Source organism: Salvelinus sp. IW2-2015, linkage group LG32 (assembly GCF_002910315.2).
Source record: "Salvelinus sp. IW2-2015 linkage group LG32, ASM291031v2, whole genome shotgun sequence".
NCBI lineage: Eukaryota > Metazoa > Chordata > Actinopteri > Salmoniformes > Salmonidae > Salvelinus > Salvelinus sp. IW2-2015.
In genome coordinates, this window is record NC_036871.1 from 19,867,083 (window position 1) to 19,939,171 (window position 72,089).

The 72,089-nt window shown below is 41.7% G+C and overlaps 2 protein-coding genes across 3 annotated transcripts in view; both read left to right on the forward strand.

Annotated features, from left to right (window-relative positions):
* The first annotated feature begins 1,842 nt into the window (after nt 1-1,842).
* tnr (tenascin R (restrictin, janusin)) lies at nt 1,843-57,046 on the forward strand. 2 transcript variants are annotated; one of them, XM_023977952.3, is made up of 21 exons: nt 1,843-2,439; nt 6,760-7,236; nt 16,010-16,273; nt 17,470-17,585; nt 19,713-19,863; nt 23,124-23,393; nt 23,840-24,043; nt 25,220-25,309; nt 25,629-25,892; nt 27,942-28,208; nt 32,920-33,039; nt 33,684-33,827; nt 37,408-37,527; nt 38,295-38,438; nt 40,263-40,393; nt 44,811-44,943; nt 45,239-45,390; nt 45,551-45,647; nt 50,688-50,849; nt 51,631-51,794; nt 52,442-57,046. In XM_023977952.3, the coding sequence occupies exons 1-21, from the start codon at nt 1,890-1,892 to the stop codon at nt 52,562-52,564; spliced, it is 4,143 nt and encodes a 1,380-aa protein (XP_023833720.1). In that variant the 5' UTR covers nt 1,843-1,889; the 3' UTR covers nt 52,565-57,046. The 2 variants fall into 2 exon arrangements, with proteins under 2 accessions (XP_023833720.1, XP_023833721.1); XM_023977953.3 differs by having other exon boundaries at nt 23,858-24,043.
* An 11,278-nt stretch (nt 57,047-68,324) lies between these two features.
* The window catches only part of LOC111957141 (uncharacterized protein KIAA0040 homolog), a 6,806-nt gene continuing 3,041 nt past the window's right edge, over nt 68,325-72,089 (forward strand). The window contains exons 1-2 of the mRNA XM_023977878.3: nt 68,325-68,635; nt 71,211-72,089. The exon at nt 71,211-72,089 is cut by the window's right edge and continues 3,041 nt beyond it. Of these exons, the coding sequence (XP_023833646.1) occupies nt 71,766-72,086 (321 nt within the window). The 5' untranslated portion in view covers nt 68,325-68,635; nt 71,211-71,765 and the 3' untranslated portion in view covers nt 72,087-72,089. The remainder of the gene's footprint in view (nt 68,636-71,210) is intronic.

Genomic DNA, 72,089 nt, shown 5'->3' on the forward strand with positions numbered 1-72,089 from the left:
ACCCGTCCAGCGGTAGGCGGCCCAATGGACGGATTGTGAGCCTCTACGCCGTCAGTTCTCATTACGGTCAAGTCAGGAGGATGACCAGTAAGTGCATCCAGGGCAGAAATGTGTGTTAAAACACCCTGCCCTTGAACAGTAAATTGAAATAGTCGTTGCTGTTGCCCCCGATCCTTTGATCCTCATCCTCCTCTTTGTCGCTTCTAATTGAGAGGCGTCCTAATTGAGGCCTGACAACAGGCCTTGATAAAACACATCTGTCTCCAAACACTGTGGCCCCACTGCAATTGCAGAAACCTAAAGGCCTGAGGAAAACGTCCTATGAATATCGAATCTCTATCCAACTTCAACAAATGCAGCCCATAGTCTCAATGCCCCTGATTCCTGAGCTGGAGCGCAGGGCAATGGGGGCATGTTGGTGTATCTCAGTTGCTGTGGCATAGAGGAGCAAGACCATTATACAAGTCCCTGTGTGTGTGGTTGAGAGTGAGTCAGAGAGCCATTCCGGGCCATTAATTGAATATGCCATTTTGACTTTAGGACTGCATGTACCACGTTTTCACTTTAATCAAAGGGACCCTGCACTACTTAATGGGTGTGAAAATAATGTTCCAGTTGGGTTTGTCCATTTGATTTCTTTCTCATCTTTCTGGTTCTCATTTATTTGGTGGATTTGCTGGTTAAATGGCTTGCATCGTGTCAAACGGGATCTTTTCGCATGAGGAGAGGTGGGAACATTTCCCATTCTCTACAGGTGGGGGGAGGTTTAATAATGTACCCGTTCCCAAGGCCAAAGCTGTATATAAAGGTATAGCAGGCGAGCCTGATATGTTACAGTACGTCACACAGTATATTTGAACATGCAGGATCTCCCGCCTCTCAAATCCCTGGAGTGACTTACACACCTCTTTAGTTGTGTAATGACCATTTCAGTTCAGCATCAGCACACATGGACCACATCTGTTGTGTGCTCTCACCTTGAGGCTGTAGCGTGGTCATAAGTAACCTTAAAAGATTTGTAGTAAAGACAAAGAACCAAAGATCATACCTGTGGTTGGTTTCAAAKATGTAGTCAAGGGGAATTGCCCTGATTTGTGATACAAAACAAGGAAATAACATGAAAGGTTGACTTCCCTTTCACTTCACAAAGGGGCTTTCGTCAACAACAAAAAATAACAAGAACATTTTCAGTATCAGATACAAACTTTTGAAAAKGCTCTGTAGGCTTCTTGGCATGCTGTGTTTGACCTCCTACAGATACATCTTTGAGACATAACCTTACATACTGTCCTGATTTGTGTCCTCGTACAAAGTAATTATTTCTCCATGAACTGATACTAAGCGTGTGTCGTATAGTGTACGTCTCACATTTTTATTCTGCTGATTGAGCTTTGAGAAAATCCCTCCGTCTAGTCTAACAGAGATGGAAAAATGTAATCGCAGATAATCACTTTCTGACCACAGGCTTTTCTAGACAGGAATCAGTCCCTCAATATGATTCATTCTGTAGTTTGTTCCTGTCCTCAAGCCCAGTTGCTGGAGAGAGAGGATTACAGTGGAAGGAAAAATCACTAAAGCCAGGCTCTATTGAATCCATATCAACATGTTCTATGTGCTCAATATTTCAACATCCCTCCCCTGTGAGAAAGATCAAATATTTGGTGTTGTGTGCAGAAATACGTATATTTAAGGATTCGAAACGTCCCATAAGCATCCAGTTATTTTCCAAGGCAATTATTCTTTCACAATAGATCAAATACTATTTTCCATTTCGCCAACCCACTGCTCAACTACCACCACTCAACTACCACCATCTCTCTCTCCTCTATAGATCCTATCAGAAGTCTGCCGGAAGTTACGGTGGTGTCAGGAGAGCCCTAGCTAGGCCCATGGTTCTAACGCTGTGGTGTTTCACCATGGCCCCTGCACGTGGCTGGCTGCTGGGCCTGGCTCTGGCTTTCCTCCTTCTGGAGTCCCAGGCTGCTCCATCCCTATCCGGTGAGGAGCAAAAGCTGGTCCGGATCACCAGGGTCAGACGACAGGCCCCTCCAGGTGGCCCCACCAGCCCACTTAACAACCAGACAATCAAGGAGCAGCCCATGGTCTTCAACCATGTGTACAACATCAATGTTCCCCTGGAGTCTCTGTGCTCTGTGGATCTTGAATCAGCAGCGCCTCCACCCAGTCAGGCCTCCAGGGGAGCAATGTCCAGTGGGGGTGGGGAGGACCCCACAGAGTTCACAGAGCAGACAGTGGACACAGACAGCCAGGTCACCTTCACCCACCGCATCAACATCCCCAAACAGGCCTGCGCCTGTCCCGCAGCCAACACCATGCAGCAGCTGGCCACCCGCATCGAGATGCTGGAGAGAGAGGTGTCGCTGCTCAGAGTCCAGTGCAGCTCTGGCAACTGTGGCTGTGAGGAGAGTTCAGCCATGGGTAAGTAGGGAATAATAGTACAGCTTGACACTATTATTAGAGTTACTGTACCCTGGTCATAGGCTACTTTGAGGCCAATGTGGAATGTTACGTTTTCATTTATTCAGTTACTGAGCATCTTGGTTCAAGAAAATAGCACGAGGATATAAAGCCTGGGGGTTTGCGATTTGTTATTTTATTAGGATCCTCATTAGCTGTTCTAAAAGCAGCGGTTACTTTTCCTGGGGTCCACACAACACATAAAACATGACACAATAGACAACAACAATAGACAAGAAGAGCTCAAGGACAGAGCTACATTAATTTAAAAGAAGAATATAGAAATAAAAAAGGTCCTGTAATCACAAAATACTAAGACAGAGACCTATACTATATGCCTACATTCAGTCATATACAGTATATCAATTTCATTCTTGCATACAGTTCCAGTCAAACGTTTGGACACCTACTCATTTCAGGGTTTTTCTTTATTTGAAAATATGTTCTAAATTGTAGAATAACAGTCAACATTATGAAATAACACATATGGAATCATGTAGTAACCAAAAAAGTCTAAATATATTTTATATTTGAGATTCTTCAAAGTAGCCACCCTTCGCCTTGATGACAGCTTTGCACACTCTTGGCATTCTCTCAACCAGCTGCATGAGGTAGTCACCTGGAATGCATTTCAATTAACAGGTGTGCCTTGTTAAAAGTTTATTTGGGGAATTTCTTTCCTTCTTAATGCATTTGAGCCTGTCAGTTGTGTTGTGACAAGGTAGGGGTGGTATACAGAAGATAGTTATATTTGGAAAAAGACCAAGTCCATATTATGGCAAGAATAGCTCAAATATGCAAAGAGAAACGACAGTCCATCATTACATTAAGACATGAAGGTCAGGCAATTCGTAAAATGTCAAGAGCTTTTTAAGTTTCTTCAAGTGCAGTCGCAAAACCCATCAAGTGCTATGATGAAACTGTCTCTCATGAGGACCGCCACAGGAAAGGAAAACCCAGCGTTACTTCTGCTGCAGAGGATAAGTTCATCAGAGTTAACTGCACCTCAGATTTCAGCCCAAATAAATGCTTCACAGAGTTCAAGTAACAGACACATCAAGTAACAGAATAGTCAACTGTTCAGAGGAGACTGTGTGAATCAGGCCTTCATGGTMGAATTGCTGCAAAGAAATCACTACTAAAGGACACCAATAATAAGAAGAGAATTGCTTGGGCCAAGAAACATGATCAATGGACATTAGACCAGTTGAAATCTGTCCTTGGTCTGATGAGTCCAAATGTGAGATTTTTGGTTCCAACCGCCATGTCTCTGTGAGACGCAGAATAGGTGAACGGATGATCTCCGCATGTGTGATTCCCACCTTGAAAGATGGAGGAGGACGTGTGATGGTGTGGGGGTGCTTTGCTGCTGACACTGTCTGTGATTTATTTAGAATTCAAGGCACACTTAACCAGCATGGCAACCACCGCATTCTGCAGCGATACACCTTCCCATCTGGTTTGCTCTTAGTGGGACTTTCATTTGCTTTTCAACAGGACAACGACCCAAAATACACCTCCAGGCTGTGTAAGGGCTATTTTAGCAAGGAGAGTGATGGAGAGCTGCATCAGATGACCTGGCCTCCACAATCACCCAACCTCAACCCAATTGACATGGTTTGGGATGAGTTGGACCGTAGAGTGAAGGAAAAGCAGCCAACAAGTGCTCAGCATATGTGGGAACTCCTTCAAGACTGTTGTAAAAGCATTCCAGGTGAAGCTGGTTGAGAGAATTCCAAGAGTGTGCAAAGCTGTCATCAAGGCAAATGGTGGCTACTTTGAAGAATATCACATATAACATTGTTTAACACTTTTTTGGTTACTATATGATTCCATATATGTTATTTCATAGTTATAATGTCATCACAATTATTATACAATGTAGAAATTAGCTCAAATAAAGAAAAACCYGTGAATGAGTAGGTGTGTCCAAACTTTTAACTGGTACTTTACATACATATCAGTTGACATAGGCTATACATACAAGTTATTTAGGTCAGATAGCGAAGGGGTGTCATGCAGTGAGGTGTTGTTTAAATTTTGGGGGGACAAATTTGGCTGTTTGCTTGTGTAATTTGAAATGGGAGTTCCATGTAACCACGACTCTATAAAATACTGTGTGTTGCCTTAAATTTGTTTTGGACTTGATGACTGTGAAAACACCCCTGGTGGCATGTCTTGTGGGGTAAGTATGTCTGTCAGAGCTATGTAAGTTTATTATACTATATTATTATACTGACGATTTCGTATTTTTAACACTATAATATTTCCATCTGATTCKATTAAAGGTGGAGTTGAATTAGTGTTTTTCCCCATAATGTCCTTTAAAGTATTCCAAAGCTTTTTATCATCTCAGTTTCATAATACAATTTCTTGTTATTTTTGTTCAGTTTAGTCACATAATTTCTAAATGTACAATATGTCTGCTAATCAGATGTGCAGCCTGGCATATTTTCCACTCCCTTTGCCTCATTTCTCTCAACAAAACAGCTTTTGAATTCCTCATCTATCCAGGGGGCCTTAACAAACAATGAGTCATACAGACGTTTCTGGGACGTCACAAAATGGTCACCTAAAGTCGTCAGAACGTTGTCATGGCCCCCTGAAGTTTTTGTCTTGTTCCTTATTGGCCCCGGGAAATTATTGGCCCCGGTATTTTCATAGGATGCTATGTCATGGTCCCCTGAAGGTTCTTGGAATGTTGTGTCATGGTCCACTGGAGGTTTTGTCTAGTTCTCGGTTTGTCACGGGGACACTTTTGGGACGTTGTGTCATGGTCCCCTGGAGGTTTTGTCTAATTAATTTGTCCTGGGGACGACCTCAATTAAATTTTTGGGACTTTCTTGTGATGTTGTGTCATGGTCCCCTGAACATTCTTAGGGCGTTGTGTCATGGTCCCCTGGATGTTTTTGTCTATTTTCCGGTTTGTCCCAGGGACGTCACCTGATGGTCGCAAAGAMACGTTCTCCGGTTGGTCATGGGGACGTTTTTAGAATGTTGTGCCATGGTTCTCTGGACGTTTTGTCTAGTTCCCGGTTGTTCCCTGAGGACATTTTTAGGACTTTCTTGGGATGTTGTGTCATGGTCCCCTGAATGTTCTTGGGATGTTGTGTCATGGCCCCCTTGATGTTTTTGTCTAGTTCCCAGTTTGTYCCAGGGACATCACCTGGTGGTTAGAAAGATATTTTATGAATCCCAGGTGGGGTCATATTGAAAAGGCAGTATTAAGTGATTATGTCAAATGTTGTTATTGATGAAAGAGTGTACCACTTACCTTAAAACCCCCATACCATTACTTTACTTATAATGGTTTGGGACACCTGGGACCATCAAGTGACAAAAACCTCCAGCGGACCATGACACAATGTCCTAAGAACGCTCAGGGGACCTTCGGGGGACCATGACACAAAGTTCAAAGAACATCGTAAAAACATCTTCGGGGATGTCCCCGGGACAACGGGGACCTGACAAAACCACACGAATGTTCAGGGGACCTTTAGGGGACCATCACACATCGTCCAAATAAATGTCTTAAAAAGGTCCCCGGGACAAACAGGGAACTATAAAAAGGTCCCCCAGAGAATGTTCCCTTCGGACCATCACGTGGAACCATCACGTGACATCCGAAAGACTAGTAAAAGAGAACGTCCTAATAAGGTCCTGACATGGTCCTGACAGGGTCTTCAGCGAAGTCCTGGTAACTTACAGGGAACTAGACAAAGGTCCCCCAGCGAACATTCCCTTGGGACCATCAAGCAACGTTCTTAGAATGTTTAAGAACGTCAGTGGGATAACGTCGCGCCAAAACCCTTAAGGGACCTCATAGGAACATCACCGAAAGTCCTCAGGACGTCTCCTGTTTGCTGGGCAGTTTTTTAATAGATGCATGCTTATTGATAACAGGAAGAAACAATTTCATAAATGCATCAAGTGCACATCAACAAAAAAACAAATCAGACCAACAAACCTTTTTTGCATCTTCAACATAGGAATCACTACAAAACCCTTTGTCTGAAAATCTTATACACTATTTTAGGCACAGCCTTTGAAACATTGGCTTTTCTAGATATAGCCACTATATTATGATCACGACATACAATGGGTGTGGACACAGCTTGAGAACAATGTTATACAGCGTTTCTAAAGTTCATAGGTTTATTTTACACTGTTACACTGTTACATTTTTAAAAAATGTACACTGACGATACAGACGATGTTAGCATTAGTAAACCATACAGTATATTTAGTGATGTGATTTTGAGTCTTTCTTTCTTCCTCTAGGTCGCCTGGACTTCATCCCCCAGTGCAGTGGCCACGGCAGCTTCAACATGGACCTGTGTGGCTGTGTGTGTGAGTACGGCTGGACGGGCAAGAACTGCTCTGAGCCTCGCTGCCCAGACGACTGCTCCGGACAGGGAGAGTGTATGGAGGGCGAGTGTGTCTGTGACCGCGACTTCGGAGGGGACAACTGCTCGGAGCCCCGCTGCCCGGAGGACTGCTCCGGTCGAGGGCTGTGCATGGACGGGGAGTGTATATGTGAGGAGAATTTCACTGGAGAGGACTGTACGCTTGGTCGCTGCCTCAATGACTGCTCTGACCAGGGCCTGTGCACCAATGGGACCTGCCAGTGTCGCCCGGGATACGTGGGAGAAGACTGCTCCTTGGCCTACTGCGCCAACAACTGCAGTCAGAAGGGCATCTGTAAGGAGGGCTTCTGTGCCTGCCAAGAGGGCTTTGCTGGAGACGACTGCTCTTTAGGTGAGAGAAAGGGAACAACAGGAAAACATACAGTAGCTCCTCTGAGAGAATTATTTACCTTTATAATTTTGCCATTGTTGTTTCTTAGGTTGGATATATGGGTGCATATTTGGTTATATGAGACAAGCATTAGCCTAATATGCTGACTAGAACGGGCATGCACRTGAGTCCGCTTGAATGTTGATTTTGTCTATCCACACCAGACACGATCAGGACACATTTTTTTTACATTTACATTTTAGTCATTTAGCAGACGCTCTTATCCAGAGCGACTTACAGTAGAGTGCATACATTTTATTACATTTTACATACTGACAAAGATATCCCTACTGGCCAAACCCTCCCTAACCCGGACGACGCTATGCCAATTGTGCGTCGCCCCACGGACCTCCCGGTTGCRGCCGGCTGCGACAGAGCCTGGGCGTGAACCCAGAGACTCTGGTGGCGCAGCTAGCACTGCGATGCAGTGCCCTAGACCACTGCGCCACCCGGGAGATACACAGGTTGAAATATCAAAACGAACTCTGAATCAACTATATTCATTTGGTGACAGGTCGAATATTCACAGAGGTTATGGTAAGAAGTTGTCTCAGTCTGCATTTGGTTCTTTGGGGATATCTAAGCCTGCGTATCTGACAAATRTTTCCAAGAATTATGTTTTTACAGATAATAGCAATATTCTCCATGCAATAGCAGCTGAATCCACAGATCTTGCCCTACAAAACAGTAGTCAAACACCTCTTGCAGCCCCTCTGTGCTTCAAATAGTAGCTATAACGTTGGTGATGGCTTGCTGTGTAACAGCATTCATTTGTCAAAAGTCACATTAACTGAAGCAATATCTGAATCACACTAGCCTGGATTCATAGCTAGTTCTCAGAAAAAGGCTGCTGATTCCCACTGAGGTAACGCAGTTTCTCCCCCTCCCACCACTCCCCATATCCCGGTGCGCCAGTACTGATTCCTCCTATTGCTATAGACATCTGTCATCTCACAAGTGAAATGAAAAAGAGCCTATACTACCTATACTCTACCTCATTTTCAGCAGAACCTCCTGGATCTAAAATTGCTTATTTCTTTGCAATTAGAGGTAAAATAGCAGAGGCGCGTGTGGGAGAGGTTGCGGAATGCAAAAAGAGGCCATTCAATTACCAGCGCTTATTCAGGACTCATAGGGTGGCCTGCATTGTAAGTGTTTCATATTATCAAAGTAGAAAAATCAGGATATGCTTTTGTAGCCCCATTTTCTCCTACTATGAAAATAATGAGACTATGGAATTTAAATGAGGCATTTGGCGATGTGAAAATGTAAAAACAAAGCAGCTGCATTCACATGATGAGTTTACCTATCATCATCCTAATTGCCTTAACATCACTATCATTCATAATTCTAGTCATTATGACTCCACCACTTTCCTAAAATGTCTCACATTGGAAAATGATTATGCATGACTAAAAGGTTTTCACAATTGTTTTTAACCCCCCAAAACAAATATACAGTTGAAGTCGGAMGTTTACATAAACAAGGTTTAATGACTCCAACCTAAGTGTTTCAACCACTCCACAAATGTCTTGTTAACAAACTATAGTTTTGGCAAGTCGGTTAGGACATTTACTTTGTGCATGACACAAGTCATTTTTCCAACAATTGTTTACAGACAGATTATTTAACTAATAATTCACTGTATCACAAATCCAGTGAGTCAGAAGTTTACATACACTAAGTTGACTGTGCCTTCAAACAGCTTGGAAAATTCCAGAAAATGATGTCATGGATTTAGAAGCTTCTGGCTAATTTACATAATTTGAGTCAATTGGATGTGTACCTGTGGATGTATTTCAAGGCCTACCTACAAACTCAGTGCCTCTTTGCTTGACATCATAGGAAAATCAAAAGAAATCAGCCAAGACCTCACAACAAAAATTGTAGACCTCCACAAGTCTGGTTCATCCTTGGGAGCAATTTCCAAATGCCTGAAGGTACCACGTTCATTTGTAAAAACAATAGTACGCAAGTATAAACACCATGGGACCACGCAGCAGTCATACCACTCAGGAAGGAGACGCGTTTTGTCTCCTAGAGATGAACCTACTTTGGTGCAAAAAGTGCAAATCAATCCGAGAACAACAGCAAAGGACCTTGTGTAGATGCTGGAGGGAACAGGTACAAACATATCTATATCCACAGTAAAACAAGTCCTATATCGACATAACCTGAAAGGCCGCTCAGCAAGGAAGAAGCCACTGCTCCAAAACCGCCATAAAAAAAGCTAGACTATGGTTTGCAACTGCACATGGGGACAAAGATCATACTTTTTGGAGAAATGTCCTCTGGTCTAATGAAACAAAAATAGAACTGTTTGGCCATAATGAMCATCGTTATGTTTGGACGAAAAAGGGGGATGCTTGCAAGCCAAAGAACACCATCCCAACCGTGAAGCACGGGGGTGGCAGCATCATGTTGTGGGTGTGCTTTGCTGCAAGAGGGACTGGTGCACTTCACAAAATAGATGGCATCATTAGGTAGGAAAATTATGTGGATATATTGAAGCAACATCTCAAGACATCAGTCAGGAAGTTAAAGCTTGGTCGCAATTGGGTCTTCCAAATGGACAATGACCCCAAGCATACTTCCAAAGTTGTGGCAAAATGGCTTAAGGACAACAAAGTCAAGGTATTGGAGTGGCCATCACAAAGCCCTGACCTCAATCCTATAGAAAATGTGTGGGCAGAACTGAAAAAGCATGTGCGAGCAAGGAGGCCTACAAACCCGACTCAGTTATACCAGCTCTGTCAGGAGGAATGGGCCAAAATTCACCCAACTTATTGTGGGAAGCTTGTGGAAGGCTACCTGAAACGTTTGACCCAAGTTAAACAATTTAAAGGCAATGCTACCAAATACTGATTGAGTGTACGTAAACTTCTGACCCACTGGGAATGTGATGAAAGAAATAAATGCTGAAATAAATCATTCTCTCTACTATTATTCTGACATTTCACATTCTTAAAATAAAGTGGTGATCCTAACTGACCTAAGACATGGAATTTTTACTAGGATTAAATGTCAGGAATTGTTAAGAACTGGGTTTAAATGTATTTGGCTAAGGTGTATGTAAACTTTAGACTTCAACTGTACCTAATGCAAATGGTTTTGAAGTTTGTGCCAGAGAAATACTGTATAGGAGCTCTCACTAGTAGTCAGGTGGTTGCATGTGAGCCTGTCAATCCTGTCCCCTCCTCTTGTTAACAGAGTTGTTCACTGACTGACAGACATTTTCAGCCAGAGAGAACACATCAATGACCTTGCCTTTCCAGAATGCCCCACAGAAATAGAACCAACAATTTTGACTTCAAACATTCTTTGACAAAACCTACACTTTCAACTTTCATACAGTAGCTCAGCTGCATTAAATAGACAATTGATTTTTCTACTCAGTCTTCATGACACCTGCATTTTGTATCACCCTTTTCCATTATTGCTCAACTGAAATGAGTGATGGAAGAGAATATGAATTTGGAATCGATAGCTCAATCTACCAGAGGTAGAAGTAGCTTTGCTTAGCCTCCTCCGGAGCCACACGTCTTCACTGTGTCCTCATTAATGTATTCACTCCAAAAAGCATAGCTAACTTCAATGTTGTGTGTCATTTTTAGGATAACCTCATTACAGCAGTTTAAACAATGCAACAATCTTCCATAATGTTGTGTAATACGATGACCTCTGGCCTATTTAGAATTTCTGATAAACAGTCCCAAAACACTAAACTCTAATTACGCTTTCATAAGTTATTCGCTGCCCCGTAAAAAGAAGATCAGTCAAGCAGCGAGTCTGTTTGCTGTGAGCAATAATAAGTGAAATGGATGGAAACAGAAAACAGTGATGTGATGTGGTACTCAGCTGTGCTGTGGGGCATTGGCCTCATCATGCCAGAGTCCTGACCCTCCTGACCCTCAGTGTAGCGCAGTGCAGCGGTACAATGGTTCACTCCCATCCTCCCTCTGCTGATCCATCCAAATCAAATCAAATTGTATTTGTCACATGCAGCGAATACAACTGTGAAATGCTTACTTGCAAGCCCTTTCCCAACAATGTAGAGTTAAAAAGTAAGAACATTTTGCTAAATAAAAAAGGAAATAGTAACACAATAAAATAACAATAACGAGGTTATATACAAGGAGTTCTAATACCTAGTCAATATGCAGCGGTACGAGGTAGTTAAGGTAATTGAGGTAATATATCCATGTAGGTAGGGGTAAAAGTGACTAGGCAATCAGGATAGATAAAAAACAGAGTAGCAGCAGCGTAGGTGAAAAGTGTGAAAGAGTGTGAAACTGTGTGTGTGCGTGCCTGCGTGTGTGTGTGGGGCGTTAATATGTATGTGTGTGTGTGTGTTTGGTGTGTGTGAGCATATGTAGTGTGTGTGAGTGTATTGGAGTATCAGTGTAGTATGTGTAAGTGGGTGGGTAGAGTCCAGTGCATAGACCCAGTGGAAGGGGGTCAATGCAAATTGTCCGGATAGCCGTTTGTTTAACTGTTTCGCAGTCTTATGGCTTGGGGGGTAGACGCTGTTCTCTGTGACTAATGAGAGGCAGATATACTGTAGGCCTTGTACTGGAGGGAGGGTCTGGCCTGTCTCAAAGACTGTGTCATAGTATTCATAGCTGATTTTGAAAAGGCCTTTGATAAAGTATGACTTGAATTTATATAAAAATGCCTGGACGATTTAAATTTTGGAGAATAGTAACCCCAGTTGTAAAATAGTAAATAATGACTACTTCTCAGACAGTACTGTCAAGGGGAGTGAAGCAAGGTTGTCCACTGTCAGCATATCTATTTATTATGGCCATCGAAATGTTATCTATTCAAATTTTATCCAACAATAATATCAAGGGGTTAGAAATACGGGGCTTAAAAACAAAGGTTGTCATTGTACACTGACTATATGTTTTCTTTTTAATTCGCAATTTGGGTCCCTGCACAGCCTCATAGAGGATCTAGATAATTGATCTAATCTCCCTGGATAACAACCTAACTATGATAAGTTTACCATATTACGTATTGGATCGATACTGTGTAGTTTACCAATAAAATGGTCTGAGTGGACATACTCAGTATTAATATCCCGAAAGAAAGAAACAATCTCACTACAATACATTTTAGTAGAAAGTTAGAACTTGTTGCCATGGAAAGGTAAAAACCTGTCTATTTGTGGAAAAATCAACCATATTAAATTTAGTCATATCCCATTTACCATTTACTTATGGCTCTGCCTTAAATTAAATGAGCAAAAAATATGAAATAATCTCCAGAATATACAGTGCATTCGGAAAGTATTCAGACCCCTTGACTTTTTTCACATTTTGTTATGTTACAGCCTTATTATGAAATGTATTAAATCTACACACAATACCTCATAATTACAAAGCAAAAACAGGTATCTAGAAATTTTTGCAAATGTAAAAACGGAAATATCACATTTACATAAGTATTCAGACCCTTTACTCAGTACTTTGTTGAAGCACCTTTGGCAGCACTGGGAGAGCATCCTGACCAGTTGCATCACCACCTGGTATGGCAACTGCTCGGCATCCGACCATAAGGCACTACAGACGGTAGTGCGTACGGCCCAATACATCCCTGGGGCCAAGCTTCCTGCCATCCAGGACCTATATACTAGGCGGTGTCAAAGGAAGGACCAAAGAATTGTCAAAGACTCCAGTCACCCAAGTCATAGATTGTTCTCTCTGCTACCGCACGGCAAGCGGTACCAAAGTCTAGGTCCAAAAGGCTCCTTAACAGCTTCTACCCCCAATTCTGAACAATTAATCAAATGGCCACCTAGACTATTTACATTGACACTGTTTTTACACTGCTGCTACTCGCTGTTTATTATCTATGCATAGTCAATCAATCAATCAATTTTATTTTATATAGCCCTTCGTACATCAGCTAATATCTCGAAGTGCTGTACAGACACCCAGCCTAAAACCCCAAACAGCTAGTAATGCAGGTGTAGAAGCACGGTGGCTAGGAAAAACTCCCTAGAAAGGCCAAAACCTAGGAAGAAACCTAGAGAGGAACCAGGCTATGAGGGGTGGCCAGTCCTCTTCTGGCTGTGCCGGGTGGAGATTATAACAGAACTATGCAAGATGTTCAAAAATGTTCATAAGTGACAAGCATGGTCAAATAATAATCATGAATAATTTCAGTTGGCTTTTCATAGCGATCATCAAGAGTAGAAAAACAACACGTCTGGGACAGGGGGCGGTTCCATAACCGCAGGCAGAACAGCTGAAACTGGAATAGCAGCAAGGCCAGGCGGACTGGGGACAGCAAGGAGTCACCACGGGCGGCAGTCCCGACGCATGGTCCTGCCAGGTCCTCCGAGAGAAAGAAAGAGAGAAGGAGAAAATTAGAGAGAGCCAAGATTTTCAAAATGTTCATAAATGACAAGCATGGCAAATAATAATCAGGAATAAATCTCAGTTGGCTTTTCATAGCCGATCATTAAGAGTTGAAAACAGCAGGGCTGGGACAGGTAGGGTTCCGTAACCGCAGGCATAACAGTTGAAACTGGAATAGCAGCAAGGCCAGGCGGACTGGGGACAGCAAGGTGTCCATGCCCGGTAGTCCTGACGTATGGTCCTAGGGCTCAGGTTCTCAGAGAGAAAGAGAGAACGAGAGAATTAGAGAGAGCATACTTAAATTCACCAGGACACTGGATAAGACAGGAGAAGTACTCCAGGTAACCAACTGACCCCAGCCCCCCGACACATAAACTACTGCAGCATAAATACTGGAGGCTGAGACAGGAGCGGTCAGGAGACACTGGGGCCCCATCCGAAGAAACCCCCGGACAGGGCCAATAGCAGGAAGGATATAACCCCACCCACTTTGCCAAAGCACAGCCCCCGCACCACTAGAGGGAAATCCTCAACCACCAACTTACAATCATGAGACAAGGCCGAGTATAGCCCACAAAGGTCTCCACCACAGCACAAACCAAGGGGGGGCGCCAACCCAGACAGGAAGATCACGTCAGTAACTCAACCCACTCAAGTGACGCACCCCTCCTAGGGACGGCATGAAAGAGCACCAGCAAGCCAGTGACTCAGCCCCTGTAACAGGGTTAGAGGCAGAGAATCCCAGTGGAGAGAGGGGACGTTTCTTTACCCATTACATGTACAAATTACCTCGACTAACCTGTACCCCCGCACATTGACTCGGTACAGCTACCCCCTGTATATAGCCTTGTTGTTGTTATTTTATTGTGTTACTTAAAAAAAAAACTTTATATATATATTTTCTTAATTGAACTGCATTGTTGGTTAAGGGCTTGTAAGTAAGCATTTCTCTGTAAGGTCTACCTACACCTGTTGTATTCGGTGTGACAAATACAATTTGATTTGATTTAAATACGTAGAAACTATGAGAATGAAAAGGTTCAGAACTTTTGTGAAACATTACAGCACAGTTGAAAAATATATGGCATTTAGTAATCACTGGATGGTTTTCAGAACTAGATGGAAGGGGCTGAGTGTAGCTGAAGGGTGGGACTAAAAAGAAAGAAAAAAAAAGTTGTATATATGTATAGTATGTATACGCTGGAAGTAGAAGCCTAAGTATAGTCCATTAGTTTACTCCAATTAAGGGAGGGGTAGTAGGGTTAGGAAAAAATATAAATACAGATATATATGTATATGGGGGATTGGAAATTACATTCATAGAACCCACAATCTGTCGGCAAAATTAAAGCTTATCTACCCCCTAATTTAAAAAAAAAATACAATAGTAAGACAGCATCTCAAATGGCATCCTATTCCCTTTATAGTGCACTACTTTTGACCAGAGCTCTATGGGTTTTGGTCAAAAGAAGTGCATTATAATTGACAATAGGGTGCCATTTGGGATGTAGCCAAAGCCCTTCAGAAGAAACGTTGCTCTAAGCATCTAAGCATTGGCTTCACGTGGAGACTCTCTTCATTCTGTTATAAGGCTTAGTTAATGTGCTCACTCCCTATACCCCATATCAATCACCTTACTACTGGTTCCCTTTTTTGTGTCTTACTTAAGACTGAATCTGGTCCATGCGATAAATCTTCCTAAGTGATGCCGCAGGATGCCGCTCCTCACTCCAGGGTCAGTCTCGAGGAGGAGGCAGGCTCGGCTCCATCTGTCGTGTGCGTGTGGAAGTAACTCAAACTCTTCCTCAAGTACCTCAACGGCTCCCCTAGGAGGGCTTAATGCTCCACCACCACCACCACCACTGAGCCCAATCTACAGAGGAAAGTCCCACACCACTAGCTGCCTTCAGGACAAGATCTGTTACTCACTCTCTCTGATTGAGCTGTAAACTTAAACACTCCTGTTTATGCAGGGCTTCATTTGCATTCTACACTCAAACCATCTCAGGCTTATGGCATGGCTCTGTCCCAGTTTCCCCCAAGAATATCAATCCCTTCCACAAATCCACTCTCATATACAAGCTTAGTTGTGGTAGTGGCACCACTGGGGTATTGTAAGTTAAAATGAACAGGTCTTGCACTGTTTGTTTCCTCTGCATTTTGGGTCACTTTGGGTGATTTCAACACACATTTGGAAGTCAAGTGCACATCAGAATGTGTTGTTTATACAGTACATGTGGGTCAAGTGGGACCTAAGTGAAAATAAGTAAGTCAGTCTTCACTGGCTACAGTAGGTGCAATATAATGCATGGAAGTTCAAGTTTGCAAGGTTTTGATTTCATACTATGCAAACAACATTTCATCTACAGTGGCTCCGGATCTGAACCTGCGTGTGCGGGGAGTGACAGAGCGTACCATTGACCTGGAGTGGGAGGGGTTGGTGTTGATGACAGACTACCTAGTCACCTACGTGGCCACCAGCCCAGGTGGGGTCCAGCTGGAGATCAGGGTCCCTGGGAATATCACCAACTGCAGTATTCCAGACCTGGAGCCTGGCATCGAGTACAACATTAACGTCTACGCTGTGCTCAACAACGTCATCAGTGTTCCTGCCAATGCTCAGGTATCAACCTGTGAGTACAACAGGCAGCCATTTTCTATTACTATTTTATTTGGGACCTCTGCTTAAGTTCTCCACAAGGTCCAATTTTTTTCTGCTTAGGTTTCCTTTCAGGTGTCAACCTGAGTACTACAACATACAGACATCCAGTTTCCACTTATCATACTTCTTCTTTTACAGGAAAGTGGTCTTAGAAGGTTTATTGTACCATCACAGACCGGGGAGGGATTTTTGATTTGAGTTGATTTATTAGGATCCCCATTCAGAACACTTGAAACTTTTCACACACAAAAGTGATTCCACTATGGACGCTATGGAAAAAAAATGCTACTTGCCAGAATTGAAACATGTCACGTAAATTTTACCTACAAACAAAACAACCATTGTTATACTGTATACACTAGGCACCTTGTCCTCACCATTGAAATCTGGGCACTTAGGTTTTCCACAACAACAACGCAAAAACTCACACATACTTTCACAGACAAGTTTTGAGAAAAATCCTGTTGGAAGGAGGAGGCCCATCTTTGCCAAGAGGATGTGATTAGACTCTTGCCACCTGCTGGGTATAAATGCCAGATTGGCAAATTTCTGCAGGCTCTCAGTTTCCAGTCAATATTTCTCAGACATATGCAAAACTCTCACTCAGGCCCAGAATAGAACATGTTTATACAGTAAACATTCAATTATCTGTCACGGACTGATTGGGCCTTTGCTAAAAAATTACAACTCTCATCAGCAGGCAACACTCCTGGTTCTTATATTATCACTAATTTTGAAATGATCAAGTAAATAGAGACAGGAGTATGTTCATGCAATTATGCTCAAGTTTCTTTCTCTCTCCCTATAATATAATTATTAAGCTTTGCATAGTTCATTTTTTGCATAGTTATTTTATGTTTCATATGACTGATGTACTGTATCTGGACATGTTGTGTATTCATTATGTGTTTATAGCTCAAAGATGACCTAATGAAGAAACATTTTATATAGGGACCATGTAAACAATTACTGTATTAAACAGTTTGTTCAAAGATAATGGATGTGCACCTGCTGCCTGGCCTGTTGTAGTCCACTAAAAAAGAAACTTTAGCCACAGGGTGAGGTCCTCTTCCCCCTGCCCCTATGCATGGAAAGCTCTGTAAAAAGGGAGATTTATTGAGCATACAGAAGATGGAGGCCTATAATACAGCTCTCCTTGCCTCAAAGATCTCTCAAATCCAGACGGTTTAGTCTTCAAATCCATCACAGAGACATCCGTGGAGGTGCAGTGGCAACCATTCTACTACTCGTTTGATGGCTGGGAAATAAGCTTCATTCCAAAGGTAAGGTTTCACCAACAGAGAGGACAGATATTTATTCAATACTGGCTACATCCTTAAACATTTGAATGAATGAATGTTGTTACAGTGTAGACATATTGTTACATACATTTGTTACATTTAACAGATGCCCTTATCCAGAGTGACTTACAGGAGCAATTGGCTACCTGCCATCCTATCTCTAGGATCCCCGACCATGCAGAAAATCTTTCTGCCTAGGGATTGGTGGAAAACTGGTTTGAATTTGAACAAAACAGAAGTTTGTATAAAACATTAATCAAAACCATACAAATGTTGACATCTACCTTACCTACAGTATTTCTGAAAGAAAAATGTATTCAAGAACAGCTTCCCGATAGAGATGAAAGAATTCAGGTTTGGCGATGTTCTGGGAACAGCAGTGTGGCACTGTACACAGCAGTATGCTGAACAACAACAACAAACACACTGTACAATAAAACCTGTCATTTTCAACTCAGTCTGCTTACATCTCAGGAGAGTTCCTTTTCAAATAGCAACATTATATTCCTATATTTATTATATATTATATTCCTATATTTATCATATATTTTTGATATGCCCATCCATGGTTAGATTTTTACTCTTGGATGGTAGAAATAGCGGAACATTTGGGGAGGGGATAGATGTTTTACCCTCCAACTTAAAGTCTACCAAATTAGATGATGGATTGCCCAAGGCTTATTGACGATTAGGTGGATCAGCAAGCAGGAGCCATTTTCAAACCCATAGCCATATTAGCTACAGGTTCAAAGTTAGGAGAGCTTTCCCTTTAATTCCCTCTATAAACACCAGGTACTCTTATCCTCAGTCCCTCTCTCTATAATTGGCTTTCTCCTTTAGGTGTTCCTAGCTAGGAGGATAGAAGTTTGGCTGGGCTCAAGGACTTAAAGCTGAGGCTTTTAGATGAAAAGCATAAATGCCATGGAAACAAACTCGGGAAAGCTCTTTTGGAGGTGACAGACTATGAATACAAAGCGACATGGGAGTATTTGGGTCACAGTGCACTTTAATCTACATCATTGGGTGTGAGGCTGCCTACTACAGTAGACTCTGCTAGCTAGCTCCTTCTCCATAAGGGGTCTGAGTTCAAACTCAACGTCGTCMCTTAGAAATCATATTAGAAGTCAGAGTCTCAACCCCTCTGGATTTAATCCAAAAGAAAAGATTAACAATAACGTAATGGATGTGAGCATAAAAGTGGCGGCTGGGGACAAACAAGAGTTCACAGTGCCAAAAGCACAAAGAGATGAGAGCTCGCCCACTGAGTCACCCCACACCAACAGCCTTTATCTGAGACAAAGTGACCCTGGAATTAATACTGTATATTCACMGTTTTTTTTACCCAATATTATCATACCAATGTACTTATCAGGATGGTTCACTTCAGTCAGACAGTCAGCAGGTAGCCTAGCTGTTCGACCATTGGGCCAGTAACCAAAAAATCAACACATTACACTGCACCTATCAATCATCAACCTGTCAATCAAACATTGTGTACATCACACTTTCTACTAAGTCATTTAGCACAGAACTCTTAACAAGACCTGGAGATTAACCACCAAAAGAACAACCAACGCAAGCAGAATCATATTTATAGATGCCATAACTTGGTGCCCGTCAGAGCAGTGAGGGTTGAGTTTTATTCAGATCCTTCCTCTGCATAAACAGCTGTCTGGGGGAGTAGCTCACACTCCTCCATCAACAGCAGGTGGGATTGTTTACCTGTGTATGTATGAGAGGACCAGGGCCAGATTACCGAACAGGCACGAACTGGAACTTTTTTGGGGTGGGAGGTTGTGGCTCCCCCTGGAGAATGGGGGCTCTCAGATAGCATATGATAGAAAAATGTGTAGAACTGAAGTAAATTTGATTTAAAACTGTCGGTGCCCCAAATGCAGTAGTAGAGGAGCCCAAGTGAAGCCAGAAAGTGTGTCCCAAATTGCACCCTGTTCCCTTTATAGTGCACACATTTTTACCAGAGCCTTATTGACCCTGGTCAAGAATAGTGGACTATATAGGGAATAGGGTTCCATTTGGAAACTATACTGTATATGACAAGAGGAGCCCAAGTGAAGCCGGAGGGTTCTGCCTGTCTGTGTTCTCTGACAGGACAATGATGGAGGGATGACAGCCCAGCTGCCCAGCACCATTACTTCATTCCACCAGACAGGCCTGAGACCAGGGGAGGAGTACACCGTCAACCTGGTAGCTCTCAGGGACCAGGGCCGCAGCCAGCCCGTATCCGCCATCGTCACCACATGTATGTATGGTTTCGTCGGTGATCCCATAAACCTCACAAATCCATCATTATCAAACTTCTATCTATCTACTATTATACATAAACATTCGGTTGTAGAAATATCCTTACTTGTGGGTGTTTGAGGGCGTAGACCTGTGGACGTCTCATTGTATGGCATCCATATTAGGAAGTCCCATAGTTTTCAGGCTAAACCATGTGTCACTGAAAATGAGTCTCTTTGCCTCTCATATGTTGTCTCTATATGTTCCAGTATCCCCACCCCATACCCTGTTCTCACCATGTGACAGTCTTTAGGCTAATCCGTGTAGCTCAGACAAAGACCACTCAAGATGGGGGAACTCACACATACAAATCTCACACACACCACATGCATCACACAGCTGAGACTAATTGAAAATGTCACCTTGACGAATGGCTTGGTCTGCCAGCAATTATGCACTTAATGTAAACTTCACCCAGGAATTCCTCMGAGTGACAGTTCCAGACAGTAGGATTAGATTCAATTGAACGTTTCCATAACAATTCAAATTACGTGTCCGCAGTGAAAACACCATTCATTTTCCAACCCTGGCCCACTGTCAGTTGTAATTAAGTAGGCATTCATAATTCATGAGCATTCATACATTTTTCAACATATCCACCCGCAGATACCTTATTGGATAAATAAAGACACATTTGAAGTCACTAAATTATTTCTGGGCGTAAAGATTTAGGCATCCTTCTTCGAGGAAAGAAAAAAAAGAAATCAATATCAAATTTCTGGTGAGGGAATGAGGGAATTAATTCTTGGCCAAGAATCTTGAAACCCCTTATGCGATCTTCAAGGAAACATCATACGCTCTTTTTTGTCAGGTTTGCTGCAAGAAGAGTTTCGCAGTCAGGTACAGTAGGTGTTCCAGGTGTTAATGTTTGGGTCAGAAGCATGGGATAGGTTTAGCTTCGTTACAAGGTCTGTTGAAGCAGCAGATGTTCCCTGCTGCAGCCTCAGTGAAAAACAAGTTAATTATAAGGAAAGCCAATTAGCACACTCTGAGAGACATGTGACTAATCAGACATGTGACTAATCACCACTCTGACATTGTTCCCTCCCAGAATGACAATGCTATAAAATAAGTGTACTGTTCAGTAGATCTACACTGCAGCAAATGTTCCCCCACCTCCAATAATGTTTTTTTAATGCTCATATAGCCAACAGCATAATGTGTTTTTTTCCCAGACGTAATCTAATTATTGTTGGATCCACACAATTGACATGGAAACAATTTGATTATTGGATGTATTTTCAGTAGCTATTTCTATAACGCCCCAAGTCTCTTGTGTTGTTTTACATGGTCAGCAATTAATTAACTGCATTCACTGCCAACACCTTCATTTTACCTTTCTAAATGTGATTCAAATTTCAGAAAGGTACTCACATGGTATAGCTGGTATATATTCTTGCAGGTGCATAGGAACAAAGCGATAATTTTAAAGAAAAGTGAAACCTGCACACTGCTCTTCCTAGTATCACTTTCTCTTAAGCTTACGTTTCTAAATGTGCAAATCAGTGTTTTTGTATCAATTCTGGTGCTGTTTGGTACACAACTAGACATGACTACCTCATGTCGTATTAGTGTGAATTGTACATACAGTACCAATCAAAAGTTTGGACACACCTACCCATTCAAGAATTTTTCTTTATTTAAATTTTTTTCTACCTTGTAGAAAAATAGTGAAAACATCAAAACTATGAAATAACACATCATGTGGTAAACCAAAAAGTGTTATACAAATCAAAATATATTTCACATTTGAGATTCTTCAAAGTAGCCACCATTTGCCTTGATGACAGCTTTGCACACTCTTGGCATTCTCTCAACCAGCTTCACCTGGAATGCTTTTCCAACAGTCTTGAAGGAGTTCCCACATATGCTGAGCACTTGTTGGCTGCTTTTCCTTCACTCTGCAGTCCAACTCATCCCAAACCATCTCAATTGGGTTGAGGTCGGGTGATTGTGGAGGCCAGGTCATCTGATGGAGCACTCCATCACTCTCCTTCTTTGTCAAATAGCCCTTACACAGCCTGGAGGTGTGTTGGGTTATTGTCATGTTGAAAAACAAATGAAAGTCCCACTAAGTACAAACCAGATGGGATGGCGTATCGCTGCAGGATGCTGTGGTAGACACGCTGGTTAAGTGTGCCTTGAATTCTAAATAAATCACAGACAGTATCACCAGCAAAGCACCCCCATACCATCACACCTCCTCCATGCTTCACGGTGGGAACCACACATGCAGAAATCATCCGTTCACCTACTCTGCGTCTCATAAAGACATGGCGGTTGGAACCAAAAATATCAAATTTGGACTCATCAGACCAAGGACAGATTTCCACCGGTCTAATGTCCATTGCTCGTGTTTCTTGGCTCAAGCAAGTCTTCTTCTTATTGGTGTCCTTTAGTAGTGATTTCTTTGCAGCAATTCGACCATGAAGGCCTGATTCACACAGTCTTCTTTGAACAGTTGATGTTGAGATGTGTCTGTTACTTGAACTCTGTGAAGCATTTATTTGGGCTTCAATTTCTGAGACTGGTAACTCTAATGAACTTATCCTCTGGAACAGAGGTAACTCTGGGTCTTCCTTTTCTGTGGCGGTCCTCATGAGAGACAGTTTCATCATTGTGACTGCACTTGAAGAAACGTTCAAAGTTCTTGACATTTTCCGGATGACTGACCTTCATGTCTTAAAGTAATGATGGACTGTCGTTTCTCTTTGCTTATTTGAGCTGTTGTTGCCATAATATGGACCTGGTCTTTTACCAAATAGTGCTATCTTCTGTATACCACCCCTACCTTGTCACGACACATCTGATTGGCTCAAACGCATTAAGAAGGAAAGAGAATTCACAAATGAACTTTTAACAAGGCACACCTGTTAATTGAATTGCATTCCAGGTGACTACCTCATGAAGCTGGTTGAGAGAATGCCAAGAGTGTGCAATGCTGTCATCAAGGCAATGGGTGACTACTTTGAAGAATCTCAAATATAAAATATTTTTTGATTTGTTTAATACTTTTTTGTTTTCTACATTATTCCATGTGTTATTCCAAAGTGTTGATGTCTTCACTATTGTTATACAATGTAGAAAATAGAAACAATAAAGAAAAACCCTGAAATGAATAGGTGTCCAAACTTCTGACTGGTAATGTATGCTAACTACCCATATGGATCTCTAGATCATGAACCCTGTCTCCATATTTATCTATGCTATCCCTTACAGTGATTGATGGGCCGACTCAGCTGATAGTGCGTGACGTCTCGGACACGGTGGCCTTCGTGGAGTGGACCAATCCCAAGGCTAAGATCGACCAGATAGTACTGCGTTATGGTCTGGTGGGGGGGGACGGGCCTAAGACCACCTTCCGTCTGCAGCCCACACTCAGCCAGTACTCCCTGCAGGTGCTGAGACCAGGCTCGCGTTACGAGGTGTCCATCAGTGGTGTTCGCAAGGGCAATGAGAGTGGAACCATCTCCACAGAATTCAGTACCGGTGAGGACCGTCAAAAACAGCTGGACCATACAACCAGCCGCTTCTATATCATTGTGCATGCCATGTTTGATGGATTAAGTCTATTTCATGTGAACACAAACAGCACTGTACACATAACTCGACATCCTTCAAATATACTGTACTATTTGTTAAGCTCTTTACATTTTCACAATGTCTTCCATTACAAATACATGAAAGAATGCCAAACATGTAGGCCTACTGGCATGCTTTTTAAAGATGTATTCAGGGCAGAAACAATACCAGTCATAGCCATCTAAATAAGTGTAGCTTTGAATGTATTATTTTAAAATCTATTATTATCTATAATGATGTTCTATTTCTATGGTCATATCATCCTGTTTTACTATCTGACTGACTGATGAAACTGCATGTGGAAACCATGTCCCACTTCTGATGATTGGTCTCAGTGGCCCCAACATTGTCAGTTCTGTTGTTCCTCTCAGAGATCGACGCACCCAAGAACCTGCAGGTGCTGTCCAAGGCCTCCACCACCCTGGAGCTGGAGTGGGACAACAGCGAGGCGGAAGTAGAGGGGTACCAGGTGGTCTACAGCACCCTGGCAGGGGACCGGTACGAGAAGGTCATCGTTCCACGCAACGATGGACCCACCAGCAGAACCACACTCACAGGTGGGGATAACTTTAGTTCATGTTACACCTCTGTTTTTAGGACAAATAATATAATGTGGGGCCTCCGAAGTTGCAGAGTGGTCTAAGGCACTGCATCACAGTGCTGAGGCACCACTACAGCCTCGGGTTCGATCCCAGGCTGTGTCACAGCCGGTCATGACCGGAAGCCCCATGGGGCGGCACATAATTGGCCCAGCGTTGTCTGGGTTAGGGGAGGGTTAGTCCGGGGGCCATTTCCTTGGGTCATTGTGCTCTAGCAACTCCTTGTGGCGGGCTGGGTGCCTGCAAGCTGACTACGGTTGGGAGTTGGATGGTGTTTGCTTTGACACATTGGTGCAGCTGGCTTCCGGATTAAGCGAGCAGTGTGTTAAGAAGCAACGCGGCTTGGCAGGTCATGTTTCGGAGGATGCATGACTCTCAACCTTGGTATCTCCAGAGTCCTTTGGGGAGCGATAGGATAAGATCATAACTACCAATTGGATATTACGAAAAAGGGGGTAAAAAATATATATAAGATAACGTTCATGCTGTACTATAGTGTAATATGATCAGGACGTCTGTTGAATAACTGAGCGAGATTCTAATGTCGTGGATTTTATTAAAATGTTTATCAAAGTACTGATAGGTTTCCAGACATGAGTTTTCAGATGTCTGTCTTCAGGTGTCTTATGTAAAGCGAATATCAGAATAGGGGAAAGCATTGTCTGCGGGATGACAGCTGTCAATGCTTTCCTTTCTCCATTTCTGTAACCTTATAAGATCACTGATGTAATAGCGATTTTTACTTTACTGATTAATTATGCGGTTGAAAAAAGGTTAACACAAATCTTAAGAAAACATATTGATGAACAGGGTATTTGGCAAGCCCTTCATTATTAATGCAGTTTTTAATAGGCAGGTCTGTAAGGCTCCATCTGCTTGCTAATTCTTTCTCTTTAATATCATCATACTGTATTGTCCGCCAGGGTATTGCATGGAGAGATTCATTCACATCACCAGCTAATGTTTAATCGTTTTCTATTCACATACTAATTAAAATCAATAGTTGGCCCGGTGTCTTGTGTCTCTCATCGTCCATCTGTCATACTCTCATACACACTCTCTTTCTCCCTCGCTCTCTCTCCCTCTCTCTTCCTCCCTTTCTCTACCTCTCTCTTCCTCCCTCTCTACCCACAGACTTGTTGCCAGGTACAGAGTATGGCATTGGTATTTCGGCCATGCTTGGCACCAACCAGAGTTCTCCTGCCACAATGAACGCCAGAACTGGTAAGTGAGTTAATCACCTGGCTCATCTGTGCTAATCAGTGATCACCACCATGTTCTCTTTTGTTTTGTTTGTTTGAATTTCATTGAAGCATGAAAAAACCGCGTCAAAATATAATTTACTGTACATGCGTTTATTTATAGGCTATGCAAATGAGTCTAGGTACAGTATGTGTATTTTTGTATCTTTGTTTTATTAGCTGCACTAAATCAAATTCCTAACAACTTCGGTTGGTATGGCAGTAAAGTATTTAATCTTAAATAAAAATATGTTTATTTGTATGTTGATTATACTTGAACTACTCTTTACTGTGTGTTTCAGGTCTAGATGTCCCCATGGACCTGACTGTGACGGCGTCCACAGACAACACCATCACCCTGCTGTGGGGGGTGGTCCAGGGGCCTATCGACCACTACATGGTCACCTACACCTCCTCCTCTGGGCTGACCATGGAGGTTACTGTCCCCAAGGACGTGACCACCACCACTCTCAATGACCTGGAGCCAGGCACAGAATACACCATCACTGTAGCTGCCCAGAGAGGCAGGCAGCAGAGCACTGCAGCCACCATCGATGCCTTCACAGGTACTGTAACTGTATTGTACAAAGGCCAAGTAAGTGACATAACTGACATCACATTGTACTATTATTAATAGCAGAGCTAGAAGTAGTCTAACCATATAAACAGCATTTACACCATGAGTTAACAGGTCAGAGGTTATTTCCCCTTCTAGGGATTATTTTGGTGTCTGGTCAAAAGTAATGCACTATTCCATTTAGCTATTCCATTTAGGACACAACCTGTACTGTATCTGCACATGTACCAGTTCCAGGAACCTGAAAATATATTGTATTATTAGATTAATAAAATATGTAGTCTATTAATAACAATTTCTTTTCAAATACATTAGTTAAAGGTCAGTTTATTCAGTGAATCTCCCACATCACTATACCCGAACAGGCAATTATGAGCTGAAGTGTAGAAATGACTGCTGCACTAGAGAATAGGCTTGCTTTGCATGCAATGTGGAACTACTGTTGGGAAGGTGAATACAAATCAAGCTATTAGGTAGTGTCAATCTTTGATGTAACAATTCATGTAAATAATTCACAGTTAGCTAACGTGCTCATTACATGTGCTTGCTAATCGCATCACCATCCTTCATCCATTCATCTATGCAGCAGAGAAAATATATTATTTATTGCTTTTTTTTCTTCACTCCATTTATCTTTCCTGTCCCTCTTTTCTTCACACTCCTGTACATCTGTCTACATCAGGCAGCAAGCTGTCTTGGTAGTCTTCATCTTTCCATTGCTTCTTGTTTTGACAACACACGCCTTTCAGCGTCTTTTATTGGTGAATCTTTCAAAAACAGCCAAGCCTTGTTGACGGACGTTTTTTCATCCCATCTCTACTGTAAACATTGACATCCTTCTTTCCCTTTGTGTTCATCATCATTCCATTGTCACTGGTCTCCTACTCTGTGTGTCTGTCGTCTTCAGCTCTTCACATCCATATCACGTCTCACTGAGAGGGAGAGAGCCTCCAGAGAGATCTGCCCATTATTGACCAGACATGCCATCCACTGACTGACTGACTCTCCCCTGCCATGAATGCCTCTAAACAAACAGTCAACTGACTGACTGACTCTCTCCCTGCCAAGCCTGCCAATGAACCAGCATCCACTGACTGACTGTCACCTGGATTGCCTGCTTCTGAACCAACCATAAACACTGTATACTCGATTTCTTCTGCACCGTACTCTGACTGATAGACTCTGAGTCTGTGCATTCAGTTTTGAGATGCATTCCTATAGCGATCCATTATCTGAACACGCAGATATGGTTCACTGAACGCAACACTTATCCGAACCGTGGCAAAATTAGTCTACCCTGCAAGGCCCGCGACTCAATTATTAAACATTTTTTGCCTGTGAGAAGTCTAAACATGAGTTCTATAAATGAGTCTTTCCCCGAATCTAGGAAGTAAGGACTACTAATCCATCCTCGTATTTACATACTCACCGAAATAAAGAAGGGACCCTGCAAGCCGTTCTCATAGCCCTTAAGATCTATAATCCACAGGGACAGACAGGCGAACTTACGCGATGGGCCCAACACAAGTCCAACTGACACCTGACAGCTGAGTACGACCCTCCCCGCAATCGCTATGCCTGCTGCCTAACCATCACACTACCAACAGAAGAGCTGACACAATCCCCACACGACTATTAAGAATGATAGAGACAACCGAGTCTGGACTCAAACCGAATAACCAGAGAATAAGGAAGGAGGCATATCGTCCGACTACATGACCGTCATACAAGCCATACATCACTGAACTAACTGACTCTCCCAGCTATGCCCTGCTGCTAACCATACATCCACTGACTGACTGACTCTCCCCTGCTATGCCTGTCTCTGAACCATACATCCACTGACTGACTGACTCTCCCATGCTATGCCTGCCTCTGAACCAGCCATTCACTGACTGACTGACTGTCCTTTGCCTGCCTGCCTCAGAACCCCAGCACCACCAGCCATATTGACAGCAGATTATCAAATCAAATAAATGAAAATGAAATACAGCCCTTTATGACCATGCAGCTGGTGTCTTTGACCTTTGACTTTCAGGCTTCAGCCCTGTCATTGCGCTTTACTTGTCTGACATCACGTGGGACTCGGTGACGGTGGCATGGAGCGCCCCGGCCCCACCCGCAGACCTTTACATCCTCAGCTACAGCTCTGAGGATGGCACTGACACCTCCAAGGTCACCCTGGACGGATCCAAGACCCGGTCCTCTGTGGAGGGTCTCCTGCCCTCCACACAGTACACAGTCAGCCTTATCACCATACAGGGAGAGGTGACGTCTGAAGCTGTCACAGCCACGCTCACCACAGGTAGGCTACTTATTGTATCTCTGCAAGGGAGACTCTTATCTCCCTCACTAACTTCAAGCACCAGCTGTCAGAGCAGCTCACAGTTCATTGCACCTGTACATAGCCCATCTGTAAATAGCCCATCCAACTACCTCATCCCCTTACTGTATTTGGTTATTTATTTAGCTCCTTTGCACCCCAGTATCTCTACTTGCACATTCATCTTCTGCACATCTATCACTCCAGTGTTTAATTGCTATATCGTAATTACCTCGCCACTATGGCCTATTTTATTGCCTTAACTCCCTTATCTTCCCTCATTTGCACACACTGTATATATACTTTTTTTCTACTGTATTATTGACTGTACACTTGTTTATTCCATGTGTAACAGGGAAACAGGGTTGTATTCATTAGTCACCAAATGGACGAAAACAGACTGAGACAGGGAGAGACTACCTAAACTTGTCCCATGACAAAAAAGTTTTGCTACGGTGTGTCCTATTGCATACAACCCAGAACTATGCTGAAGGTTCACATGGTTCAACATGGGTCATTCAGGGACAACAACAACACTAAACGACTGACTAATGCAAAACTGCTGCAACGTCGTATACATTGATTGACCACACTCACCACAGGGTGCATTGATGTCTGATTTGGGCTGACGGTTTGCTGACACAAGACAGTTGCTAATGAAGGACAGCATTTTCCCATACTTAGACTTTCCTGTACAAACTTCTCATACTTAGGATATCAATCAATCAATCATTCAATCAATCAATCAAATGTATTTATAAAGCCCTTTTTACATCAGCCGATACACGTCCCATTGTACATGCTGTACATGCTTGGAGTTTGTTGTGGTTTGTTCTGTTTGTCAGCAAGTAGTCTAGGTCCAGAAGAGAACACCACCCAGACACTTTTATGGCATGTCTCTTGCTCATTAAGATTATTACACTCCCAGCTGCACTACTAATGAAACACAGAACCACCTTTCATTTCTTTATTAATGCTTCTGTGTGTAATCCTCTCTTAATTACCCCTGCTTGAACGTGGAGGTGTCGGGAATATTCAGCTGTCGCATCAGCAGGCTGTTACTCACAGTCGCAGCTGCCAAGTAAAAGGAAATATGTTTTGTCTGAGGAGGACCGGACAACTCTATAAACACTATGGAGCCACCTGCATACTGCCGTCTGATTACTGCTCTTGTTATTGCGTTGCTATTTTCAGCTTGTTTTTATCAAGACACGTTATTATATGCAAATGAACCACAGGGTTGGTGGGCATGCTGTGGTGCCTGGCTGTCTTTGAAGGTTGACATATTTCTTTATGTTTTCAAGTGGCACTTCTTATGCTAAGTCTGAATCACGGGATGACAACATGTTTACTGTACCATATGTTGTAGTGCAACACATAGGATGCATCCAAAATGGTACCCTATTGAGTGCACAACTTTTGACCAAGGCCCATAGAACTCTGTTCAAAAGTAGTGCACTATATAGGGGATACATACATAGGTGAATGCAGGTTAGACTTGTACTATAGAAGCAAATCACATTGCTGCATTCTGTCTTCAGTTTCCCCACATTATGTCACATGAATATTTAGTTTAAATTCACAGCTATAACAGCAGCATTGCTGATTGGAAAATACATTTAAAAAATAGGCATTCGCCACTGTTTCATACTAGCAAAATGTAAATGAAGCTGAAGCCTAACTTATGAATTGTCCTCAATGTTGGTGAATAATATTCGTTATTGTAATGGAAATGGGAGGTTGGGGGTGTTGGTTTTACAACAAAAGAATTATGTGTTCAGTCCACAACAGTAGAGAGAACCAATCCCTCTATCCATCCCTTCCATAATGGATGCCAACCTTATAAGTCTCTTTAATTAAGAGTCTATTGCCGCACCTGTTCGCACCTGAGCATCAATCTAAGTAACATAATAAAAAAATCCCCATCAAAATCCATCCGTTTAAGCTAGAGATATCAGGTTTTTGCCTGGGCTGCGTCTCAATCCGCCACATCTGCATATGTTGGCCGAGCTACAGCGGTGTTTGTCAGACCATGAGACATTGCGAATATCGGTCTTCTCACTAAAACGTCTGTAGCGTCCAAATGGAAAGGGGGAGACTCTCAGGAACGTGATGGTGTTCTCTGTTGTACTCTACGACCCCCACAAGTGTCATGGGACTCGTCTGAAGGTAACCCGTACAAACAAATGGTGGTAGTATTGTGTCAACAAAAATAAGGGGTTAAATGTGTCCAAAAAACATAACATTTCCTGAGCTTTCTTATATCTCCTAGATATAGGACATACACTTCAAAACCTTATTATGTATTTTTTTCCATTTATGAATGTGTTTTCCCTTTATGAATGTGTTATTCAATGTGTTTCTATGGGCCATAGTAGTAAAGGCCAAATTCAATATTTTATCAAATAAATTCACTGTAGCACATTCAGAGATCAATTCATAACCATTAATCCAAAATATTTCAAATTAAATTTAAAAAACACTTTCTGTTTGTCATAGATGGATGTAATTAATATGAGATGCAAGGCGAAGTCCTAACGAGTTCGGTAAGCCAAGCTATAGCTCTGTGGGACGTTCACAGAGATGGGGGCAGATGTTTTTATCAAGAGAAACCATTAGAAAATATGCTAATTTTCTCTCACAAAACATACAACTATGTATTTTACAGTGATAAGGAAGGTGAAATCTTATAGTCATTTTATAATTTGATTATACTATATTTAGAAAGCATAAAGGTAATTTCAAGCCTACAGTTTTATTGAATAGAAAATACATCATATAACATGTATCATATTTTCATATTTGTATCATATTTGTACTGTGTACTTGAGCTTGTGTCCTCAAAAGTGACTACATTTAGTTACATTTAACTGGTTAGTACCCTCCATTCCCCAACGGCTTAGACTTTTAGAGGTTAACTGTTTGCTCACATGGTCCCTGGTAACCTTTGCTGCCGCAGCAGTAATGGCTCAGGGGACAGAAACAAATCATGAACTAATCCCTTATGGGCAACAGCACTTGATCACAATGCAAATATCCATGGCTGTTCTCCTGGCTCCGGCCAGCTCAGCATGCTATGTACCTACATATTTTATAATGTACCTAATGTGCAGGATAAACACAGTGCTTCTTACACTATGAGAGGAAAATGTGTTGGTTTTATCAATAAATAAGTGTGTGTATATACGCTTCATTTAACTTCCACTGCCCTCCAAAAGTTGCTGAATTTCCTCTTCACTTCAGTGTCCTCAATTCAGCCACCTTGGTTGGAGAGAGAGGTAGTGGCAGTATTCTCTTGAAACCCTTTCCTTTCATATACGGAAAGCATAGACTTCAAAGTGCTGAAATATATTGAACACACGGAGGTAGCAGCTTCGTAAGAAGGTTAAGTTAAATGTCAAGAGCGTCTTGTATGAGTGTATAGTGTGAGTCTAAATAGCTCTCTCCACTCACAGTCCGTCTTCCCGTATTCAGGTTGAAAATGACTGATTTTATCATTGATAAGCACCTAAATTGGAAAACAGTGGCTTTACTGTAACATGCTATACAGGATATCAGAGCTCAGGTTCTCCACTTCACATCTCTTTATTGGTTTTGACTGACAGCTGTTATAAACTTGAGCCCAGCATGCGACAAGAAGATGCCCCCATCCCACTAATTAGGCTACTTTTGCACATTTGTTGTTGTCTGAGGAGGGAAATGCTGTAAATTGAGAGGAGTCGATGTGTTCTGAAAGATGAGATGTTGAGCATCATAATAAATACCGCTTTGATGTCCTACCACACACACATGACTCCAACTGTGCACTTAACATTTCCATATGAAAACTATGTTTGATCCATAGTTACAAGGATGACATACGTTATACCCTGTGTTGTCCTGAACAGAATGAGCCTATGTTTGTCATATTGTGATGAAAATTTGCCAGGGAAAACGCACTTGAATGCACTCATGACTCCATTCTACGCCCACCAAAATTACAATTTCTTTGTTTGAAGTGCCTTTTGAAAGCCTAACACTGTACGATTGTATTTTAAAATGTAGCTAGCCACATTGCTAATAGAATAAGCTTTGAAATGATGTCCACCTGACCCAGATTGCGATTTAATGGAACGTTTTTGGATTGAGTAAACAACAACAGTAATTGTGTAATGGTGGGGATGCAGGGCTGTGTTCCAAACAAAAAAATTACAAGTGTGCTTGTTTCAGTTCCTCAATGGCAAAGCTATGAGAGTAAAAAAATATAAAAAAGTATAGCTGAAAGCTCTTTACCTTAGTCATAAATGAGCATTGAAATTACTTAGGAACTGTGCAGTTTGGAGAGGTGTGTGGCCACATGAAGGCACCAGTTAGACCTCTCACTCAAACCCTTGTAATCGTTTTTCCGTATCTTGCACCTTCTCCAAAATGTAAATTATGTTACTGAATGTATCCAGAGTATTTTCAGATTTCGTTACTAAGAAATGCTGTGAAAAGTACAGGAAATGTAAAATGCACATACAGTAAAATCAACATTGTAATGTTTGGATTCAGTCTTGTGTCAGGTGAACTGTTGTGTCTTCACCTTTGGTCTGATAATTTCACCATAATCTCCAAAGTGTTCTCTCAATTGCTATGGTTTTTAGAGATATTCAATTTGGCCCAATTTCGACAAGTGTAAGGGGTTAACGTGTACTATTATTCTCTGTCGTAGGAATGGACCCACCTAAAGAGATGACTGTGTCATATGTCACTGAAGACTCTGTCATCATATCATGGTTGAGACCTTTTGCCGCCTTTGACTATTACAAGATGTCCTACCAATCAGCAAGAGGTAGGCTAAGACATGTTTTAATTGAAAAGTTACTTAAAGGCCCAGTGCAGCCATTTTGATCCTAATATCAAATAATTCTGGGTAACAATTAAATAACTTACTGGAATAGTTTTCCATTCAATGGTCAAAAAGAAACAAAAATAGCTTTTTTAGCATTTTTTTTTTACATTTCTCAAGCAAAATGTTTGTCAAGACTGTCTGGGAGTGGTCTGTGTGTGGAGGGGAAGGGTGCCAAAGAGGTGCTTTAAACACAGTGTGGATCAATCCACCAGAGCGGAGGGGCTTAATGGGAGGTATATGTAAACTGAAAACGAGTTATTATTGGCAGAAAGGTTTGGAACTTGCTTTGTTATTGGTCTATCGCCCACCAGGCAAGCCAAAACTCCATCTGTGCAAAACATGCTGATTAGAAGGTCCTGTGTAGATTGTATTTTCAACCAGCAACTATTGGGGAAATAAAACTGATCACTTTTTCCACCCCTTTACAGTGTTAGTTTCCTCAGTTGAAAATGTGAAATTTGACTGCACTGGGCCTTTAAATAAAATACCAAACTGTTATTCCATGGTCTCATGGAGGAAAGATAGCATGACAGCAGTAACAGTGCGAAATGAGATTAAAATACTTTTTATTTCATTTTCCTCAGGGCGAGTGGACAGCATCGTGATTGACAACGACGTGACCAACTACACCCTGTCCAGCCTCCACCCGGCAACAGAGTATGAGATCAACCTGAACGCCGTGAGGGGAAGCCAGGAAAGCAAGTCCATCACCACCAGTGTCTTCACAGGTCAGTATGGTCCCCATAAGGAGCAAACTTCGATATCAGCCACAATGCCACTATGCCCCTGTACATTTTTACTGGTCCAAATGTACATTGTATTATATCATTTTTGTATCCACATTCCACTCCACATATTATTCCATATACTACACCAAATGTTTTGGTACCCCTCACCCCTTACTATCTCAGCCACAATGCCACTATAGAAAGTGACTATGTAAAGGGACTGCACAATTTGTAATGTTTTTGCTCCAAAAGTCAATGCACACATTGTGTACACATTGTATTTATGGAATCTTTGTCTCCACATCCTGCACAATTCTACAGAACAACTAATGCAATTCTGTTTTGTTCAATAATTTAGCTTGTATACAAAAATGATAGCTAGCCTTGTTATTATATGTCTGCGCCTAGGGGTATGAGATGGGGGGACAAAATGTTCTGGAGTCAGACATTGCCTATTTAAAAGATAAATGGAATGTTCTGTCTTTTCAGTGAATTTTATTCCTAGTACCAACTCTGTGGAGCGCTCACATCGCCAGCTGCACACTGAGAAATTGTGTTCCAACACAGACATACAGACAGTAGAATACTGTCTGGCTACCTGCCTCTCATTGCTGCCGCAGTGAATGTAGTTACTGTTACCCCCTTTACCTTATAATTGGTAGCCTCTCCTCCTATCTGTCTCTGCATTTCCTATATCAGCCAGTCAGTTAGTCAGATAGACCTCTCAGCATTGATCTGTGTGAGATGTGAGATATATTTCACTGCTAGTGAACCACCAGAGAGAGGTGTGTAGGCTGCAGCAGCTCCTCTGTGTGTGAAGTGAACTCCACTAACCTGGGCTTAACCAGCTCTCCACTGCATGCATAATCATCCAGCTGATCCTGAAGTGCACCACCGCATACTGATGAGCCAGTTAGAGATTTCTGCTCCAAAATCAGCAGGCTCATAACTAGAGAAGAGAGACAGAAGAGAGAGACAGACAGAGAGAGAGACAGAGAGAGATGGATAGAGTGAGAGGTAGAAAGAGCACAATTCATGTGCTGCTCTCCACCTTTAAAGCGGAAGAATGCTCTGCATTTGCCAACTCTTCTTATAATGAAGCAGGGCCTGTGGTGCTGCTACTGTAATAGCTCCAGAGGATAGCATGGAGAAATAAAATGCCAGAGTGCCATCATTAAATTCATTTAAGGATTGGACCCTTTTTTTCAATTTTAGCCTAAAATGACATACCCAAATCTAACTGCCTGTAGCTCAGGAGCTGAAGAATATGCATATTCTTGATAACATTTGAAAGGAAACAATTTGAAGTTTGTGGAAATGTGAAATTAATGTAGGAGAATATAACACATTCGATCTAGTAAAAGATAATACAAAGAAAAAAATACTATTTTTTTTCTTCTTCATCTTTGAAATGAAAGGCCAATGTATGACTTAGGAATCTAGGCGCAATTTAGATTTTGGAAGCAGTGTTTGTGCAAAGTTTTAGACTGATCCAATGAACCATTGAATTTCTGTTCAAAAATGTTGTATCAAGACTGCTCAAATGTGCCTAATCGGTTTGTTAATACATGTTCAAGTTCATAACTGTGCACCCTCCTCAAACAATAGCATGGCATTATTTCACTGTAATAGCTACTGTAAATTGGACAGTGCAATTAGATTAACAAAAATGTAAGCTTTCTGCCCATATCAGTTATGTCTATGCCCTGGGAAATGTTCTTGTTACTTACAACCTCATGCTAATCACATTACCCTACGTTAGCTCAACCGTACCGTGGGGGTGACACCGATCCTGTAGAGGTTTTAATTTATTTGTATTGTATTTTTTGTCTCACTTGAATAGAATACAAATGCTTAGTAAATACATATTCGCTGCTACATAACACCCCAAATACACAAAAAAAAGGAAAACTATCTCCATTTTCACTACAAAAATGTGCTATATGGAACCAAAAGGGTTCTTTGACTGTCCCCATACGAGAACCCCTTTGGAGAACCTCTTTGAGTTCCAGGTAGAACCCTTTTTGGTTCCATGTAGAACCCTTTCAACAGAGTGTTCTACATGGAAGCCAAAAGAGTTCTACTGGGAACCAAAAAGGGTTATCCTATGGGGACAGCCGCAGGATCCTTTTGCAAAAAAAAAATCTTAAGAGTGTACAGTATCACAGTGTAATTAAAAACTAGAAAAAAGCACACAATACCATTTCGTAGTTATAGAGTTTACTTTTCTAATAACTTGTTGTCAGAGGAACACTAGAATTCTGCTAACGCAGACGCTATGATGAATCTCAGGCCGTGTTCACAAAGTGGTGTGAAGGAGCATTATAGGACAAATGGCAGGGCTCATTAAAACAGGGTCATAGCCCGAAGAATATCATTCCACTGTGGTGTGATTCAGCAAGAGCGAGATAAAACATATTATGGAGAGAGGCGCTCGCTCTGACAAATGGGGTGCAGAGGGTTCTCACCTTCTATATGAGAGAGAGATGAGAATTTGATAAAAGTGCCTCGAAATCCAGATTGTCAGATGAGAAGCTCTGCCCCGAACTGGGCTGGCTCCCCACTTGCAGGCCAGAAGCACGAACACAGTCAACTTGTTAAGATCCTTCGCACTAAGGGAAAGTTTGCTGCAGTCGCTGGAGAGTCCTACCTGCCGGGTAGCGACCGTTGTCAGGCACCGAGGCACTAGCTGCAATTCCAAAGGTAATGAGTGTCCACGATTCACTGGACCGGAGTCAACTGTCCAGCTGATGGCTGTGGCTGGGACAGAGACGTACTGTGGCTCAGCAGACTCTGGGTGTATGTTTCTGCATTGTATTGATACTGTAGCTGACCAGCATTCAAACAGTCAGGGCAATGTGTAACACAAGAACTTGGTACCCGTCAAGTACCCTTGAAGGGTACTTGAAGGGTACTTCATAACACATGTTTACCCCATAGGCTACAGTACATACTTTAATTTATACAACGCTTATATAGGCTTCTGCTTATGGATGTGGTATAAATGGGGTATTGAATGTGTGCTGAAGTCCTTGGATACCCTTCAAGTAAGGTTTTGGTCTGGTTGGGTCACATAGTCAGCCATATCATAACTACACAGAGATTGATGATTACATTATTACATGCTTTGATTGATTAAGTAGTTTCGGCTTATTCAATCTAATCTAATTACATTTTATTTCATTTAAAATTGTCAGCTTTCATTGGATTCAATTAAATATTTAAAGTAATGAGTGTAATTAAACCCATTCTATCCATGGTGCGAGATGTGAAGCAGTGTGATTATGATTCCTAGATATGATCGTAGCCGTTTCCCTGTAATGAGGGTGTGGTCTAGAACTATTAACGTTTGGATACAAGCTGTTTTCTTCTGTGTTCTCAAGAATGGTTCTTGCGGTACCATGTGGACTGTATACTTCTCTGTAGAAGTATACAGTATAGTCCACATGGTGGTCTGTAATTGGAACATACAGTAAATGGAATTTAGTAAAGTGATGGGGTGGGATCTGTGAACCACTCTGACCCACTTTTTTGTATTCATCTCTCGCTTTATCTCTCTCTCTTTCTCTCTTTGATACAGCGATGGACATGCCAATGGAACTGACAGCCCTCAACATTACCCCACAAGGAGCGTTATTGCAGTGGAACCCTCCTCTGTCCAGCGTTGACAACTACGTGCTCACCCTCACCTGCAATCAGGGTAGGCAGACTTATTCTCTTCTCACAAACTATGTATCTCCGCCACAGGGGTGGAGCGTGTGGAGCACCCTGAGTCTGTAGGTGGACTCCTGCCAGGTCGACTCTGAGAGAAAGTCTAGTGTTGTGTCCCAAATGGCACCCTATTACCCATAGAGCTCTGGTCAAAAGTAGTGCACTATATTTGGAATAGGCTGCCATTTGGGCTGCGGCCTAGGACAGCTACTGGACAGCTACTTGGAAATCAGCTCAGACATCAACCTGTTAGTCGATGCCGCTTTCATCAATATGGCCACAAATGATGGTTCTTCAGCAACCTCTTGCCAATGTGCTCTATTGACTCTTTAGTGTGTTCATTAAGTGTAATTTCTCATTTACTAATCCAGACTCATCTAGGCAATAACATCTTGGCAGAAATGGTTTGTTAACCTGTTACTTTTCATCATCAACACGGAACCTATTTCTAAGGATATAGTAAGCCATTCATTAAACAGGCAATTTATCTAGATTGGTTATACAAAGTTTAGTCGTGCAAGCAAATAAGAAATTGTGAATTTAAGTGAAATTGATTTCAGCAACATGCAATTAAACCTGACCAATAATAACAGCCATAGGAAACCCAATCTACCAACCCTGACAGCGACTGTGCATATCCTAGGCAACTGTTATATATTCAAATTGTTTAATGTAATCATAAAAGCCAGGTTTGTTTACAATCTCATGTATTCTCCTGTTCTAACGTCGGTCTTTGTGTTCCTCCTTCTCCTTAAGTGACAGCTGACACCTTCCTGGTGGAGGGTGGGAAACAGGAGCACCAGCTCACTAAGCTCTTGCCCAGCACCACCTACTCTGTCGCCCTCTACGCCACCAAGGGACCCCTGACCAGTGGAACGGTCATCGCCAACTTTGCAACACGTATGTTACGTACTTTACTTGCTTGAAGCACTTAAGGGACCTCATGGGCACCCACAACTTTTTCACTTAATTTAAGGGGTAGATTTGCCTTAAAATGTTTTGTGCAACTGACCTAAAGTTACGAAACTTTAAGGGAAAAGATAAGGGGAAAATGTACTTAAGATGTTTTGTGCAACCGGGCCCTGAACTTTATTTTCAGTGTTTCATGAACAAAACAATTCTGTCAGCAGCAGGGCATTAATATCCCCAAGGGAGCAGCGTGGCCCAGGCTGCACTATAGTGGAACCACATTAACATTTTCAGACCAAGTGGACTGCTGCCTGTGTAGTGTACACAAACAAATGTCCAGAAAAAAAGAACAACTAGTAGCTTTTTTTTTTTTTTTTGTCTTGCGGTAAACGTCTCCCTATGAGGAGGGGCAATTCCACTATATTTATTTAATCAACCAGTTCCCTTTGCAAAACTTAATTTATAGACACTGTTTTTCGCCGAATTAATTTGTCTAAAAGTGTCACAGGCCATTGGTTTTGCTACTCAAGGGCCAGCCTTGTTCTCTGATGTTGACACGTAATCACTGAACGGGGTAGCCAAGTTCACCAGACTTCAGAGACTTTTTACATTTTTAATTTGGGTGTTATTTAATTTGATGCGGTTATTCTCCGCTTACGCTTTGTTTTCGCTGACTGTTATGCTCTGATAAAAATGTGCCTGTGTTGATGGCCTCTTATGAACATAAAGATTTGTTGACTCACTTTCTAAAAGACTTCACCAGCGAGAGAGATTTTATTTAGGGAAGTTTTAGAAGTTATAATGTGTCTTCAAAATAAGTATTTTGGTTTAGTATACACCTGAACCAGTGCATGGGGATTCACTTATTAATTGTTTCTTGATGGAAACAGGAGGGAGATTTACTGATTTTCTTATCATATAGTAATAATCCATTACTTCACTTGCCATCTGTTTGCATGTTGAGACACCTCTACAATATATGTCCAAAAACTCCATCTCTCAGAATAGTGTTCGCATGGGGTATAACTAAAGAGAATGAGAGAGAGAGAGAGAGAGAGGGAGAGAAAACAAACAAAAGAGAAGTGTAGGCATTGTGATGGCTTGAAAAGATTCAATCAAAATTAAAGGGGATGAAAGGAAAATTAAGATTAACGCCCTCTCATGCATTGCAGTCATGTTGAGGAGAGAGGAGGAGAATGGCAGTCTGTCAGATAAGACCTCGAAGAGGCAGATATGGCAGTGTGGACACCCACATTGTAATTTCTCTAGTGGGTACTACTGCTGTGTGGAGATGTCATTGCATCTCATGTAGAAAGTCCTTCAGTCCTGAGGCCTGAGGCTATCAGTGGTAAAACACTGTTAATTACTGAACTGTCATAGATCTCCCCTGAAAACACCTGAGGACAACAGGAGGAGAGAGCGATAGGAAAAGGAGTGAAACCGGAAAAAGAGTGGGCAGCAGGTAGCCTAGTGTTCAAGAGCGTTGGGCCAGTAACCGAAAGGTCGCTGGTACAAATCTCCGAGCCAACTAGGTGAAAAATCTGTCGATGAGCCCTTGAGCACGGGTAGGCTGATTATTTTTGAGCAGTAAAGGATGCTGGGTTAAGGACAATTAGAATGCATTCGCAGCAGGGTGACTCCAACTAAGGTCTGCTAGAGGGGTGTTCATCAGATTAGGAGATAGATCATAATTGGGCAACTTTCCCAATTTAAGGACAGTATTTGGATACTAGAAATGGACATACTGTAGCCACTAATGATTTGACTCAATGGAACAGGGATATAGTTATCTGCTATCTGATTGCTCCCCTCTAGCCATGGACGCTCCTTTGAACCTGACGGCCAGCGAGGTGAACCACCGCAGTGCCCTCATCTCCTGGCAACCTCCCATCGCAGACATCGACAACTACATGCTTACATACAAATCAGCTGATGGCAGCAGAAAGGTAGGCAGAATACAGTAGGGCGTATCTAACTTTATCAACAAGAGTTCCCAATCACAGACACACACTGAACTGTGAACTGTAGTATCAAGCCAAAGCGGCTCAAATGGGAAATGAATATGAGCCATACGTGTTACGTGTAGTGTTTCCAAGCTTCCAAAATACTAGCCTTTCCCAGATCTGTCTGTGCTCTTGTTTTCTCCATTGTTGTCATTGTCAAGTCAAACATTGGCATGACAATGAGTGACAAGGTGTCACGACTTCCGCCGAGGTCGGTCCTTCTCCTTGTTCGGGCGGCGTTTGGCGGTCGACGTCACCGGCTTTCTAGCCATCGCCGATCCACTTTTCATTTTCCATTTGTTTTGTCTTTGTCTTACACACCTGGTTTCAATCCACCCAATTACTTGTTCATTATTTAACCCTCTGTTCCCCCATGTTTGTTTGTGAGTTATTGTTTATTGTATTGCGGTCCGTATTTGTGGCCTTGTATTTATACGACGTGTATTGTGATATATTTTGAGTAAAATTGCTTTCATTACTCATATCTGCTGTCCTGCGCCTGACTCATCTCACCAGCTACACACAGACGCTTTACACAAGGAATTGCCATCATAGCACAGACTGGCAATCAGGCTACCAAAACACTACCTTCGCTTACGAAAAAAGATTGCAGTCAGAGTGCAGTATAACTGCAGTTCAACTGCAGTACACCGCAGTTATTCTGCATTTACTGCATCCAAAATACCACAGTCACCTGCAGTTACTGCACTTTTACTGCAGTTTTTAAACTGCAACCTTTTTGGTAAGAGTTATCTTTTTCTATGAGTTTCCAATCAAGCTCCCACACGATGCTGTATCATTAAGCCAAAGGTCCTCCCAGGAGATATGATTGTTAATACATGAGCCATAATATGACTGTTACCGGTAGTGTTTTGAAGCTACCAAAACAGTGTAAATATCTCCCAGACAAATGACCGCTTAGTACAGATCCATTGCACAGCTCTACTCGGCAATAGAGCCGTTTAGATCTTTTAATTTGACTCCTGGAAACGTTTTCATTTTAATTACATTCTTTGATGTAGCTCAGTAATATTAATAAAGTAGATTAGGAAGGTTATCCCGTTGCAATATGCCTATTAATGACTCACCAGGAACAATTTCCCCTGATATTCTACAGCAGATATCTCTCTCAACTAATTACATCATTCAGGCAGAGCCCAAGAATGGGTCCCAAATAGCACCCTATTCCCTATATAGTGCACTACATATGACCAGAGCACTATGTGCCCTGGTCAAATAGTGCCCTATTGTCACAGTTCCAAAAGTGGTGAGTGAAGGAGTCAGGCGCAGAGAGCAGGGTAGTTCAGAAAGGACGTGGATTTAATATTCCAAAAATATCAGAGAGACGGTCACGCCACACACACAAGGGCGCGTAAAGTCCCAGTCCAAAACAAACAGGACTAAATCGAATCGGAACAGACACCACAAGAAATGAACGAAACACCACAAACAGAAAAACAAGCCCGCACAAAAGTCGGCGGGCCAACTGGGTTTAAATAGCCCACAATCAAACCTAAACACAAAACAGGTGCAACAAATCAGACAAAACTAAATGAAACAGAAAAGGGGATCGGTAGCAGCTAGTAGGCCGGAGACGACGACCGCCGAGCGCCGCCCGAACGGGAAGAGGCACCTTCTTTGGCGGGATTCGTGACACCTATATCGGATGCTATTTGGGACGAAGAGCCCAACACTGTACTGTCCTCACGGTCTTCATCTTAACTAGCTTCTAATCTTAAAAAAAAAATATATATATATATATACAGTTGAAGTCAGAAGTTTACATACACCTTAGCCAAATACATTTTCACAATTCCTGACATTTAATGCTAGTAAACATTCCCTGTCTTAGGACAGTTAGGATCACCACTTTATTTTAAGAATGTGACATGTCAGAATAATAGTAGAGAGAATTATTTATTTCAGCTTTTATTTTTTTCATCACATTCCCAGTGGGTCAGAAGGTTACATACACTCAATTAGTATTTGGTAGCATTGCATTTAAATTGTTTACCTTGAGTCAAATGTTTCGGGTAGCCTTCCACAAGCTTCCCACAATAAGTTGGGTGAATTTTGGCCCATTCCTCCTGACAGAGTTGGTGTAACTGAGTCAGGTTTGTAGGCCTCCTTGCTCGCACTCACTTTTTCAGTTCTGCCCACAAATTTTCTATAGGATTGAGGTCAAGGCTTTGTGATGGCCACTCCAATACCTTGACTTTGTTGTCCTTAAGCCATTTTGCCACAACTTTGGAAGTATGCTTGGGATCATTGTCCATTTGGAACACCCATTTGCAACCAAGCTTTAACTTCCTGACTGATGTCTTGAGATGTTGCTTCAATATATTCACATACTTTTCCTGCCTCATGATGCCATCTATTTTGTGAAGTGCACCAGTCCCTCCTGCAGCAAAGCACCCCCACAACATGATGCTGCCACCCCCGTGCTTCACAGTTGGGATGGTGAACTTCGGCTTGCAAGCCTCCCCCTTTTTCCTCCAAACATAACGATGGGCATTATGGCAAAACAGTTATATTTTTGTTTCATCAGACCAGAGGACATTTCTCCAAAAAGTATGATCTTTGTCCCCATATGCAGTTGCAAATCATAGTCTGGCTTTTTATGGTGGCTTTGGAGTAGTGGCTTCTTCCTTGCTGGGTTATGTCGATATAGAACTCATTTTACTATGGATATAGATACTTTTGTACCTGCTTCCTCCAGGTCCTTTGCTGTTGTTCTGGGATTGAGTTGCACTTTTTGCACCAAAGTAGGTTCATCTCTAGGAGATAGAACGCGTCTCCTTCCTGAGTGGTATGACGGCTGCGTGGTCCCATGGTGTTAATACGTGCGTACTTTTGTTTGTACAGATGAATGTGGTACCTTCAGGCGTTTGGAAATTGCTCCCAAGTATGAACCAGACTTGTGGAGGTGATGGTGTCATGATGACAATTAGCCTATCAGAAGCTTCTAAAGCCATGATATAATTTTCTGGAATTTTCCAAGCTGTTTGAAGGCACAGTCAACTTAGTGTATGTAAACTTCTGACCCACTGGAATTGTGATACAGTGAATTATAAGTGAAATAATCTGTTTGTAAACAATTGTTGGAAAAATTCCTTGTGTCATGCACAAAGTAGTTGTCCTAACCGACTTGCCAAAACTACGTTTTTTTTGTGGAGTGGTTGAAAAACTAGTTTTATTGGCTCCAACATAAGTGTATGTAAACTTCCGACTTCAACTGTATATATCTTTCAACACACATGCATGCACACTCACGAACACGCACTAACACTATATTGACCTTGTGTGTTTTTGGTGCTTGTGTTTGTCCAGTGGGTGTCAGTCATGCACAGAGGATTTGGTTTTAGTAACAAGCTCTGTTGTTTTACTCTGCTTAGGTTTATTTCAGTCCCCATAAATTCTTCCCAACCTGTTCTCTCTGCTAATATAATCTTCATATTCACCACAGTAATCTGTGTTAGTTTGATTATGAATCATATGTTGACCTTCCAGATTAGATAAAATAATACTCTTAACAAAAAAACTACAGCGAATTCACACAACATGTTATCTTAAAATGTGTAACTTTTTCCAAAATGGCTGAATATTTCATTCAGTTCTTCATAGATATTTCATATGGCTCAAAGCCTCATCAGATTCAGCAGTTCAACACTGCTGTCACGGCCAGCTCCTAGAGAGCTCATCACCGAAATCAATTTTTTATTTCATCTGCCAGAAAAAGAGATCTCTGAGAAAAATGGTATGCCATCCACTCCGCGACAGAAGATAAGCTTGATAAAAGTGGATTTGTCAAAAACAATGAAAGGGAACTGAGCCGTCTTGAGTTTTAGACTGAAATAGCCATTCTTCTTCTTCCTGGCAGCTCCTTATAGCACCAGTGTCTGATAAGGTCCTTTTCCTCTCCGTTTTAGTTCTCCCTCTTATCATTTAGAAAAACACAGGGCAGAGTTGTACAAAGGCCAACAACACTGAAAAATGAATTCAACATTTATATGGGCCTGACATAAATGTTTTATTTCTGTAAATGTGCCTGGGTGCTTTTGTTGTTTGTTAGTAGGAGTCAGATAGTATCACCGCTATGGGTTACTGTCTGCTGTACACTTTGGATTGGATCTAGCTAAAACTATTTGCTGTACCGTATCCACTCACAGGCCCATAAATTATGTTAAAAACCCTAGGAATATGCTGTGCTTACACTCCTATTCATAACAACAGGGATTATCAGATCAGGGCCTGCATTCACAAAGTGCCTCAGAATAGGAGTGCTGATATAGGATCAGTTACCGTTCCCTTGTCTGTGTGTTCTCCCCTCTGTGGTGTGTGTGTGTGTGTGGTGCTACAGGAGCTGATCCTGGATGCAGAAGACACGTGGATCCGTCTGGAGGGCCTGGCAGAGACCACAGAATACACTGTGAGGTTGCAGGCTGCCAGGGGATTAGAGACCAGCGGAATCGTCTCTACGGCCTTCACAACAGGTAAACACACACACGTACGCAAGCACACAGATATACACACACACATTTACCATTTATCCCCATATCCACAATCTCTATCTAAAGTCCAGTCCCATATTCAATAAGCATCTCAGAGTAATATAGCTAATCTAGGATCAGATCTCCCCTATCTATATAATCTTATTCACTATAATCCTATATCAGCAGTCCTATATAAGCAGTCCTACTATGACACACTTTATGAACACGGGCCCAGTCCTAGTGATTCTCCATTGTGTTGAGCTGATCTCATGTGCTCTGTTCTCCTCTTCTCCAGGAAACCGTCTGTTTGCCACCCCCCAGAACTGTGCCCAGCATCTGCTGAACGGGGAGTCCCTGAGCGGCGTCTACACCATCTACATCAACAGAGACGCCAATCAGGGAGTGCAGGTCTACTGTGATATGACCACAGACGAAGGAGGTTGGATCGTAAGTGTCTCATAGCAAGATTTATACCTTGCAGACAAACACCCAACAACACCCAACATTTCAGTGCAAAGGGTGCCATTTGGGACATGTACTTTATCAAAATGTAGGTCGAATAAAGTTTTGTCACCTGGTCTTATCTCTATCTGTATCTGTGTTTCAGGTGTTCCAACGTCGTCAGAACGGCCTGACAGATTTCTCCAGGAAGTGGAGTGACTACAGGGTCGGCTTTGGAAACCTAGAGGATGAATTCTGGCTCGGTAAGACTGTTTTCTAGATGACTCATCTCAACCCCATAACACTTTTTCGGAGGTACTTTATATCTAGCTCTCTAGAGAGGTACCCCCACTCCTGGGATAGAGAATGTAGTTTGAATTGTACACTACTTAAATACATGCTCCAGTACTTTGGAGACTAAGAAAGTATTTTTTAAATACTTTGGGCTGGATGTGTCAATGTGTAGTTAACGCATAAGCTATGAAAATAATTACTGTCTCACCTCAATTTGCCACGAAATCCATAGTTTGAAAGCGACTGTTTTCCTGAAGTTGGGCCTTAACATTTTTTTAATTTTAATTTTAATTTTTTCACCTTTATATAACCAGGTAGGCCAGTTGATAACAAGTTCTCATTTACAACTGCGACCTGGCCAAGATAAAGCAAAGCAGTGCGACAAAAACCACAACACAGAGTTACTCATAAACAAACGTACAGTCAATAACACAAAATAAAAAAAAGGTAAAAATCTATGTACAGTGTGTTCACATGTAGAAGAATAGGGAGGTAGGCAATAAATAGGCCATAGAGGTGAAAATAATTACAATTTAGCATTAATACTGGAGTGATAGATGTGCAGATAATGATGTGCAAGTAGAGATACTGGGGTGCAAAAGAGCAAGAGGGTAAGTAATAATATGGGGATGAGGTGGTCGGGTGTGCTATTTACAGATTGGCTGTGTACAGGTACAGTGATCGGTAAGCTGCTCTGACAGCTGATGCTTAAAGTTAGAGAGGAAGATTTAAGACTCCAGCTTCAGAGATTTTTGCAATTCGTTCCAGTCATAGGAATCAGAGAACTGGAAGGAAAGGCGACCAAAGGAAATGCTGGCTTTGGGGATGACCAGTGCAATATACCTGCTGGAGCGCGTGCTACGGGTGGGTGTTGTTATGGTGACCAGTGAGCTGAGATAAGGCGGGGCTTTACCTAGCAAAGACTTATAGANGGGATCGGGGCACCACCAGTACAGAGCTTGCTCAGGAATGGCAGCAGGCAGGTGTGAGTGCATCTGCAAGCACAGTGAGGCGAAGACTTTTGGAGGATGGCCTGGTGTCAAGAAGAGCAGCAAAGAAGCCACTTCTCTCCAGGAAAAACATTAGGGACAGACTGATATTCTGCAAAAGGTACAGGGATTGGACTGCTGAGGACTGGGGTAAAGTCATTTTCTCTGATGAATCCCCTTTCCGATTGTTCGGGGCATCCGGGAAAAAGCTTGTCCGGAGAAGACAAGGTGAGCGCTACCATCAGTCCTGTGTCATGCCAACAGTAAAGCATCTTGAGACCATTCATGTGTGGGGTAGCTTTTGCCTAAGAACACAGCCATGAATGAAGAATGGTACCAACACATCCTCCGAGAGCAACTTCTCCCAACCATCCAGGAACAGTTTGGTGTTGAACAATGCCTTTTCCAGTATGATGTAGCACCTTGCCATAAGGCAAAATTGATAACTAAGTGGCTCGGGGAACATCGATGTTTTGGGTCCATGGCCAGGAAACTCCCCAGACCTTAACCCCATTGAGAACTTGTGGTCAATCCTCAAGAGGCGGGTGGACAAAACAAAACCCCACAAATTCTGACAAACTCCAAGCATTGATTATGCAAGAAAGGGCTGCCATCAGTCAGGATGTGGCCCGGAAGTTAATTGACAGCATGCCAGGGCGGATTGCAGAGGTCTTGAAAAAGAAGGGTCAACACTGCAAATATTGACTCTTTGCATCAACTTCATGTAATTGTCAATAAGTCTTTGACACTTATGAAATGCTTGTAATTATACTTCAGTATTCAATAGTAACTTCTGACAAAAATATCTAAAGACACTGAAGCAGCAAACTTAGTTGAAATTAATATTTGTGTCATTCTCAAAACTTTTGGCCATGACTGTAGGTGGAATCAAAGTGTTGCCACCTGGTCTTCACTCTGTATCTGGTCTGTGTTCCAGGTGTTCCAACGTCGTCAGAATGGCCTTACCGACTTCTCCAGGAAGTGGAGTGACTACAGGGTCGGCTTTGGGAACCTAGAGGATGAATTTTGGCTCGGTAAGTTTTCTCAACAGCTCATTTCAGCCCCATAACACTTATTAGGAGGTATCTCGGGGCTACTTAACGCTCTAGAAAGATACCCCCACTCTTGGGGTAGAGTATGAAGTTTTGTACACTATTTAATATAGGAATAGGGGGCCTTTGTGTTTGTGTTGCAGTCTCTGCTTCTGCTTATCTCTCCCACAGCAGAATTAACAGTTGACTTAATTTACACATTTGTTTCTAGTCTGTTGTTCCTAGTCTGTTGTTTCAAGTCTCTCTCTCTCCTCTCTTTCTTTCATTACTTCACTTCACAAATACTAGCTCTGTGATTTATTAATGGATGTATTCAGCTCTCATTTCTCTCTGAGATTACATGGTAATTGTTTTTCATAAATGCTTTGATTTTGATACAAAACAAAAGGGCTCTCTCCTTTGATGCACTCTGGAATATTTCTGCAAAATTCATTATAACATCCATAATTATATTCATTAGAAAAGCTAGAAATGAACAATGTTTCTTCATGGGCTAGTTTTCATGTTGTTGTTTTTGTAAATAGATAAAAGATGACGTCAACATCAATATTTCATAGCAGAGATCCCAACCTTGAGAACTTGTTTTTGTACTTTTATTAGAAAAATAGAATTACAGTAGAGTACACTTTCATAACCAAAAAAATGTTTGATAATGAATATATCCAGTAGAACACGTGTCAAACTCATTCCACTGAGGGCCGAGTGTCTGCGGGTTTTCTCTCCTCCCTTGTACTGGATTGATGAATTAAGATGACTAATTAGTAAAGAACTCCCCTCACCTGGTTGTCTAGGTCTTATCCTGGTTGTCTAGGTCTTAATCTGGTTGTCTAGGTCTTATCCTGGTTGTCTAGGTCTTAATTGAAAGGAAAAACCAAAAACCTTCCAACACTAGGCCCTCCATGGAATGAGTTTGACACCCCTGCTTTAGAACATTGCAGAATATCGATGACCCTGCAGAACATTAGTCTCCAGTCTTTGTCATACCTCTTTCTATGTCACCAATTGCCACTACGTTCCTACCCAAGCTGTACTTCAGTATATCATCTACTAATGACACACAGATCCAATGTGCTGGGAAACCAGTATGAATCCTAACTCATTCCTGATTGGTAAAAGCTAAAAGCTCTTCTCACCCAGTAGATATTCCTTATGACCTGTTTAATTTCTGCTGACTCAGTGCTGTGCTCACTCCTGCTGGGGACGGTAGGCGTCAGCTCTGGCTGAGCCAGGCTGCATTCCAAATGGCTCCCTATTTCCTATATAGTGCACAACTTTTGACCAAAGTGTTTCAGTGTACAGTATAGGAAATAGGGTGCCATTTAGGAAGCTGCTCCAGTCTACACTGCCAGACCCATCCCATATCCCCTGTCTGTCATTAACTACACAGTAGGAGGTCACCTCTGGCTCTGGCAAGCACACCCAATGCTCCTCCTTGCCCAGTCTCATACTAATAGATAACTGTCTGTCCACACTGCAAAAACACCTCCTGCCATGACAGGAGCACTGTAGCCATGTACTGTACCATTCCTGTGACTGACACTGATATGGTATAGTTATGACCTCAAGAGGAGAATAGTGGTGCACTCAGAGGACATCATAGTGGGCTTCAGATGATGTAAGCACACTGCACCTGATCTTTTTTTTTATCCGACATCGTGCCGCACAGACTGTGTGTTAGACCTGCGAGACAAAATGACATTTGGTTTAACTATCCTGCTATGGACAGCATAGCTCTTTCTGCAGGGAAACACTTCACATTAAGGTTGCCTCACAGTGAAGAAACAGGAACTAACGGATGCTACTATCAGTAGTTGAAAACAGAACATTTTCATTTCAGTTGCGGTTCTATCCATTAGTCTGACTCACTAACCCGACTCTGGCCAAATATATTGTCAATTTGAGGACCTATTATAAAGAAACTGACGCAGTTGTGCAATATGCGATCATTATCGCTCTTTTTAATTTGCCCCTTAATTTCTGTAGAAGTGTAGGAGTAAGCTGGGTAATAAAATGATAAGAGATATTAATTTATGAGATATAATGAGAACAGAATACAGCCTCCAAATGCATTTTTAATCCTGCTGGCTATTTCTAATCAAGCTGACGCAAAAGCTTTGCTATCAGGTTAATAGCAGATGATCCTGCATTATGCACTGGCAAATTGGACTTCACTCAATGTTTAACAAATCTTATTACACCAATTGCTTTTCCCCTGTCACCAGGGATTTATTTTGTTTGTAATGCCGATTGTATCTTTTGCTGACATGTCGGAGCCCGAGCCCAGTTTCTCCCTCGTTCAGCCCAATGCTTATCATCAGATGCTTCAAGTTTTTCGTGGGGTAAAAAAAAAATGCTATCTGCTATCATGAGGCATCTACAACATCATATGATTTCTAGCTTGAGGTTAAACTTGAAACATCCCTGCCAAGTGGGGAGATTTGTTATCTTGGGAAAGCAAGGTCTAATCTCCCTGGTCCTTATCACAGCCTGGCTGGGCTCTGGGCTGGCAGCAGCAGCGGCAGCAAGGCCAAATGGACCAAAGACTGTTGACTGGAAGATATGGACAAATTTCACTTCACTGTCCGCCTCCTCTTATCTCTATGTCATTTCCTGTGTGCGTCGGTTCTTACCATGCCAAGGTGCAGGTAGAAGTTAATGTCAGACTTGAGTGAGTTAATTAAGCAATAAGGCCCGAGGAGGTGTGGTAAATGGCCAATATACCACGGCTAAGGGCTGTTCTTAAGCCCGACGCAACGTGGAGTGCCTGGACACAGCGCTTAGCTTTGGTATATTGGCCATATATCAGAAACCCCTGAGGTGACTTATTGCTATTATAAACTTGTTACCAACGTAATTAGAGCAGTAAAAATACATGTTTTGTCATACCTGTCAGCATATCAGGATTCAGGGCTCGAACCACCCAGTTTATAATTTGAACAGCCATTGGTTATCTCTTTTTCTTCTTCAGGTTTGGACAACATACAGAAGCTTGCAGCCCAAGGTCGCTACGAGCTCCGGATTGACATGAAGGATGGCCAGGAGTCTGTCTATGCCAACTATGACAAGTTCGCCATCGGAGATGCCAGGAATTTATACAAACTCAGGATAGGAGAGTATAATGGCACAGCTGGTAAGCATTTATTTACACTCTACTCTATGTGGCACTGATTTAAGATCAAGCAACTGATCGGCAGGTAGCCTAGTGGTTAGAGTGTTGGGCCAGTAACTGGAAGGTTGCTGGATCGAATCCCCGAGCTGACAAGGTACAAATCTGTCATTCTCCGCCTGAGCAAGGCAATTAACCCACTGTTCCCTGGGCACTGAAGATGTGGATGTTGATTAAGGCAGCCCCCCCTCTGATTCAGAGGGTTTGGGTTCAAATGTGGAAGACACATTTAATTTGAATGCATTCAGTACAACTGACTAGGTATCCCTATTAAATGTACAGTATATTACTTTTAACAGTGAAGAGATGCTTAATACTGAACCCGATAGCCTAGCAGTTAAAGGTTGTTAGCTCAAATCCCGAACTGACAAGGTGAAGAATCTGTCATTCTGCTCTTGATCGAGGCAGTTAACCAGTCCCCGTCCCCCCCACAACAGCAGCTCCCTTGGCGCCCAATGTGGCAGCCCCCCAAACCTCTCCAATTTAGAGGAGTTGGATTAAAAGAGGAAGTCAAGTATTGGTTGGACCTAGTGTGCAATTGACGATCAAAATACATTTATTTAGAAAACCATAAAAGCCATTCTCTTCCATCTCTCTTAYGGTGTCTTGAAGGAAAAGTACTTATTTAAAACCATCCACCCACCGCGTGGCTCCAGCCCTGCAGTATTATTCAGTTCAGACTGTCAGTGTGCCCATGTCTTGTGCTGCTTCCTTCTATTTAATTTATTTCCATTCCCTGTCACAGGGGACGCACTGATCTATCACCAAGGCCGTCCCTTCTCCACCAAGGACAGAGACAATGACATTGCTGTGACCAACTGTGCTCTGTCCTACAAAGGAGCCTGGTGGTACAAAAACTGCCATCGGGCCAACCTGAATGGAAAATATGGCGAGTCGAGACACAGTCAGGTGAGTGTCCCTGTTCTCCATACTGAGACTGAGCGGTGACGACTGACATTAAAGACCACAGTCCCTGTCATTTCAATTAGAGACATAAAGAAAGTGAAGGCAGTAAGGCCAGCTCCTTTGTATTATACTTTAAAGCTCCTGCTGCTTTTCCACCAGTGTGATTTTGTTAAAAAGTACAAATCTTGTAAAGAGCTTTTGGTGAGGCTACTACAAAAGGCTTGCAACATCACACAAATTCAACAGTTTCCCAATCTCCTCAACCTTATGATGACATGAAATGAAACCAGAAAGACTTAGCAAGAGGAACTAACTACATTGTACTGTAGGTAAGATAAGACTGTCTGCATACTTTTATCCACTAATTGAATGCTGAGCTACAATGACCACAGTGAGTTCAAACCACAAAATATAATGAAMATTTGTTCCAATGTCCAAAATGTTGCTGAACATTTCAATACTATAGGAAAAGGTTGGTCTGATAATAAGGAGAAAGCCGAGGATGTTACATTCAAATTAGAAGTGAACTGTCCATTTCAGAACAATATCTAAACCTATCTCACTTGGCACATAAGCAATATGTAATCGAAAGTTACATAACTAATATGTCAGTGTAGGTTTCTAACCAATGTCCTCTCTTGATCTTATAGGGTATCAACTGGCATAACTGGAAGGGTCATGAGTTCTCTATCCCATTCGTGGAGATGAAGATGAGGCCATTTAACTACCGCAGCATCAGTGGCAAGCGAAGGAGGTCCACTCCTCCAGAATAAACCCCTTACCCCTGTACACTCTTACCCCCAATCCAGCTAGCTGTTCCCACTTTTACATAAGGCTGAAAGACAATAGGATGAGCTATGTCATTTATTAAAACAATTGAATGACAATGGTTATGTTTGCTAGCCCGGAAAACCAGACTGAATTCAGTTCTGTTTCGTGTTTGTTTCACTCCACTAGTGAAACGAGTGAAACATAGTGTGAGTCAATCTGAGTTTTGAGGCTACTGTATCTATTTGCTAATATAGGAAGAGATGTAAACCACTGGGTTTTTGTGTTTAGCCAGTTTCCCTGTCCTGGTGAGCTCAGAGTGGAGTTCATGAACTTCTCTATCTATAAAATACGAGTACATGAGAGCTAGGATTATTTCTCCCGTTTAAAAYAGTAATTTTAACCAAATTCTATATGCCCATAAACATGTAAGATATCTCTATTTTTATAACTGATATGGTAAAAGTCCATTTATTACATGATATGATTTGATGCCTTGTTATTGAGATTTTTATTGAAATAGCAACCCTCCATGAGTTTTATAGACAAATGCCTGCATGGAGCAATTCATTGGACATAGACAAAACATTGTCACTCATAATGACCTAATCAGTATTAGCCATCACCAAGTGACATACTGTACCAGCCTGTAGTAGTGGATTCAACATCAGTTATTTATATATTTATGTCCATGTGGTCAATTTACTTTTGAATGTGAAATAAAATCCAAAATCCACACCATGATTGGAATGGAAGAAACGTTGAGCAATGATTGTGCTCAACTTGAAATGTACAAGCTTATCTCCAGTGCCCATTTATTAAGATATAACAGTGAGCAAGTTATTTACGCTGAGGTAATACATAGTATGACCACTGTCATTCAATACCGGTCTTTATACTGCCCTGCATAACTSAAATATATAACATTATTAACCAATATTCRCATACGGTATTCTCCACATACGGTATTCCAAATCCACAAACAAATACAGAGTGGTATAAAGATACTGTATATGAATTAGCACTCTCAAATGTTTCCCCATTATGTTACTTGCAGTGATGGTGCTAATAATTGTTCAGACATGAAACCAAAGATTTGCTGAAGAGAAACTGTMAACAGAGCTCCCTTTCTTTGTAACCTCATCCTCACTTCAGCAGATTTTTTGGGGGGATACTTGGTTTTAATCTCAGAAACAATTGTCATGGTTACATTCTGAGCACTTGTTCTTTGTCAGTATTATTTGAAACTGGTAAGCTCATTTATACACAGTTATTATGTTGTGGTGTTCAATAGTCGTCCTATATACAGTACATTCTTCCTGTCTTACCCGTATTTACTGTCTAACTGTGTTACGCCACCAGAGCAAGTAACATTTGGCCTGCTATAGCGAACCCCTTTGTCCTCAATGTACATTTGATGGATGAATACACTGTATTTCTACTTATCCAATCATTTTCATCAAACCATTTCATTTACTATTTTGTGGTTTTTATTGCCCAATTAACTTTATTTTCTCTCACCCAATCTCTACAAACTCTACCAACCACACAGTGTGTTTGTAACATAATAACTGTGTATGTTTTTGGTTATTCACTGCCCTTTAGACTTGATGACTTAAAACATTGGTGATTGTCCATCCTGTAGACTGCTGGTACTAATATATTGGTATAGGAATCAGTAGCTTTATGAAATGCTGATACTACTTCCCCTATTGTTCTAATCATAGTTGTTAAGACAGACTTGTTTTGAGAAGGGAGGAGCCTACTGCATGCTAACAGTATGAGCAACACCTCCATGGTAATAACAAATGTGTAATGAGAATATTATTGTATTTAAGTGTTGAATTTCTCCTCAGAATTCCACTTGTCAAGTGTTTCAGAGCTGTTAATGCAATGCATCCGAACTCCCTGAGCAAGACATTGTTTAGTTTTTACTAGAATAGGGTGTGTACTTATTTATTAACTACATAGACTAACTACTGTATGTCTCAGTGCATTTTGTGCAAGGAATGAGAGTGATGAAGCTCTGTAGATAACAGATGGAATGTACTGTATGTAMCAAAAGAGGTGTCTCTTTCGGCAAATCCTGGTGTGCCCAAATTCTAACCCGAATGCTTATTGACTCCTCCCCAAAAAATGTCACGCTGTCTTTCAGAATTTATAATTGTCAATCAATCAGAATTATACAGCGTTATTGTCCACAAGACATTTGGTTAGGTGAGGTGTTCTGACAAGATTATCCAGAAGGCCTATTCCAAACTTTAGGACATGTATACTGTAGTTCTTATTTATGTTATGATTCCTTTCTGCAAGTCATAGCCTTTTCCTTCACACCCCTGTTACGCTTGTCAGTATGTCAACCCCCAGAATCTCTGCCAAGAATTCAAGTCTGAGCTGGTAAAGTTATGTTTCAATTGGAGTGACTAAATCCCCTTACCTATTTTGATGTTGTTTCAGGGGAGCAAAAGAGAGAATATCTACAAAATTCTGCTTGAATTTTGAATGAAAGGTATTAGAGCATTAAGACACTGTTGTGCATTGGCTTGTGATGTAATAGAACATCTAGCTATTGAGGGAACCTCAAATACAAATGCATGTAATCAATGATGGCTGCGAAAATGCTGAGTGCTAAAAGAATATAAACAGATCGAGGAATACTGAGGAGGGTAATAAAAGCGACATAAACTCTTCACAGAAGAAAATGTATTGTCAGTAAGAAAGATAATAGAATCTCAATATGCTGAACATAAAGTTATTTTTCGTGCCTTTGCACTTCAGGACTACTGTAGACAACACATTGCACATATGTGACAGGAATAGTATACGCGATGCTGTTACTAACTCCATAAGCTGTGAAAACCGAGTCATGTAGATCAAGTATACCTCTCCCAGGCGTCGTCAGACCTCCACCAGACATCGCTGAAGCAGAATAATATGTTGAATAATGTGATTACCACTTACGTTTTGGGGGAAACAGTCTGGCCCCTTATACCTGCCATTATTGTTCCTACTATTGCTTCCATGCCATCACTTGAAGGAGGGTGAATGTATAGTTCTGACTATAGAATGGAATAACTAGAATGGGAATAACACAGACCACTGTGATTCTATTTCTATGGTTCTGATGCCTCATACAGCCATGAGTAGAAACATATTTTGACATAATAGGACTGCAGTTCACCACATAATCAACCTCGCAGAATATACTCTAATGCTTTAATCACAGTTCATCACAGTCCATATGTAAATGAACTAAGGGACAATTGCATGGCTGTACAAAAATCATGCAGATTGTGGGTGAATTATCCCATCACTTTAAGATGATTACATTGGCCTAGAATAATAAGTGCTTCGACATGGATATGTCACATGCCACTCATATTAGATAAGTAAATGATCCAACATTACATTTTTTAAAATCAGAATTACACATTTAACCTATTGATATGCTGTAGGACTAATATTGCTGTTACCCTCTTAGTATGCATTCCAAGTGAATGTTGTTGCTGTTGCTCTACCCAGGAGCTGTGGTAGGGGGATCAGATCAATAGGTGAATTTGAGGTGCATCCCATATGGCACCCTATTCCCTATTTTGTGCACTACTTTTGTCCAGAGCCCTATGGCCATGGTCAAAAGTAGCTCAGTTGGGCAGAGCCCTATGGTCCTGGTCAAATGTAGTTTACTAAATAGGAAACAGGGTGCCATTTGGGACACAGCCTGTTTTCGACCGCCATAACCAGAGGCCAAGTTAACATGTGGTCTGCTCTTCTATTTGAACAGATGAGATACTATAAAGTATCTCTCTGTTTTATCTGGTGCACAGCATGCAGGTCTTTGCATTTACATCTGAGAGAAAGTTTGAAGATTTTTCTGTGTGAGGAGGGGAGTGTAATCAAAAGACTGCATTTATCCAACAATGTTGAGAACAGACTTCACTCTATTAATCATTTGCATAGCAGATGGAACAAGATAATCTAGTGTTTCAGAATTGTCAGTCTTCCCCCCGATTACTTTACCTATCACAGGTTCACAATGCACTGGAGCAACAACTCACACTGGATCACAACTCAAACCCACAATCTGTTCCTTTGTTGTGTGATTTAATCAGGCATAGTTAATGAGTGGAATCATTTCCTGTCCTTTATTTATATCATTGTATTTATGACTACTAGACACAGCTATGTAATTCATTTGTCAGTTGATGCAACATTACTATTTAGATGAGAAATAGCCACAAGGATTGTTGAAATGTGTACTTTACCTGTTTGGATTAAGATCCCAGTTCTATGCTATCTGTATTATTTGCCATGAAGAATGTGAAGGAAGGTTGGGACTGTGGAAAAGCTCTTTTGATGAGTATCTGGATTGTGTTGGATAATCCTGGATATTACCGATGAGATTAGTTCTAGTTTAACTTAAAACATGTACTGTATAGTTCCTTTTTTAATACATTTTCTACATATTAATAAAATACTCCAATTGTCAATTTTGCTGTTTACAAGTGCAGTTCTTGTTTCAGATGTCCTTTTTTGTCTCAACTTCATTTCACATGCTTTATAAATAAACACAACAATCTAACAATAATTTCAATCAYACCAATAGTTTTTTAAATAATTCACTACTCTTCTTATCTCTTGGCCTATTTTTACAAAGAATGTATTCTCAGTAACTCACACTTATAGTTTGTTGTGATGATGATGGGGTTCTCTGTGGTGGCTGCAGCTRAGGGTCTGCCATCAACCTAGACGCTAACTGAACCACAGAGTCGGAGCCTAACACAGACACGAGCTGTATCCAAAAATGGCACCCTATTCCCATATAGTGCACTACTTTTGACCAGGACCCATAGACCTCTGATCAAAAGTAGTGCACTACATAGTGAATAAGGTCATGACCAGGTCAAGGCCACACAATTTGCATARGATCATGCTTAAACACACAAAACAGTATCCACTTCAGAATTGTATAATGTTGAACACTATACAGTACTGTATTTGAGAGCATGCTCATATTTACAGATAAATCGTTTGTAGGCATATAAAAATTACATGTCCTAATTAGTCATTAATTCAATAAAAATGTCTAGCATGCAGAAATGGTCCACTAAATAATGAACAACACAATTACAATTACATGAAGCAGTTATGATTTAAACAGGACAGCATAATACTGTGGGAATGATCAGATATTAGGCCCAAGCCATGGCTAGCTATATTCTGTCCTTATCAAAATATACCATGGATAGCGCTGCTTTTGAAAAACTKAATTATTTCTGCATTACTGCCTTACTGTGATAAAAAATTATGAACTTGAACTTTTGCCCTATGACAAACAGTAACATTGGGTAAATGTAATTAACGCCTAGGTGTCTGCTGTCTGTTGCGAGCTTGAGCGTAACACCAGAATAGGTTTTCTTATGTGCTGTTAATAACACGTGCACTCCTGCTTAATTGTTCAATTGTCTCACACATACTGTATAAAGATGCCAACCATKAATGGGTCCTGAGGTCCCTTCACCCCTCTTCTAGCCCTCCAGTCATTTCACAGATCACTGGTTTGAATGTGATGAAAGGCGGCACTGTAAAACCAGCCCCAAGACTGGCTGAGCGGCTTGCATTGGCTTCACAACTGACTGAGCCCTGGAAGCAAATTGGGGCTGACAAGTGAATAGGAGGAGGTGCTGCTCCCCGTTGGACTGGGTAATAGTGCCGTAAGCACGTTGGCTTAATTGAGAATTGAGGGACGGAAATGGATTGATGCACAGCATTGATACTTCTGACTTAGCTAACATTTAGTAAGGCAGTGGGGCTACTCAACATGAATGCTTGCAGGGCATGAAGRAGACTAGTGACAACTCCATTGGAGGCAGACAAATAAGAGGTGAGAATATTTGGCTGCATGGATTGMTGTCTCTCTCTTGCTTTTTCTCTTCTTGTAGGGTGTGATTTACTCAGTGATCTAGTAAGTTTGTGTGCAAGGTGATGATATCATTAATTGAACTGATCACATGGAGTTGTAGTCCTAAACCTTTGATTGGACAGTATATGGTAGGAAACATCTTGTGATGTGGGGACATACTGTATTACACTTAGCCAATATGTATGGGTTTTTGCATTAAAAATGAACTATATCTAGTATTAGAGTTAATGTAAGTCAGAGTCTATAGCTTTTCTTTTCTGTATCTCAATGTACTGTAGTACTTGATTAGAGACGGCGTCATTGCTCAACCAATAAGGCTCAGTCCCGATGATCATCTACTCTGACAGCTGTGCTTTTTGGATGTTGCATGCTGTCTGCACAGTGGAGAGAGGAGAGGAAAGACCCAAGTCTAGAAGAAATATTTAGAGCTTTAGTGGTGGTTTAGAACAGGCAGTTCATGTCAGGGCTGCTGACCCACATACTTGATACAGTGGTGCAGCTTAGGTCAGCAACCACAGTGAGATCACATTGTTTTCTCTATTCCCCTCTTAAGGAGAGGGTGTAGTCAGCGAGGAGTGTGACCTGACCGTGAGAATGTAGACTAGTTGGTCATGAACTGAACAGGTGTTTTGACCACGGTTGTAAAATTCCATCAGGTTTCTCAAAATAGCCAGATTTTCCAGAAATTTCAGTTGGAGGATTTTTGCCAAAGTTTTCCAGAATTTTGCAACTCAGTCATTTACAGTCATTTGCAACCAGCAAATGACTGTAGGCTCATCAATAGCCATGATTACAAAGGCAAACTATGTCACATGACGGTCGTCATGTGGTCTTCATATGTTGATAAACAGTACATGAAGAGGACATGAAAGACTTAATAATTGCWTGTGGAATGTACATTTTCTTGTCTGAGTTGAGTCCCATTACATGCAGAGTGAAGAGATAACACAGGACAGAGAGCATCTGTGCATAAGACAACATGGCCAGAAGGTAAAGACCTACTCTGCAAAGTACAATCTTTTGTGAACTTCCCAGCCATGTAGAAATTGATGCTCACAGGTACCATCTGTGTAGAAATCCCTTCCTCCTTCCATCCATGGGTCTATTTGAACCCTTCCCTTTTGTCCAATTTATTAACATGTCACAGCATACACTGTATACAATCACAAGATTGCCTCTTAAGGCTGTGGACTGGGCAAGCATTGTTAATGCTTTGCTTCGTCAGCTCCGAAGTAAGATGTGTTTTGTCCTGGAGACCTTAATTCTGATTTATGATTGGATGATCTCTCTCTACCCCTCTGGAGGGAGTCCAAGCAAGTCTTCATCGTTCTGCCTCAGAGCTCTGGGCCCGGTTGCATACAACATATTAAGTGTTTCCCTTAAGGATTTACTTAAGGGAATTGTTTAATGGCGTTTGAGACCCTCAAACATTAGGTAAGGGAATACTTAAGGGGCTTTCTCTCTGCATTGTTAGGAAGGGCCCGTAAGTAAATATTTTACTGTTATTTACACCTGTTGTTTACATTTACATTTAAGTCATTTAGCAGACGCTCTTATCCAGAGCGACTTACAAATTGGTGCATTCACCTTATGATATCCAGTGGAACAACCACTTTACAATAGTGCATCTAACTCTTTTAGGGGGGGTTAGAAGGATTACTTTATCCTATCCTAGGTATTCCTTAAAGAGGTGGGGTTTCAGGTGTCTCCGGAAGGTGGTGATTGACTCCGCTGACCTGGCGTCGTGAGGGAGTTTGTTCCACCATTGGGGTGCCAGAGCAGCGAACAGTTTTGACTGGGCTGAGCGGGAACTGAACTTCGTCAGAGGTAGGGAGGCGAGCAGGCCAGAGGTGGATGAACGCAGTGCCCTTGTTTGGGTGTAGGGCCTGATCAGAGCCTGAAGGTACGGAGGTGCCGTTCCCCTCACAGCTCCGTAGGCAAGCACCATGGTTTACAAAGCATGTGACGAATACATATGTATTTGATTTGATTTTACGGTAGTTTGAAGGCATGTACAGCAGAAATAATCTCAGGTTACCATGGACACAAGCTGATTAACTGACTGAACATCTCCTCAAAGAGATCGCATTTATTTTGGAAGATTGTAAAATATAACTTTTAAACTCAAGACAGGAGAAGCAAATTGATTCAGAAGATAATGAAAATTGTTATTTCAGTAACTTTTTTCTCAACTTGTTTCGATTACTTTCTAGCATGTCAAGGTAACTAGCTAGCCAGCTAGCTTTGTAGCCATGGATTGTGCACCTTCCAATGTTTAGCTAAGTAGCTAGCTATCTATACACCTAGCTAGCTGGTTGATCAGCCTGGTCTCATAGACTAGTTGTAAAGTAGTAAAAGTAAAGGTTGATGTATTCCTTTTGCAACCAGGGCAGAGGAAAGCAACATTCATCTCCACAAATGCATTTTACATTGATATCCATACTGAATGAAGCACTTAAGGGACCTCATGGGCACCCATWACTTTTTCACTTAATTTAAGAGAGAAATGTACCTTAAAATGTTTTGTGCAACTGACTCAAAGTTAAGGAAACGTTAAGTGAAAAGATAAGGCAAAAAAGCGGAATGAAGGCGGAGTCTTCATTGAATAGCAATGGAGAGTGGGCTTTCTATTAAACATAGCCATGTAAAGATATTCTAAGAATAGCCTAATTGATTTGAATTTTTTACATTTTATTTCACCTTTATTTAATCAGGTAGGCTAGTTGAGAACAAGTTCTCATTTACATCTGCGACCTGGCCAAAAAAAGCAAAGCAGTTTGACACATACAACAACACAGAGTTACACATGGAATAAACAAACATACAGTCAATAATACAGTAGGGGGAAAAAGTMTATATACAGTGTGTGCAAATGAGGTAAGATGAAAGAGGTAAGGCAATAAAATAGACCATAGTGGTGAGGTAATTACGATATAGCAATTAAACACTGGGGTGATAGATGTGCAGAAGATGAATGTGCAAGTAGAGATACTGGGGTGCAAAGGAGCAAAATAAATAAATAAACACAGTATGGGGATGAGGTAGTTGGATGGGCTATTTACAGAAGGGCTGTGTACAGGTGCAATGATCTGTGAGCTGCTCTGACAGCTGGTGCTTGAAGTTAGTGAGGGGGATAAGAGTCTCCAGCTTCAGCAATTTTTGCAGTTCATTCCAGTCTGGCAGCAGAGAACTGGAAGGAAAGGCGGCCAAAGGAGGAATTGGCTTTGGGGGTGACCAGTGAAATATACGTGCTGGAGCGCGTGCTGCGGGTGGGTGCTGCTATGGTGACCAGTGAACTGAGATAAGGCGGGGCTTTACCTAGCAAAGACTTGTAGATGACCTGGAACCAGTAGGTTTGGCGACGAGTATGAAGCGAAGGCCAGCCAACGAGAGCGTACAGGTCGCAGTGGTGGGTAGTATATGGAACTTTGGTGACAAAACGGATGACTTGCTGTACATAGATCTCCCCTGAAACATGTATATTTGAGCCTTATACACTATATATACAAAAGTATGTGGAAATTCATAATATATGAGGACAAATAAGAATCTTAGCTTACTGAGACTTTATAGTTGTTCCTTAATTGGTATCATTGAAATACCTGTGGACAGAGAGAAAAATTCAAAATAGTGGATTCGGCTATTTCAGCCACACACGTTGCTGACAGGTGTATAAAATCGAGCACACAGCCATGCAATCTGCATAGACAAACATTGGCGGTAGAATGGCCTTACTTAAGAGCTCACTGACTTTCAGCGTGGCACCATCATGGGATGCTACCTTTCCAACTAGTCAGTTCATCAAATTTCTACTCTGCTAAAGCTGCCCCCGTCAACTGTAAGTGCTGTTATTGTGAAGTGGAAACGTCTAGAAGAAACCATGGATCAGCCGTGAAGTGGTAGGCCACACAAGCTCACAGAATGGGTGCTGAAGCCCTTAACGCGTTAAAATCATCTGTCCGTGGTTGCAACACTCAATACCGAGTTCTAAACTGCCTCTGGGAGCGACGTCAGCACAATAACTGTTTGTCGGGAGCTTCATGAAATGGGTTTTCATGGCCGAGCCGCCGCACACAAGCCTAAGATCACCACGCGCAATGCCAAGCATCGTGGTTTTAAAGCTTGCCGCCGTTGGACTCTGGAGCAGTGGAAACGCGTTCTCTGAAGTGATGAATCACGCTTCACCATCTGGCAGTCCGACGGACAAATCTGTGTTTGGCGGATGCCAGGAGAACGCTACATGCCCCAATGCATAGTGCCAACTGTAAAGTTTGATGGAGGAGGAATAATGGTCTGGGGATGTTTTTCATGGTTGGAGCTAGGACCCTTAGTTCCAGTGAAGCGAAATCTTAACGCTACAGCATACAATGACATTCTAAACGATTCTGTGCTTCCAACTTTGTGGCAACAGTTTGGGGAAGGCCCTTTCCTGTTTCAGCATGACMWTGCCCCTGTGCTCAAAGAGAGGTCCATACAGAAATGGTTTGTCGAGATTAGTGTGGAAGATCGTGACTGGCCTGCACAGAGCTTTGACCTCAACCCCATTGAACACCTTTGGTATGAATTGGTACGTCAACTGCGAGCCAGGCCTAATCGCCCAACATCCCTGATTTATTGAATGAGGGAATAATTTTATAAAGACAAAAGTATTTGGATGTAATGTTGAAAAAGCCAAGCCTGCACACCCAGGAGCTCTCAGATGTAGGGTTGACCACATGTTAACAACATGTGACTACCAGTGCAGTTCTATGTGGGGGGGGGGGGCTACGTGCCTTGATCAAGGGCACAATGGCAGGAGGTGGTAGGTCTATATGGGATCAAACACAGCAGCTTTCCAGTGTAAATAGTGCTTACTTTGTCATGAAGGCTAKAATAATAGTCATGGAAATTTGGTTGAAAGTCATGAAGAAGTCCTTAAAAATGTAACCGTTTTAACAGCAAATAATCAGAGGTCTCTATAGCATAATGTCATTTGTGAATTTCGGTGAACGTAGTCTAATAGACCAACTTGGAAAACATCCATTCCTGCACTTTTTACATCCCAAGTCAAGTACTGAAGATGGAAAGCACTATGTTTCACCTCTATTAGGGGAAGGGTGATACCTAGTCAGTTGTACAACTGAATGCCTTCAACTGAAATGTGTCTTCTGCATTTAACCCAACCACTCTGAATCAGAGAGGTGCAGGCAGATGGCTTAAATCAACATCCATGTCTCCAGCACCCAGGGAACTGCCTTGCTCAGGGGTAGAACAACAGTTTTTTTCCTAGTCAGCTCGGGGATTTGACCCAGCAACCTTTCGGTTACTGGCCCAATGCTTTAACCACTAGGCTACCTGCCACTTACGGTTCCTCCTTTACTTCATTTTTACATTGATGATCGATTCATAATCGAAATCATGCTGTGTAGCATGTGCCTCCAGACTCCAGACTAGCTCAGAGCTATAGCTCATATTTGTTAGGTTTGTCTTACTTCAAGGGAGCTCATTGCTCATGAAGTATTTTAGGCCAGGAAAGAACATGAGGTCAACCCACTGCCTGGTGGGAAACTCTCTACAATGTGTCTGTTCTTTTAGACAAGGGGGGAAATGTGCTTGTAATCATAAGACGCCTGAATTACAAATTTAGAAAACATCTAGTTAGAAATGTTGTGGCAGGTTTCCTTATGGGAACTGTATAGATTATTAGCAGCAATTAAATGATTGCTTATTTGAGTCGCATATAATGATTGACTAATGACAGTTACCTGGAAAATGGATGTCAGTGGCATTCATAATACAAAAGAGATACGACATTAACCAAGCCTCTCAAATTAAGAAAATAAATACTGGAGACTGGATTGTGTTTATTGGACAGAAAATGAACATGACATGTGTTTTCTTCTTCATGACAGTGTGGGAAATTACACTGAACCAAAATATAAACGCAACATGTAAAGTGTTGGGCCCATGTTTCATGAGATGAAATAAAAAAACARCATGATTACACAGGTGCTACTTGTGCTGGGGACAGTAAAAGGCCATGTTAAAAGGTGCAGTTTTGTCTCACAACACAATACCACAGATGTCTCCAGTTTTTAGAGAGAGTGCAATTGGCATGCTGACTGCAGGAATGTCCACAAGAGCTGTTGCCAGAGAATTGAATGTTAATTTCTCTACGATAAGCTGCATCCAACGTTGTTTTAGAGAAATTGGCAGTACGTCCAACCGGCCTCTCAACCGCAACCGTATTTCTGTCTGTAATAAAGCACTTTTGTGGGGAAAAACGTATTCTGATTGGCTGCGCCTGGCTGCCAAGTGGGTGGGCCTAAGCCCTCCCAGGCCCACCCACTCATGTGAAATCCATAGATTAGGGATGAATAMATTTATTTCAATTGACTGATTTCCTTATATGAACTGTAACTCATCAAAATCTTTGAAATTGTTGCATGTTGAGTTTATACTTTTGTTCAATATACATTGAACTTGCAGCTCATTGTGAATACAGTAATGTAGCTAACTATTACTTGAAAAATAACAATTTTACGCACTTCTTTATCAGTTTCTGTGGCATTTCTTCCTCTCTGTGTACAGACCACATAGTGATACTGGGTAACTTATTGAGAAATGCAACAGGCAGACAAACAGGAAGTCTATTCACAGTGTTCTAAGTAATCTCATGACTACACAAGTTCATGACTCTGTCGTGTTGCTTTCCTCCTGAAACTGCCAATCAGACACTTCTATTTATACTGTAGATGTTGTCTGATTTACTTCACTATATGTACCAGGCAGTATACTCTAGTAGTGAACAAATGGGAATAACAATTCAAAACATTGGTAGAGTCTCTTAATCCATGTTTGGACAGGTTTACAAGGTGCCTTCTTAATTCTGCCTTTTAAAAGACTTGACTAAGGGGATCGAAGACGAGTCATTTGGGAATAACCACCCTGTTCATACAGTGTGTCCAATATATCATGTGGTCAAATGTACCTCGACCTTTGGCCTGGAATTAATTGGCTACTTATTGATGTACTTTCAAAATCAATAATCTCTTCAACATCAATCTGATATTACAGACATAGTCAAATATTTTTAGTCCAGTGGCATTAACACAGCTGTATATTGGACCAGTCAGTCAGAAAGTGGATTGGAAAGTACCTAAACAAGGCCTTTGTTTACATCAGAGCTAATAACTACTTTTTGACTATGCCATTACTGAAAAGGGGGGAGAGGTACTTCCATATATAGAATAATCCCCATCAACTGCACTTTGTGTGCTCCTCAGATCCTTCCTACTGTTTTCATAGCACAGAGCCGAAACATTTTACAGGAGTGACTCATGGCCTGTTTTGCTTTTGGGACTGGTTAGCAACGGTGCGGCCTAGCCTATTTTTGGCATCCTGTCAGATTCCAATACAGTCCTCCTGGTTTACTTCTCATTAGCACACAAACTCATAAATTGTGCGGCGTAACGTTTCTAAGGCCCCCTAATGTCGCTATGCAGTGCAACATCTAGCCTCTCCCTAAATATCCAATAAGATTAGGAGACATACTAGGTTGATATACGAGCACATACAGTTGAAGTCGGAAGTTAACATACAGCCAAATACATTTAAACTCAGTTTTAAAAATTCCTGACATTTAATCTGAGTAAAAATTCCCTGTTTTAGGACAGTTAGGATGACCACTTTATTTTAAGAATGTGAAATGTCAGAATAATAGCAGAGAGAATGATTTATTTCAGCTTTTATTTCTTTCATCACATTCCCAGTGGGTCAGAAGTTTACATACACTCAATTAGTATTTGGTAGCATTGCCTTTAAATTGTTTAACTTGGGTCAAATGTGTCGGATAGCCTTCCACAAGCTTCACATAATAAGTTGGGTGAAATTTGTCCCATTCCTCCTGACAGAGCTGGTGTAACTGAGTCAGGTTTGTAGGCCTCCTTGCTCTCACACACTTTTTCAGTTCTGCCCACAAATGTTCTATGGGATTGAGGTCAGGGCTTTGTGATGACCACTCCAATACCTTGACTTTGTTGTCCTTAAGCCATTTTGGCACAACTTTGGAAGTATGCTTGGGGTCATTGTCCATTTGGAAGATGAATTTGCGACCAATCTTTAACTTCCTGACTAATATCTTGAGACAGATGAACGTGGTACCTTCAGGCATTTGGGAATTGCTCCCAAGAATGAACCAGCCTTGTGGAGGTCTACAATTTTTTTCTGAGGTCTTGGCTGATTTCTTTTGTCAAGCAAAGAGGCACTGAGTTTGAAGGTAGGCCTTGAAATACATCCACAGGTACACCTCCAACTGACTCAATTTATGTCAATTAGACGATCAGAAGCTTCGAAAGACATGATATCATTTTCTGGAATTTTCCAAGCTGTTTTAAAGGCATAGTCAACTTAGTGTATGTAAACTTCTGACCCACTGGAATTGTGATACAGTGAATTATAAGTGAAATAATCTGTCTGTAAACAATTGTTGGAAAAATTCCTTGTGTCATGCACAAAGTAGATGTCCTAACCGACTTAACAAGACATTTGTGGAATGGTTGAAAAACAAGTTTTAATGACTCCAACCTAAGTGTATGTAAACTTCCGACTTCAACTGTAAAGGGGATCATAGTTTTAAGAGTTGAATGTGGTGGTGCTTATCCAACTATCTCTAAATCCTGATGTCTAGCCTGCTTACAGTTATTTTACCTCTTTACTCTCCACACCCTACGATCCAGTCAACACCCCCTCAATGTGATGTATGACAGTATAGCCGACAGACAGGGAACTGGGTGTAGATTATCACATTAAATGCCACTTAAAATCATGGCTTGGAGAAAACAGAATAAAGCTCACCTTCTATTATAGAACCGTTGGAATACTATGGTCATGAAACACAGATACTCGTATGGCCAGCATATTCAAGGATCAGTACGAGGTTGAAAAAATAATACATTTCCCCAGTAAGATACCCTTTTTGGTGTCAGTCAGAGCACCTATTTGGTTCCGAAGAGCACCTTTCAGTGGGTCATTTCTCTCCTGTTCCTCATCGCTTTCTGTGAATTACTGTACAGGAGAGAGAGTCAAAGGGTGTATGTTTTCTGATATGACAGTCTCTTAACAGTAAGTGTCTCCTGTTTGCTATAGCCATGGATAATACATTTTTTGAACCTTTATTTAACTTGGCAATCAGTTAAGAACAAATTCTTATTTACAATGATGGCCTACACCTGCCAAACACTCCCCAAACCAGGACGATGCTGGGCCAATTGTGTGCCGCCCCATGGGACTCCCAATCACAGTCGGGTTGTGATACAGCCCTGGATCAAACCCAGGTCTGTAGTGACACCTCTAGCACTGGGATGCAGTGCCTTAGACCGCTGCGCCACTCAGGATCCCGAAAGGAAATGGATGAGGTCAATTCTCCTCGCAACCAGGGTCACATGACCTCTCACAACTTTCTACAGAACAGTCACACATCCTTGCATCTCTCTGCTTCACCTGATTCCCTGCTCTGTCCACACCCTGAGCATACAGGACACACACATGCACACACACACTTTCATTTCCTCTTTCCAATTTAAGTCAGTGAGGTGGGGCTGAAAAGGGTGAGGTGTTTTGGTTATTTTTAGACAGCCTTTCATAATTATGTTCTGGTACAGTGTTCAAACACTCTGAAGTCAGCAGCTCTTTTGAAAAACTGTTGAAAAACTGCAGACAAATCAAATGAATTATGACCAGCGAGACTCTCTCTCTCTCTCTCTTTTTCTCTTTCTYTTTCTCTCTCTCTCTGTTTCTCTCTCTCTTTCTCTGACATCACTGGGAACTTGTGTGTATAAAGTAAACACAAGAATGCAGCGCGTCAGGCAAGGGAGTGTGAGCACAGACAGAGGGCCCTTTCTTACACAGGGTGGGCAGGGCAGGGAGAAGTGACTCTGCCCTGAGAGAGTGACACACACAGGGAGAGAGGAAGAGAGAGAGGGAAAGAGAGAGAGAGACAGAGAGAAAGAGAGCGAGAGGCAGAAAGAGCGCCTTTCAATACAGACCAAGTATGGGGCAAAGTTGAGAGCTTAGAGTATATCAACAAAAAGCAGCAGCAGATATTGAAGAGGATATACAAGGAAGAGGAAAGGAGGAAGAGGAGCTTTACTGGCCTGGACTTCTAAAGTGTTTGCCGGTAAGGTTTACATTTCAAAAGACCTTAAAAGCTCTTGATCTTATTTGGTTGAGTACCTGTGGTTCAGGAGCCAATGAATATACCTATAATACTATGTGTGAACTGGAAGTCTGTTGTTTTGGAAAGTCCCTTCCATCACCCCTCCATGGTCTTTATTCATAGATACATATATTATGTACATATCTACCTCAATTACTTCATACCCCTGCACATTGACTCAGTACTGGTACCTCATGTATATAGCCAAGTTATCGTTAATCATTGTGTATTTATTATTACATGTTATTCCTTTTCTATATATATTTCTTTCTCTCTGCATTGTTGGGAAGGACCCGTAAGTAAGCATTTCACTGTTAGTCTACGCCTGTTGTTTACGAAGCATGTGACAAATAAAATTGGATTAGATTTGATCAGTTCAACGGGTACTGTGATGTACCAGATGATACTTTGCTGTTCAGTCACTACTCAGTRCCATTCTACAGCATCTTTCAAGTAATGTAAACCTAATCTTAAATACAGTCTTGGGCGTTGAGCCTTGTAAGGTTTTGGTGATGGTTCAAACCTAAGGTTCACCATAAGATCTTGCCATGCTCTCTCCCTCCTCCACCGCTTACACTATTTCACTCGCACTGACTCTGAGGTTACCTTTCGGCATGAGCTGTAACGCATTAAGCCAATGTCCTGTCTTATACTGTGAGGCGATATGATAATGGTTGCATTTGTATGTTGTATTTATTATGGATCCCCATTAGCTGCTGCTTAGGCACTAGCTACTCTTCCTGGGTTACAGCAATATTAAGGCAGTTATGCAATTTGACAAACATTACATTACATTCACAACAGATTTCACAACACAATAAGTGTGTGCCCTCAGGCCACTACTCTAGTACCACATATCTACAACACAAAATCCATGTGTACGTGTATGTATAGTGCGTATGTTATCGTGTGTGCATGCATGTGTCTGTGTCTGTGTTTGTCTCTTCACAGTCCCAACTGTTCCCATAAAAAATATTCTATCTTGTGTTTCTTACCATGACACCGCGATTTTGAGTAAAGATGTGAATTGGATACACTCTTATGCATGACTGTCTGTGTCTCTAAACTATTGACTGTCCCTGCAAAAGAATGTTGATTGTCTCACATTAATAAGAGGATAAAAATGTCAAATCACACATTTCAAGTTTGTGTTGACGAGTCAGAAGGGTTTTGCAACAAATTATTGCCCTGGGCCATTCATGTGTGGCCTTGTATTGCCTTCTGTCATTCAGGCTTTTAAGTTGGGCAGAGCAGGGTCTCAAGCTTCCTAAATAGCTGTAGCTTACGCATGCAGTCATAACAGTTTCTGCCCCATCCTGGCTTTGTGTTGCCACTGAAAGTATCTTTCTGTTTACCGCTGATCCTAGGCCAAGACAATGTTAGGTAATTATGTTACATTGTTGTTATTTTACATGAATTTTACAGCCTGGCCAGGTTACAACGTAGATAGTATGATGTCATGCTCGATGAAATGGGGATGTTGTGGTAAAGAATAAGACGTTGATATCTTTTCTCCCCGTTAAAAGCATTGAGTTTGAATTAATTATTTTTATTGTCAATATATGTTTGAAAACTAGTCTCTAAGGTCTTCACAGCCTCTGTAAGTACATGTGGAAAGCACTACAAAAGACCTGTAACCATTTTGAACTTTGGCGAGGAAAACGTTCTCACACCTTGCTAGGCAATGCTAATGAGTCATAGTGATACTCATTTATTCCAGTCATCACGTCTTTCTATGTGTGATCATTTAGTGGGCTGTATGTCTCAACATCAGGCTCAACTTCAACACAAATCCAAATGCAAAGGCCTTCATACATAAATAATGGATAGGCTTACATTTAATGGATTTGGTGAACAAATTAGTTTAGCGGAAATGGGACCTTAATGTTGACAAACTGCAAGTAGGTACAGCCTTCTTACTTCAACGCTACAAAATAGCAGCAGCGCACTGTTTCCTGTTGAGTGATGCCAGAATGGAAGTGAAACTGACTATGGGTAAACCAATTTCACATATGGGCTGTGAGACAAAAAACATAATGCACAGCCTATTTGCAGTTCAGTTGCAGTCAGATACATTTGGCTTAGAATGTGGAGCAGGCAATAGAAGACAGAGGAAAAACCTGGCCAACATTTTAATATCCATAATCCTAGTCAACGTAAACCTATAAACTAGAGACAGCTACCATTTGACCTCCTGGCTAGCCATAAAGGTTACCGTTCATCCAAGGTGCAGTGGAATGCTACAATCAGTTAATGTTAAAGTCAAAACCATCAAAGCTAGGTTCTGTCCATCATTGCCAATCCCCTCAGAGCTCCATTAGCCGGTACATTTAAATTAGTCCAGAACGAGTGCATTTCCCTCTATGGTGCAATCAGGCAGCCAGAGCCATGACTTTCCCCTCCAACTTTAATGAGAGTAAAGCTGAATAAGATACTTGAGCAGGAGAGGGAAGAGGGAAGAGGGGGGAGAGTGAAGAGGCACCAGGGGGACTGGAGTTCATTCTGCTCACCTTCTTCTCTCTATTTCTCTCCGCAGAAAATCTCTCAGAGCCAGAGGAGAATGGATTAAAATAGACAGGAGACTTCAGAGGACCTGAGGTAGAATCCACAAATCCCAAAAGAGGGACACAAACAAACTACTCTGAGAGGCAGACTCCATAGACCTTCCCATCGCAGCAAGGAAAGATCGGAATCATTACAGCAACTGAAGGATTTCAAAGGAAAACGTCCATCTCTCATAAAACAATTGATCTTTKGTCTTCAAACTATCATAAATAATGCTTTGGTCTTTAAACCTCCAGACAAGGCACTTAAGGAAGGAGGGGAGGATAAAGAGATTCTCCCTGCATCAATGAATTTTCCAGTCTCTTGCTATCCTCCCTTGGCATGTGCTACTATATCAGCAACATCTTCACTATCAAGAGTTCACAAGCACTAGATCAGGGTCAAATCACCATAGAAACAATCCCCTTCCTGGTAACAGCAACACCCTTGGCTGACTAATTCAATCATCTATCCTTGTTTGCTATTGTGGTTGGCTTCTTCAATAGATGACACTCAAAAGGAGTTGCTAAGACACTGTCAGTGAACCATGAAGGAAGACATCTTGGATTTTTTCAGTAACTTGTGGAAGGTGGCCACCACCAAGCATGACCAGGGGATCTACAATACAGTCTGCCTGGTGGTGCTGCTAGCCCTGCCTATGGTGGTGCTCTTCACTTCTCTGGTGGTGTGCTGCCACTGCTGCTGCTGTCGCCGGGCCAACTCCACTGGTTGCTGCGGAGACAGCCCAAGATCAGACACAGCAAAATCAGACAAAAAGAAGAAGAAGAGTCCCAAAAATGAGGACTTCTGGATCTCGGTCAAAACAGGACCTATGACACCAGACAGGGTTGCCCTGACGATGGTGTAGTAG

Excerpts from the sequence above, each read along its gene's own strand:
- tnr (XM_023977952.3), top strand. The coding sequence starts at position 1,890 with ATGGTTCTAACGCTGTGGTGTTTCACCATGGCCCCTGCACGTGGCTGG. Across the intron at positions 7,237-16,009 it reads TGGAGACGACTGCTCTTTAG|TGGCTCCGGATCTGAACCTG; the intron begins GTGAGAGAAAGG and ends TTTCATCTACAG. Across the intron at positions 25,893-27,941 it reads CACCATCGATGCCTTCACAG|GCTTCAGCCCTGTCATTGCG; the intron begins GTACTGTAACTG and ends TTTGACTTTCAG.